This window comes from Saccostrea cucullata, unplaced genomic scaffold (assembly GCF_032062105.1).
Source record: "Saccostrea cucullata isolate Sc308-1 unplaced genomic scaffold, CSIRO_AGI_Scuc_v1 ctg2170, whole genome shotgun sequence".
NCBI lineage: Eukaryota > Metazoa > Mollusca > Bivalvia > Ostreida > Ostreidae > Saccostrea > Saccostrea cuccullata.
Genome location: NW_026936609.1, coordinates 1 through 72,089, shown reverse-complemented (window position 1 = coordinate 72,089; position 72,089 = coordinate 1). Strand labels below are relative to the sequence as shown.

Sequence of the window (72,089 nt, the reverse complement as noted above, 5' to 3'; positions counted from 1 at the left end):
GAGCGATAGCATAGAGAGCCCATTCCTGTAATTTAAATAAAGGTATTGTAAAAATCTATTCTTTAGATTACCACAGCTAAGTTTTATACAAACTTACTTCAAAATATCACGATGCCTATATCTTACCCAGTTAGTCTCGTTGCAGAGGTAATTGTGAGCCAAAACAACCAAGAACCTGTCGAAATATAGAAACATCCATTGTATAACCATACAGTCAAATGAAGTAAATATCGTACCAAACAAGTAAACAATTTAAATGTAAGATGTTCATCATTGCATTAATTTCTTTAATACTCACAACAACAGGGTATAGAGAAACCCAATGATAGATCCAACCAGGCGGGACGATGAATTCAAGCAAGCAAATATAGGATAATATACCATAGACATCAAAAAGCAAACAAGGAAAAATGTAGGTGCTTAAAAACAAAAATATTTTTTTAATTAAATGTGATTATGAATACAAGTAGTAGTTTATATGGTAATATATATTTTAAATTCAAGTTTTCAAACAGATTGATAGGAACCACAGGGAATTATGTACTTAGCCCAATCAATGCCTCTTCACTATTTAAAGTAATTTTTTTTAACACATGATGAAAACAGGATATGTATGTGAAACGCTGATGCCCCTGATCAGGTTACACAGTAGCTGCAGAACTGTACCTCTCTGCTTGAGAAAATTCGGACAGATAAAGCAGAGAGCTACAGATCCAAGCGTTGTAAAAACCTTCGATTTACGCCGCCGATTATTTGTCGCTACTTTAGGTATTTATTTCATGTAGTTTAAGCTTTCTCTGGCTTTTAGAATTGTATCCTATAATAATTCATATATTTAACTCTTATACTTGATACTTTGTCTACCTTTTAACAGTCCGAAACAGTCCTGTATATAGTTTTGTAGTTTCGGTTTAAAAGAGTTCCATTTTGACGTCCGTAACCACAAACAGACATTTGTTAGCGTTGAGAGGTAAGTAAATGATCAGGAATTGAAGTTGAATGTATGATTAATAATTAAATACCATTTTAAATTATTTTTAAAACTGGGAAAAGTATAAAATACACAAAAAATACCCAAAGTTAGCGACAAAAAATCGTCGGCGTAAATCGAAGGTTTTTACAACGCTTGGATCTGTAGCTCTCTGCTTTATCTGTCCGAAATTTCTCAAGCAGAGAGCTACAGATCTGCAGCTAGTTACACAGGTAACTTTGATTAATAACGCAAGTCAAATTGCAAGACTGTGGTTTCGAGATTAGAAAAACGTTTGTATCCAACAAAAGGTCTTGTCTTAGAAAATATACCAGTGAAATAGCAACCATTCAAAATATTTTGTGAAGGTTTATTTTTTTTCAAAACTCTAATGTAAAAGACAGGAAGTCAAAAAAATTAAATATTGTACTTATGAAAAAAGGCTTTGCTTCGGACCTTGCCACGAGGAATCTTAAAATATATATGTACGTGAAATATGAAAGACTGAAGCAACTTATTAAAAGTTATGCTAAGGTAATGTTTTATTCCTAAATGTTTTATTTATAAAGATGAGTTCAAGATGAAAAGATCACAATTGTTAGTAATTATAATAATGTGCTTTCTTTTATAAAAGACTACAACAGTGGAATATGAAAATACTAGCTACAACATTCAAAACTTTATTGTCAAGGAATGAAAATTCAAAACTAAGTCATATTTCAAGTCAGGGTAAAATGTCAAAATTGTGTATACTAAAGCGTATTAAATCCCGCAAAACTCTTTAGAAGTTAAGGTCAAGGATAAGTCTTGTCACAAGGAATACAGTTTACCAATGTGTTTCTTTTCGCATTACGTGAGAGTCTGAGCTCTTCTTTGCTCTATTCTTAAACATTTATTAAACATTGGCTCTCTTCCTGAGTGTCGATTAGTTAAAACACCCAAATTAAATTATATATACATGACAGCGGGTTACTATGTATTATGCAAAGGAATAAACAACCGCTGTCCAATTAAACCCGTAGTAGGCGGAGCAAATATGATTGAATCGGTTTGGCCTTTTGTGTTGTAGTACAAATTAAAGTTTACAGAACACTTGCACGTGGTTTGCGTTTCTTTGATTCTTTTTTTTTTTTTTTTTTTTTTTTTTCAATTTTATTTCACTAATAATTAACAAAAAAAAGTGGAGGTAATACCTCCGCGGAGGCCCTCCTAATATATCTTCACCTGGGGTGCCAGGGGCTCCCTGGATCAGATAGAAATAATTAATTAAATTTGATTTTTGATATACATATATTCAGATGTCCACACTTCAATAAAATATATCCATTGAAAAAATACAGTTATTTGTATATATAAATAATACAATATTCCACATACTTGTACTGAGTAAGTACATTCTAGAACTATTGAAAAAAAAATACAGTTATTTGTATATATAAAAAATACAATATTCCACATACTTGTACTTTATACATTTTCATGTACATATAGCATTAAGAAAAAAAAACAGACATAAGAAATAGTCGTAGGGGGACACCAACGCACAAGAGTCCACTTTTCCCCCTACGAAAGTAGTCCCCAAAGGCCAGGTCACCTTTGGATCAATATATAATATATAATTTCATAATTTTTCTGACAGTTCTCTGATGATATCAAAATTACATACAATAGTTTTTGATAATTTTGTTATGAAATAGAAGTGAGTAAGTGCATTTTTTAAGAAACACAATAAACCCTCACTAGTCACATCCTCATTTAAAAGTCTACATTTCATTTTATATTTATATATTTTGAAGGCAATGAAGGACAATGTATTGTTTAAAATGAAGGTATTTTTATTACAATACGTTGGAAAACCAATGACTATAACTTTCCATGACACATCTATGTTTAAAAGCAATGTTATTTTACTCCTAATTGGTTTTACTATACAGCAATCAAAAATAAGGTGCTTAATGTCCTCTTCTACATTACAATTCGAACAGTTTACATTTAAGTCTTTTTTCCATTTACTAACATACTTATTACAGGTCAGTAAGTTATGCATTAATTTAAAATTGAACTCAGACACATTCTTATCAAATATTCTTTTGACCTTTTCCATGTAAATGTTCTCCCATAAGTGGTAATCATCAATCTTAAATTTCTCATCCCAAATTCTTTCCATTATAGGATTTTTTGATGCTTTCTTTAACAGAATATTGTAGAAGAATTTAGATTTTTTGCCCTCAACATTTTCAAAATGTCCTTGAAAGTTGAAGCGAAGCTGTGGATTACATATATTTGCTTTACATTGTAGGTTTATTTCTGGAATATGTTTTTTAAATGCACTTTTCACAATCATATATTCACAAAGGTAGTTTTGGGAACATATTAATTTTTCTTTAATTTCATTTATTGTTTTAAACCCTTGGTCATTAAATAGATCATTAACATATTTAAAACCACTTTTGATCCAGTTTGAAAGATAAAGTGGTTTTTCTTTATAAGTTATCTTTTTGTTAAACCATATATGCTGTAACTGGAATTTTTCCTGATTATTTTGTTTACATTCATTGAATGCACATATTACTTCTTTATAGAACAGTGGGAGACATTTAATTTTAAAGTCTTGTATTTTAGTTATATTTGTATTCAACAAATAAGGGATATCTATATTACATCTTCTTAAACAAGCACTTAACAGTTTGTTTGAATCGTTGTTTAATTGAACAAGTTTGGTAACCCATGATGCCTTTAAGGCTTTAATTTTGGTTTCAAAGTCGGTAATACCTATCCCCCCTTCTGATATTTTCCTGATAAGAGTTTTACGCTTGATTCTTTCTTTTTTTCCCCATATAAAAGAGAAAATTATTTTATTTACCTTCTTTATAATTTCCTGATCTGGGTTTTCAAGTATAGTTGCCACATATAAAAGTTTAGAAATAATTAAGGAGTTAATAATCTGACTCTTTCCGAAAATAGTTAATTTCCTTTTTCTCCAAGAGTCCAGAATTTTTTCAAACTCTTTCAGTTTACATAGCCAGTTTTTTTTCATTACACTCTATTTTGTTGTGTCCAATATAAATTCCAAGACATTTTAAAGTATTTATATTGATCTTAACATTTCCTACGTATGTATTATCTTTAAACATGTTTTTTTAGCTTCCCCAGTAAGATACATTCTGTTTTTGATAAGTTAAGTTTGGTTCCTGATGCATTTCCAAATTTTTCAATTATTTTTATGGCATTTTTCAAAGAGTTTATATCCTTTAAGGGAAAGGTACTGTCATCTGCATGCTGTATGCATTTTATTTCATTTTCCATGTTTTCATGTTTAAAACCTCTAACTAAATCTGAACTGTTTATGTTTTCATTTAGAACTTCCATTGTAAATAAAAATAATAATGCTGAAACCGGACAACCTTGACGTATTCCTCTTTTCATATTGCACTTTCTCGAAATCCATCCATTGTTTTTTATAGTGAATTGCGGATTTGTATATAAAATTTTTATCCATTTAATAAAATTTTCACCGAAATTGAATTTTTCTAATGTTTTGAATAAAAAATTCCATTCGATTGAATCAAATGCTTTTTGAAAATCGGCAAATAAAAGTACACCATCCATATCCGTGTTTTCACAATATTCAAATATATCAAGAATCAGTCTCGCATTGTTACCAATATCTCGTCCTTTTATATAACCTGATTGATTTCTACTTATTAATCCGTCTATCACTTTTTGTAGTCTTTTCGCAAAAACAAATGCAATTATCTTGTAATCACAATTAGTGAGGCTAATTGGTCGGTAATTTTCTAACTTATCTAATTCACCTTTTTTGTGTATAAGGGAGAGCACTGAACACTTCTGTGTTGAGGTAAGCTCTTCGTCGATATATATTTTAGATATGGCTTCGAACAAGAAATAACGAATGTTTTTCCAAAATATTTTATAAAACTCGACAGGCAGGCCATCAAGACCTGGTGATTTATTATTTTTCATTCCAAGCACTGCCTCTGAAAATTCTTGCAGAGTGGGAAATTTTTCACAATCTTTTTTATCTTCCTTTGACATAATAGATATTATATTTGTTTGTTCTAGATATGATTGGATACTTTCACTTGGTACATCGTTTGAAGAGTATAAATTTTCATAAAAAGTACACAACTGATTTAAAATTTCATTTGTGTTTACAAAAGTAGTACCAGCATTTGTAATTTTATTAATAACGTTTTTAGACTGATGTTTATTTTCAAGTCTTAAGAAGTAAGATGAATTTTTTTCTCCTTCGTCTATCCCTTTAGCTCTTGATCTTATTTGTGCTCCTTTTGCCCTGTTTTCATATAGTTTATCGAGTTCATTTTCTAATTCTTTTTTGTGTAACATGTTGATATTTATATGATGTTGACTCTCAATTTGCTCAAGTTCGTTTTCTAATTTTATTATTTTTTGTTTTGTGTTTCTACTTTTCTCCTTACAATATTTTATGCTTAGATTTTTTATTTTTAATTTAATCAGTTCCCATTTAGTTTTCGGATTTTCCTCTAATTTGATATCATCTGGTAAGTTCGTTAAAAAAGAATTTATCATTTCGCAATAGCTTGATTCAAGAAGCACAGATGTATTTAACTTCCAATATCCTTTTCCCCTACTATTCGAAGAAATTTCACATTTAAATATAAAGGCAATATGGTCACTCAGCCTTGTATTTGAGACCGATGGTGGCCTACGCAAGTATATATTTTCTGGCTTGTAACAAAAATTTTTTGTTAGAAAAACATAGTCTATTCTACTTTTTGGAGTGTTATTTCCATCACACCAAGTAAAACCATTTTTATCTGTCTTTAAAGTTTTCCACAAATCAACAAGATCAAAATGAAAATGTAATTTCTTCAAAATATTTGAACTTCTGTCGTTCTCTTTTAAAATATCACAATTAAAATCACCAAGTAGAATAATATTTTCGTCATTCATACAATATTTTGAAATCCACTTAGACATTTTCGTAAAAAAGTCAACTCTGCAATTTTCGGTATTCGGTGCATAAATATTTACAATTGTAATAATTCTACTTTCATGCTCAATGTTTAACAGTATCATTCTACCGTCTGCTGATTTATGAGTTTAAAATGAAATTTTGCATTAATTAGAATTGAAACACCTTTGCTATGTGACGATGCGGAAAAACAGTGAAAGGATGTACCATTCCACCTAGAGTTATACATATATTCTCTTTCTAATACAAAATGAGTTTCTTGTAAACAGGCAATATCACAATTACTATCGTTTAACCAATCATATAAAATTACTCTTTTTTTATAGTCATTTAAACCTCTACAGTTCAGAGATACATATTAACTGAAGCCATCGAAAATAAATGTCAGGCACATCAAGTTATTTATTTATAAAGTTTTCAATACCTTGTTGTCTGTTTTTCCTGCCTCTTGGAAGGGAAACAGAGCGCTGTTTGGCTTTACACAAGATGTTTGGCGCACAAGATTTGCTCCATGACGTCATCTGCGTCTTTTCTCCATTCAGGGGTACTAGTGACTGTATTGCCTATAAGCTTGCACTGTAGAGCTGACTTGGTATCACGTATCCTTTCGGCTGCAACAAGATTACCGGTGCGGACAGCTTTTGTGAGCTGGTACGCCTGTTCTGCAGATTTGAAATTTTCGCCAAAAACCTTGAGATCACAAGGATAGAAATTTGATAAGACATTTTTTTCTCCTTGAATATTCACAACATTCTTTTGATTTTCTATATATTTCGGACAGATTTCCGAGCCCGGTTCATGTCCTGGCGATTTACAGGCAGCACACCTTTTTTCATTCGGGCAGTTACGGGCATGGTGATCACTCTCCCAGCATTTTGTACAAGCTAGTAGGGGCTTCTCAGATTCTTGTCCACGATGTAGGATTTTACATTTGAGGCCAGCGCAGTAGCTAAACCTTGGAAGAGGTTTACACGTAAGTGGCTCGACATATATGAAGCGATTTCCGTTTAACACATTTGTCATTTTGTTATTTGAGGGGTTTCTGATTTTCTCGTATTTCAAATCACTTTTTGGGCGAGCACCTAGTTTTGTAAGCATTTCGAGTATAGCACTGTCGTCTACTGACAACGGAACTCCGCAAATGGTGACTTTTAGAGCCTCGTCACTAGGGTTCTCAAGCCCAGCAGCGTAAGGATTTGTGTCGTAGACATCAATATGAAGGTTCTTGAAGTCGAAACCATCAAGTAAAACAGAATCCCTGTTTTGTTTGTCATTGAGATAGATTCTCCATAGGTTTCTATCAAGTTGTATGCATTTAATCGCATCGGCATCGACACTGTGACTGACAGCATCGAGAATATCAAAGTTTGATATACGTTCGTTTTCCTCTTTGGGTAGATCACTATCTTTTATGTACACGGGTTTTAGCAATTGTGCCATTTTGCAATATAAATAAAGCAAGAAAAATGTTCAAACACTAACGCATTCACAGGTATTCACAGGTAAGTTACTATATACACAGAAGATATACACATCGACACATTGAGGACTGAGTACGTACTCACGCAGATCTAAGCTCTTGTCGATTTAAACGAATTATATCCCATGAAAACACCAGATAAACACAAAAAAAAAGCATCCAAATCACACCGAAACCTCTTTTCACAAAAGTTCGGTTAAATATTTGGATATGTAACTCGCAAATAGAGCGAACGGTCAAATTGACAGGGAGCGGTGAAAACACGTCCACCCCGCTCAGTGTCCCGTGACTTTTTTTTGATTCTTTGAGTCTTTAATTTGACTCCACTCTCGACCAATCAGCTTTAAAAGGTCAGCCAATGAATCGAGGTGTTGCTTTACACATATGATAAAGAGCGAAAAGAAACACCTTGATGCAATGCATCCTATTAATGCCCTAGCTTTAACCAATCAATACTTACGGGCAAAGTTTAAGTTTTTGCAGACAGACTGCAGACAGAAAGGCCAAAACCTTTATGCGACCGAATCGTCGTTTACGTGGACATTAATTAATCAGTAAAACATCAAAATAATTTCTGTTGAGGAACCGACGAGAATATTACTGAAACGATGATACATACCTATCAGCCATTTTGAAATGTTGTTGAATCTAGGTCCACTCAAAATGAAATACAGGATATGTTCAAGGGTGCACCCAAAAGCTGCAGCATTGGCGATGGAATTGGTGGTGCCATCAAGGAAATTTATGGGGCTAAATAAAGAAAGAAAAAGAGGCCCATAGGCCACAACACTCTCCTGAGTCATTCAAGTTGTGCTATTCTGCATTTGATCCCCCCGCAAATATTTGTATTTCCGTGTTTTATCGATTCCCTTTTGTGGCCACAATCCTATTACCACGGACAACGAATGATCAGAAAAAGGACTTGAATATTTCAGCTCTGTTAAGCTTAAATTGAAAATTTATGATAGCAAAATCCTGTCAAAAAATAGTAGTTTATACGTATTTTAATATCTGCCGAAATGTAAATTTAAACAAAAATATTAAATTCATTTTTATTATTCCATAAATATTCAATCAACAAGGCGTTGATCTCTAAATAAAGATAAACATGTATTATCAATAGGTTCGATTTCATAATTCTAAGAACAATATTTTACTTACAGTGGAAGTCCTGGTCTACCATGGCAAACCTCTGCTTTACATCGTCTCTTTTCGACAAAAGTTATAATAATAGTGGCCACAATCTGTTCGATAAAAGTGTAAATTTTAAAAAGGATGGATTGTTTAAACTACAACAGATTTTTACTAGCAAAATTCAAATACTTCGTCAAAATTATTTCATTAATAAACAAGTTGTGTTTGTAAAACACTGATGCAACTGTATAGCAGCTTATGGCAAAGGTTGAAGTTTTTTCTAATGCAAGTCAAACTTCAAAATTGTTGGTATTCAGAGGGTCTTGTCACAAGGCATACATCTATGAAATATGAACTCCCTGGTGCTAAATGTTCAAAAGTTTTATTTAAAATGTTTATTTTTTTGTGACATGTCCTTTCTCGGGGTTTTATTGATTTCGACTTTTTCACCTTGCCTTAAGCTTAAAATTGACATAATTTTTTGCAAACGTGAGTAAACTTCCGAGGTCATAAAGATTAATACTCAAACAAAGTTCTTGTCACAAGAAATACAAGTGAATGATTAAAGTCATAACTCCAATCAAAAGTTATATGGGCAAGGTTTAGACAAACAGAAACCTGACAAGCGGACAGGGCAAAAAATATTTACTCCGGAATATTTGTTTACGGTGGCATAACCAATTATCAGTCTTATTAGTGTTGGGTAGTGATACAATGAGAAGAAATGTTCTTTTTTGTTAGTTTTACTTGTCATTGTTTTCACTTTTCAGAATTGGTATCCAACACCAAATTGCAAAGAAAAATATCTACAAAGTTTGAATATGATTACTTGTTTAATTGCCCATTATTTAATTTTTTTGCGATTAATACTAACTGTGTAGTTTGCAGTCATGGTGCACATTAAATAATTTGAAGATATAAATATTTACCGCATATAAAGCCATTCCCTGGTCATTGTAGAGCGCTAATGTGAGTTCCAAACACCTTTGGTTCGTTTGAGTTGTAGTGTTTTCCTGAGACGTCGTGTTCTCCATGCTGTAAAAGATTTTTCAGAGAAACATTTGCAATTTAGTCATCCAAAATGGAAGATGTAATCTTTTTTAATGAATATAATTAATTAATTAATTAATAATTGAAACGATTAGTCATTGGTCGTGTGATGATGATAACATTTAATGGTTAAATGTTCAGCTTTACATACATTGCAGGGTTTGTTTCGCTAATAGAATTGTCCGATAGAATTTTTTTTTCTTCTGCTTACTCCAGACTGCCTTTATAAATCTGGTTCACAATAATGGATAATTTCCGGCTTAATAACGAAGTCGTCGACTTGGTCTTATTATGATTTCCTATCCCGGGTGAATCTTAAAAATTATTCCATATCTACTATTTTTCAGGGTTCAATAGAACAGCAGGAACAATTTCTATTTTTCTGAATTTCTATAAGGCAGTGACATAGCATGGTTGTTGAAAGGGACGACCGGAGAAAAAAAATCAAATTACCCGGAAAGAAACAACAAAATCTTAACAAGCAAAAGAATAATATAAAAATTGTCCAAGCTGGAAAATACTATCTCGTAGTGTTGGAGGTAAAGGGGGTAATCAGACTCCTACATTCGGTACCAAATTTGGTACCAAATTTATTCACACACGCTTAATTTACCTCACTGAAACTTTCTATAGTAATACTATGTTTTAAAAAAGTTGGGGGGGGGGCGATGCCACACTTCTAACCCCCTTCCCGATGCTATGTGCTTGTAAAGTTCAAGAGGAATCTTCTTTATCTATTTTCAGTTCAATTGATGTAACTCTAACCGGGCGGAATATTAAATATAGAATTTTCTGATAGACTTTTACAGACATGAAGTATCGTTATGAAAAGGGGAGCCATGGAAAATATGAAAAAAAATTTTTACCTTTGACAAACCAAAAAAAAATTCATATTTGTAAATACTTTTTGGATGTGTGTGTATGTGACAGTGGTGGTGGGAGAGGGGTGGGGTCAACTTCCGTTCACAGCCAAATTAAATAAGACATATTTAACCCACAGACACTAGTGTCGTAAACAGGAAATAACATTCCCTATTTACATGTATTTTTACCAAAAGGGTGGTAAAAATAAGAAATAATGCCCTGTTTATGAAACAGTGTTTATGCATATAACTTAGCTGCAGAACTGTAGCTCTCCCCAAAATACATGTACAGACCGGTCTGTCAATATAATTTTCGGATAGCTACAGTTCTGCAGCTACATATAACTATGCGTTCATCGACTGCCGTGGTTCAAAAGAATCACGTGCGGGGTACGGTAAGAGAGAGGCATAAGTAGGTGGGGTTTATAGCAAGTGAATTAACGAGCATTTCATTACGAGGAATAACTGTCAGATTTTTTTATTTCAAGACAATGATCAAGCCATTGGCTTGCGTGATAATTTTATATATACATGTAGACGCCTTCGGCTCAAAAATGGGGTGAATTCTAAGAAAACAGTACTTTCATTAGCAGAAATGTAATTGGGGGGACTTTAAAAAGGGGCAAAATTCATTGTCTGTAAGTGTGAAAAGGCAACTTACTACATCATATTGATTAATCTGTAAAGTGTTGCTATAATGTTTTATAGTATTAAAAATCAAACATCCTAAATTGAGGCAATTTTTTTTGTCAAATGACATGAAAGTTGCAATCTAACCCTAAAGATAGTCATTAGGTGATATAGACTATTATATTTCCCATCGATTGAGGCTAAAATATAATGCACATGATATCGTGGGTTTGGTGGATTTGGTGGGACTTCGAGCAAAGCTTTCCTTTACCTTTCAAACATCTTCTTTTACCATAGGCCGGGGGGAGGGGGGGGGGCTAGGGGGGCTTAGCCCCCGCCACTGTTTTAGCAAATAGACATAACATAGGCATTGCAAATTGGGGTTTACCTTTTTTTATTGGTTGAGCCCCCCACCCCCACCCCACCTCTACCCCCACATTAAATTAGCCACCCAACTTTCAATTTGCTTCCGACGCTTATGTTTACTACTGAAAATTTTCATTAAAAAAAACAAATGGAAGTCAACAACAGGCTCAGAGGGAGCGATTTCAGGGGAAGGGGGAGGAGTACAACCTACATTAATATTTTTCAGGGGGGAATGCCTTCATTCTCTCATCAGAGGGTGTTTTACTTTCCGCTCCAACAATGAAGCTTGCGTAGTGCGTCCTCTGGTGAGAGATTGAAATCCCTTCACAATCAACCAAGCAAAAAAAAAAAATTAAGGTCATCATACGTTTTTTATTGAAGGGGCATAACTTGACTTAAAAAGTAGCTATGTTTTCTTTAGTATTCCATATATAGACAAATAATGCGGGGTGGGTGGGTGGGAGGGGGTCTGTAGTTATCAAGGAAATACCTTAGTGCATGTAGGCCAAAATGATGCATCATGTTCTTTCGTGTTTTCTGAAGCATAAAGGGCGATAACTTTGATTGGTGAAATATGACGTACATGTAAAAGTAATTCTTTCAAAAAGTAAGTCAAACGTCATTTTGAAAAATCCCCTCCCCCCCTTTGTTGTCCCACCCTATCAACGCGAGCTTTGATTTCAAGAATTTAGAATCTATGCTTTCCAGGATTCTTCCACTAAGTTTAGTCTTTTCTGGCGCAGTGATTGTTGAGAAGAAGATTTTTCCTATACATTGTATATTTCAATGTAAATCTTTGATTCCCTATTGTTCCCCACCCTGCCTCCTGCGTACGTCATGATTTCAACAATTTTTCTTGTTATGGCCTCATCTTACCCCCCACCTCCCTCCCCCGAGGCCATGATTTAAACAATTTAGAATCTACCCTGCCCAAGGATGCTTCCAATGTATGAAGTTTCATCTTTTCTGACCCAGTGGTTCTTGAGAAGATTTTTTTCTATATACCCGGTATTACAGAATTAAAATTAATTCCTTGTTTTGACCCCATTCTACCCTAGGGCCATAATTTGATCAATTTAGATTCTTCACTGCCGAAACATCTTCGCAAGCCAAGGGTTTCCGATCCGTGATCTACACTACATTTCGAATCGAAAACCCTTGGCTTGCAAAGAAGTGCCCTAGGATGCTTGATAAGTTAAACTTCTGACCAAGTGGTTCTACAGAAGCTTATTTGATGACACCATCCTACTTTTACATCTTCCCTGTTTAAATCTCCACTTGGGAATCGGTTTGGGCCTTTATTTTAAAAATTTAGATTTTTTTCACCCAGGGATACTTGTTACAGTACCAATTTTGGTTAAAATTGGCCAAAAGATTCTTGAGAGGAAATTGCAATTGAAAATGTCAACGTTTAATTACAGACGTACGGACAGACAGCTTGAGACAAGGATGGACTCTGGACAACATCCTCACAATGTCAATGACATATCCCACTGTATACTAAAAAGAAACGTTTCATATAGCTCTGGTGGGAAAGGATCATGCATTTTGGCCGTGGGTTGCGATGATGCCTCACTTTGGACGACGTATCCTTGTTACGAGAGTTCCGGGGAAGAGACAGAGTATCGATCGGCAATCCTCGGCTGACTCCGTTACGTTATGTGCAAATGGACAGAGTTCATGGCCAATCTTTCGCACAGGCGTTTTACGCTCCGCTCCAACAATGGAGCTTGCGGAGCGCGCCGTATGTTGAGAGATTGAGTTTATGGCTAGGGAGATATGGGAATTTAAAGAATGGCTTTATCGTCATACAACCCTCTTTCTGGGGGAAGTCTTACTATGGGGGAAGAATCTACATTACCACGACGGTCACCGGGTGTACATGTATGTAATGTGTAGCATAACTAATCCCTATATTCGATGTTTAAATGTTTGCATTTTCAGGCTTAAAGATTTTGCTAAATAGATAACCTTTATATGTATATTTTAAACATATCCGCTTTGTCCATGAACAACGGTGTCGGTAGGACGGTTAAATGATTTCAATTCAAGTCGGCGCTCTTTTTGGATAAATTGAATTAATATTGATTCCACATATTTCTTTTCTCGAATACAAATGCAATCCATTTTCTTTCTCCAAAATAAAAAAGGATCAACAAGGCATTATTTCAACAAAAGTCTTACCTTGCATTCGAGGTGCAGTTTTTCAAAGAGCACGTATACTTTTCAGAAAACTAGCTCCTCATTGCCGCATGTTCTAAAACCTGGCCTGACTCAAAGCCTTGTCCTTACGAATTGCAATTAAAAAAAAAAACCATGAAACTGAGAATATTCCAAACATTAATTTTTTTGTTTAAAATATTCTATATTTTATTGTACGTAAGTTTAAATAATATAAATCGAGACAATAAATTTTGACCGGTTATTTGTGCCATGTTGATATACAGCTCTCTGAAAATGATACAAATTTAAAAAAGTTAAATCCCAGTATATATATTTATTTAAAAAAATATTTACATGTATAAGTGTCAATGTGCTGTGTATATTTATTACAGATTGACAAAAGAAAATAAAAACAATAAATAAGCAGACAACTGATGTCTGAAATGAATTGAAAAATCACATATTTTATTTATATACCCGAAGTAATCTTTCCATTTTTTGTCATTATGGCTACGCTATTCATCGAAGTGTACATGTACATGAGTTAAGTGTATATTATAAACACTTTATGATTGTTTTTTTGTTTCGATCCTAAACTGTTGAGAAGAAATACTTGTACACAGATGTTTTTCTTAAACGTAAGCTGAGGTCATATAGACAATCAAGATTTTAAGCTTTGCCAAATACTAAACCGAAAACTAGATAAACGTTTAGTGGTCTCGTTCAACCAGACCCTCGGCTGTCTTCGTAAACTCCGACCAGCAGATCGGAGATTTACGGAGACAGCCGAGGGTCTTGTTGAACGAGACTAGATATTTTATCGATTTAGGAAAAACAGGTCCAAATTAATGGTTTTTGGAAACTCTGTTGATAATATCGCCGCTGCTAATTGTAAGTTAACCCATTTAAAGATATAGGATAGAACTGGTTTTAAAAATAAAATTGTAAACAGGAAATTGCTATATGATCTGTTTTTTAAAAACATATTCTACAAAAAAATGTGTTCATGACATTTCTGAATGATTTTCACGAATTCAAACAGAAAGGGGTGGATAGGGTTAAAAATCACAATCTCTTTTTTCTTTGCTTTTGTGGCGAAAATTGGAACTCTCTAGGGCCTTTTTTTCAAAATCGCCCTGCTGATAGAAAAAAAATGTGTAAAACAATGAAGCGCATTGAAGTCGTAAAATTTTCCGTTTGAATGAACGTTTTGAACTATTCTTTAGAACGTTGATTCTCATGAAATGACACGCCTATTCCTTTCGAAAGGAAACAGTGGGTAAAATGGTTCATTTGAATTCCATAAATATAATAGCCAATAAAATAGATGGTCTACATGAATACCAAATAAACACGAGTTCGATTGATACATGTGTTATAGTAACTTATAGATATGTAGTAAGCAGAAGGATAAAACGTACGCTCAACTAGGACCTCGGGTCCTTTAGGCGAATAGTTCGTCATTTTGTGTAGTAATAAGACATTTTACTCCAAAATAATTATTTTAATAACTTTATACAAATCTCCTTTCTAATATATTTGCAGAAATATAAAGGTAATTTAAACACGACAACAAGTTGATGTCAAAAAATTCGGTGTCGGACAGGTGCCACCCCATCCCCTCGTTCACAAATATTTCGCTGTTAAATTTTATCAAGCAATGCATACATTATTATAAGCAGTTTGAGCAACCAATGAATTTGTTATTGCGTTAGAAATTGTACACGGGCATAAAAAGACGATTTTCTTTATTCGTTCAATATTATCATACGTTGTAGATGTGTACATGTACCTCGCTGGTCTGAAAAAATAAGGATGGACGACCAAAGAGCTACATGTATGTACAGTACCACTCATTGAAAAAAGTGCATACTTACTTCAAAAGTGCATTCGACCAAATTATTTTGCCACCTTGTATTGCAGTATAAATAGACAAAATTTTCGATGGTCTCAATTTCAGGCACAAAAGCGCTTCAACTACGGTTTTGACAAAAGAATCCTCAGACTTTAAGAATTTTAAATGATAATAAAATTCAAAATTTAAATTTAATATACCGAATTTGTTTTCAAATAAACTAAATTTAATGCTTAGAAGCGAACATCCGTTTTTGACTGGTCATATCAAATTTATTGTCATCAGACTGCTTTGAGTATTTTCTTCCAATGGGATTGATAAAATCATGTGTCATATCAATGCGGAGACCGGATGTTTTCTGGTATTGAATATCAATAAGGAGACAAAAGTGTTCAAAACAGTTACTAGATATATTGCCTTCAGCCTGCTTTGAACAAATATCTTGCAACTGGTACATAAGTATATTATATCAATGCAGAGACCAAATGTCATTTGGTATGGTATATCAGTAAGGAGACAAGAGTGTGCAAAACATTCACCAGAAACTACCAGTGTGGAGAACAGAGTAAACTATTGCTTGCATATGAAAACAGAGAGCAGAATTCACCTTGTATAACGATAGGGAGACTAGGACCTTATATTATATTTCATTAGGGGGACCAGAGGCCACCTTTTATCCTGCAATTACCCTTTGCATTGACCTAATAAAGGTAACCTAATAAACCAAAGCTTTAGCCGGTCACTGCCCTAATAAAGCCTCATGCATCTATTCCGACATTCTAAAAGCATTGTGACGTCATGTATATTGCAATGTTTACGCCATGGCGTTATAGTTTCAACTGCAGAGAGGTGCCTAAATCTGTCGATAATGTTAAAAATATGTTGCAGGATAAACAAAATACATGACAATTGTCTTGAAATAAAAGCTATGTTTGGGCTCGGATCGAAAACGTAAGAGGGCTCGGCAAGCCTCGCCTTCTATCACTTTTTCTTACCATCGCCCAACTATCGCTTATATTTCAAGACAGTAACCATGTATTTTATATATATTGTACATCAATAGAAGGACCAGAGGTCATCTTATAGTGTCCATCATTAGGGGACCAGAGGTCACCTTACCTGGTACATCATTAGGGGACCAGAAGTCACCTTATATGGTACATCATTAGGGGACCAGGGGTCACCTTAAAAGTTACGTCATTAGGGGACCAGAGGTCACCTTATACCGTATGGTACATCATTAGGGGACCAGAGGTCACCTTATATGGTACATCATTAGGGGACCAGAGGTCACCTTATAAGTTACATCATTAGGGGACCAGAGGTCACCTTACATGATACATCATTAGGGGACCAGAGGTCATCTTATAAGTTACATCATTAGGGGATTAGAGGTCACCTTATATAGTACATCATTTGGGGATCAGAGGTCACCTTAAATTGAACATCATTAGGGGACCAGAGGTCACCTTATATGGTACATCACTAGGGGACCAGAGGTCACTTTATATGGTACATCATTAGGGGACCAGAGGTCACTTTATATGGTACATCACTAGGGGACCAGAGGTCACCTTATATGGTACATCACTAGGGGACCAGAGGTCACCTTACATGGTACATCATTAGGAGATCAGAGGTCACCTTAAATTGAACATCACTAGGGGACCAGAGGTCACCTTATATGGTACATCATTAGGGGACCAGAGGTACCCTTATATTGTATATCATTTAATAAGGAGATCAGAGGTCACCTTAAATTTTACATCACTAGGGAACCTGAGGTCACCTTATCTTGTACATCATTAGGGGACCAGATGTCAACATGTATTGTACATCAATAAGGGGACCAGAGGTCACCTTATATTGTACATCAATAGGAGGACAAGAGGTCGCCTTATATTGTACATCAATAGGGGGACCAGAGGTTATCTAATATTGAACATCATTAGAGGGACCAGAGGTCATCTTATATTTTAATCAACATGGGGACCAGAGGTCACCTTATATTGTACATCAATAATGGAACCAGAGAGACACCTTATATTTTACATCAATAGGGGGACCAGGGGTCATCTTATATGTAGATCAATAGGGAAACCAGAGTTCAACTTATATCGTACAACAATAGGGGGGCCACAGGTTACCTTATATTCTACAACAGTAGGGGGACCAGAGGTCATCTTATATTGTACAACAATAGAGGGAACAAAGGTCAGCTAATATCGTATAACAATCGGGGGATCAGAGGTCACCTTATTTTGTATGTCAACAGAGAGATGAGATATCACCTTATATAAGTTATATTGTAAATCAATAGGGATACCAGATGTCACCTAATTGTTAGTCAATAGGGAGACTAGAAGACACCTAATATTTTACATAAATAGGGAGACCAGAGGGCTCCCTTATTTCTTTGGTTCCCTAACAATGTACCAATAAGGTAGCCTCTGGCCCCCTATTGATATATATATATATATATACATGTATAAGGAATTCAGGTCCCCCTATTGATGTACAATATAAGGTTTCCTGTGGTCCCCCTATTAATTTTACAATATTAGGTGACCTCTGGTCCAATTATTGATGTACAATATAATGTGACCTCTGGTCCCCTGTCAATGAAAAATGTAAGGTGACCTCTGGTTCCCTTTTTGATCTACAATATAAGGTGTCCCCATGTCCCCTTATTTATTGGTGCACAATTTAAGGTGACCTCTGGTCCCCTTCTTGATGCACAATAATAATTATGTTTTACAGTGTGACCGTTGGGGCGATCGTAGTTGTACCTTAAAAAACTGAAACGTTGATCCGCCACTTCAAACGTCAAGTCGCACGAGACATCTAGACTGTGATCTCACACGAGAGCTCGTCAGAGTTAACGGAAACAGTCGAGCGTCTACATGTAGTTGAAACTATAGACCTAATGCAATTTTTGTCGAAAATTAAAACATCGCAGAGTTATTTTTTGTTTCTTTGAAAGATTTCTACAAACTGAAAGCCTTTTTATGCTTTATGTTATTATTTTATTTATTCGCGCAAAGGGTATTTGATAGCAAAGGAATTCCTGGAAATTGCACACGAAAATTTGCCTGACCTACATGTATGTACAGAATTCAATCCGAATTTCCTCTGTTTTTACACGTTTGTCTATTGAGCTTCGCGACGCTCGCTATAAGGTGTCCTCTGGTCCCCTTCTTGATGTACAATATAAGACGTCCTCTATTCCCCTTCTTGATGTACAATATAAGGTGTCCTCTGGTCCCCCTAATAATTTTACAATATATGGTGACCTCTAGTCCCCTTCTTGATGTTCAATATAAAGTATCCTCTGGTTTCTTTCTTGATGTTCAATATAAGGTGACCTCTGGCCCACTATTGATGAAAATACATGTATAGGTTGACCTCTGGTCCCCTTCTTGATGTACAATATAAGGGGACCTCTGGACCCTCGAATGATGAACAATATAAGGTGACCTTTGGAACCCCTACTGATGTACAATATTAGGTGACTTCTGGTCCCTTACTGATGTATATATATAAGGACCTCTGGTCTCCCTAATAAAGTACAATATAAGGCGACCTCTGTTCTCCTTATTGATGTACATGTAAGGACCTCTGGCCTGGGGCCATAAAACTTAGATGAGCTCACTTTTGAGCTCAGTCTCACTTTTACCTAAGGAATTAAATAAATAATGGATAAAGTGAGACTGAGATCAAAAGTGAGCTCGTCTAAGATTTATGGACCCAAGGCCTGGTCCCCTTAATGAAGTACAATATAAGGTGATCTCCGGTCTCTGTTTTGATATGCGATATTAGTTCACTCTGGTCGCCACATTGGTAGTATCTGGTTAATTTTTTTTCACTCTTGTCTCCTTATTGATATACCATACCAAATGACATGTGGTCTCTGCATTAATATAATACACTATTGTATAATTCCAATTCCAAGATATTTCTTCTAAGCAGACTGATGTCAATATGATATCTAGTTTCCTTATTGATATTCAATACCATATTACCTCCGGTCTTCGCATTGATATGACACATGATTTTATCATTCCAATTGGAAGATTCATGTATTGCTCAAAACAGGCTGATGACTATAAATTTGATGTGACCAGTCAAAAAGGGATGCTCTCTCCTATGCATCTGATTTCATCTCTGGAATTTTGGAATCTGTGTTTGCTCCATTCTCCAATTAACCTTGTTAATAGATTCTTGAGATCAGTCTTTGTTTGCCATCTCACTTTTTTTTATCAGTATATTTTTTTAGTTGAAAATCAGTTTGTTTAAAAACATATTAAGAATATTAAAACTAAATTTTGACTTAATTTTATTCTCATTTAAAAGTTCTTAAAATCTGTAGATTTTCTTTTGTCAAAAACCGTAGTCTTTAGCGCTTCTGTGCCTGAAATTGAGACCATCGAAAATTTTACCTATTTATACTGCTATATTAAGCGACAAAATAATTTGGTCGAAAGCACTTTGTGCATGACTTGTACATGCTGTTTTGTTGTGGAAGTAGTAAAAGAATGTGTTCAAAGGTCATGGGTCCAGTTTTTCAAAGAGCACGTGCAGTTTTTGGAAAACTAGTTCCTCGTCGTCGCATGTTCTAAAACCTGGCCGGACTGAAAGCATTGTCTTTAAAGGTGCATAGACACAGATAGGAAGTTCATATTTTCTCAATTCTGTACAATATCACGACTTATATATTGCAGTTATAGTAATTCACACGAAAATATAATAAATACATGTATCTTTTTTCATCTCAAAGTTATTGAAACTTCGAATTTCTGGATGGGTTTGATTGACACATTCGCCTAGCTACCCTTTATGTTTAATATGTAAGTAAATAGGGTTTAAATAGATGCAAAAAAAATATTTACCTGATTAGAATTTTCCATGAAAAAAAGGTTGGGGGGTGGGTCCAACTATAAATCTATCAATTCAAGGCTACTAGCCAAAAATATCTAAACGAAATGTCATTTTTATTTAACAATCATTTACATATGTATATAAAAATAGTAAAATAAATAATATCTCTTTCTCTGGGAAAATACATAAACATTTATTTGGGAATAATTTTTCATGGCTAAGTTTAACCATGACTTACTTTTTCAGTTAATTCTTCAAATTGCTTTTCCTAGGTTGTGAATATTCGACAGGGTAGTAAATTTGGGGAGTGAAAAATTAAGAAAAATTTATCAGTCAAATATTCTGGCAAAAAGGAGCATAATACCTTTCAAAAGGTATCAAGATATTATTTATCAGATTTTTTATATATATAGTAGGAACATTTTAAAAAATTTATCAGCAGAATTTAAATATCTTATTCAATATATCAAACTATATGTAGTCATGTAAGCATTAAGTAACCTTTTTTTTCAAGCATAAAAACAACAACAACAACAACAAACAAACAAAAAAAACAAAAAAAAACAAAAAACAAAACAAAAAACAAAACAAAACAGAACCCCCCCAAAAAAAAAAACAAAAAAAAAAAAAACAAACAAACAAACAAACAAAACACAGCCAAAAAAATAATATTAAACCTCTGGATTAAGTCTAAAATGAATTGAAAAATCATATATTTTTTTTTTTTACATACCCACAGTATCTTTTTATTTTTTGCTATTATGGCCACGCTTTTTATCGAATTGTACATGAATACATGCACAGATGTTATAATTTCTTTTGTTCGTTCCCGTTTAAATGAAACCATCCAAAATGACCCAAAGAATTACACGTACATACATGTTCATCATGTAGACAGATGGGTGGACATCTTAACTTGAATTAGCATAAGTTTTTGCTTTAAGGTCAAGATCTAGTAAATAACTTTAGGCTAATTATTTGATGCAAGATCCATTATGACGTCATAATCAATTTCAACTTTCTTTTTCCCGTACTTTACGGCTTTAGCAGAATTATGTAAAAAAGGGGTATATTCAAGACATTCAATTTGAAATCATATGAAAAGTAAACCGAATACCTATATTAAATTTGATATTGATTTAAAGAAGAGGCCACGAACATACTAATTACCGTTTTCTGAGAGACTGTAGGCAATCTGGATACATTTCCTCTGTCGAATATGAAAAAAAAAACTCCCATATTCATGACTGGTTTTCTTAATTTTTCATTGAAAATGACAGTTTAAAATACAGTTTTTAATCTTGTTTACCCATTATACCCCAAAACACCTTATTTGACCAAGCTAAAGTTGTAAAGCATCAATAAAGGAATTTATTTCTTAAATTTGATAAATCTGTAGGCACCTTTCATTTACTAGATCTTGACCTTAAAGCGACAATACGGCTGCAAATCGTGTGCTTTTTCATTCAAATTTTCCCAATATATCAATAAGGAATAAGGTAAAAAGTTGAAGTAAGCATTTTGAGAAAAACAAAGTATTCATCCTGATAGATGGCTGGATCATTTTACAAAATTAAATGAAGTGAGAGAGTCATATTTTGACAGGCTAAATGAATTGAATACGAAATTTTCTCAAATGGAAAATAAACAATGTTTTAATGAATTAGACTATACAATAAGTTCTTCAGAAATATCAGAGGCAATTTCTTGTATTAAATATAATAAATCTCGTGGACTAGACAACATTTCCAATCATATGATTAAATACGGTCACAATGGTCTACTACCATCTTTAAGAAATATCTTCAATGCTTGCTTATCACATGGACTTTATACCAAATCATGGGCTGAGGGATACATTACTGTTCTGCTTAAAGCAGGGGATATCAATAACCCAAACAATTACAATGTATCGTGGCATTACCATCACTAGTGCAATTGGTAAATTATTTAACAGTATTTTGAATAAAAGACTTGATAAATATCTAGAAAAAAAATAAAATTATCAGTGATTGTCAAATTGGTTTCTGTAAAAAGGCAGGAACATCTGATCACATGTATATTTTAAGAACTTCATTTGAAACATATTGCTCTCAGAAAGAAGGACGACTCTATGCATGTTTCATTGACTTTAAAAGGCATTTGACACAGTAATACATGAAGGCATCAAAATTAAACTACTAGAAATTGGGGTTGGATCTAAATTTTACAATATAATTAAGAGTATGTACAATTGTAGTAGATCATGCACTAAGTTAAACAATCAAGTCACTAAGACTTTCCCTATTAAGTTAGAAGTTAAACAGGGAGACAATTTAAGTCCAAATTTATTCAAAATTTTTATCAATAATCTTCCAGAATACTTCAATTATATAATTAATGATAATATTCAGTTACATGATAAATTACTTCATTGTCTAATGTATGCAGATGATATAGTTTTATTGTCCAAGTCATCAAAAGGTCTTCAACAAAAACTTAATTGTCTTGATAAGTTTTGTACTGACTGGTGCCTTGATGTAAATATTTCAAAAACCAAAGTATTAATTTTTAATAAAGCAGGTAGACACTTGAAAGAAAACTTCACACTAAACAAAGAACCTCTTGAATGTATAACTTCTTATAAATACTTGGGTACACATTTCACTGCATCTGGAAGTTTTACACTTGCTCAGGATGATCTTTACAAAAAAGCTTCAAAGGCAATTTTTTAATTACAAAAAAAATTTCTATCATTGAACCCTAAAATAAACACAGCTGTACATGTATATGATCATACAATAAAACCCATTTTACTTTACGGTAGTGAAATTTGGGGGGCCCTTAACACTTCTAAAGCACGATTTAGAAATGGACTCATTGCACTTGATGAATTATTTTCCAATTCACTTTGTGAGAAATTACATTACAAGTTTTGTAGATTTTTATTAAGTGTAAATAACACAAGTATAAAATTTGCAGTCCTTTCAGAACTAGGTAGACACCCTATGAGTTTCAGTATTGTTCAGAATATATTGAAATACTGGCATAGGTTAGAGAATTTGGATGACATATATCCTCCATTAAAAGCTGCCTATACTGCCTCAGTATCCAATTTCAATAAAAACAAATTATTATGGTTTGGTTCTATTGATATGTTTAAACAAATTCTTCCTCAGTTAACACCTCATCTGAAATCATCTACATCAACATTTAAATATCACTGTAAATGCATTTAAAAATAATATTTTCTTAAAAATGGTATCAAAAGAAGAAAGAATTAAGTAATTGTGGGAAATTGGACACCTATTGCACAATTAAACAGAACTTTGGGCTAGAACCTTATTTATTAATCTTAAGAAAGTTTGATTGTTGATTGTATACTGTTTAACGTCCCTCTCCAGAATATTTCACTAATATGGAGACGGTGAAGGGCTGCAAATATAGGCCTATGCTCGGCACTTACGGCCTTGCAGGGAGGGATCTTTATCGTGCCACGCCTGTTGTGACACGGGGCCTCGGTTTATACGGTCTCATCCGAAGGACCGCCCCATTTAGTCGCCTTTTACGACAAGCAAGGGGGTACTGAGGACCTATTCTAACCCGGATCGCCACGGGGAAGAAAGTTTGAGAAAAGATAGACTCTAACAAAATTTCGAATATTTTCTCACAATCTGATGATTGAAAAAGGTAGACATTACGGTATTCCAAGAGAAGAGAGAATTTGCCCCAATTGAAAATTAGAAGAGATAGAAGATGAAGTATATTTTCTTTTAGATTGTCCATGACTATGGAATAAGAATAAATTTACTATCCACGATATCTATGAGGATTCATCTTTTTAACAGCTTGTTCAAAAATAACCAATTTTTATGGTTAATGAACTGTGAAGATGTTGATGTGCTGTGCAAATTGTGTGAATTCATAAGTCATGTATATTTAGACAAATTCAAAATTATTTGATGTACCTAAGTTAAATACTTATGTTTCACCATGTTAATATGTTGTTGATATGTATGTTGTAGTATATACTCTACATTGAACAGAAGTGGATAGCTTTAGTATATATATATATATATATATATATATATATATATATATATATATATATATATATATATATATATATATATAGTTGAAAATAGTTCACAGTCGATGTCATACAGGTGAAAATAATTATAAAAGAAAAAGAAAATGCAGTTTCCAAATTTCATTTAACACAAGCGCCTTCTGGATTTCATAATCCGTCTTCAGGTGTACATTAATTGAACTGATTGTTTTGCTTTATATATATCTATATATATCAGTATATATATATACTTAATAGAAGAATTGCTCTTCACCATATGTTGTATTCTGTCTATTACTTTATTATGTGTATATGTAATTATATATGTTATATTTTTATGGCCAATGGGCCCTGATTTGGTAATAAATTCTTTTCTATTCTAAACAAATTATATTTTTACGCTGAATAGTCTACGGATTTTTCCATTTGCATACAATAATAATAAAAAAAAACACAAAGCGTATGTGAACAGTTGACAAAGAATGTTAACTCCTTTATGACATCTGATTCCAACTCAGTTTTTAGACGCCCTTGCTTGCTCTGATTCCAGTTCGTTTTGAAACAATGAATTTTTTTTTATCTTGTCACATTAATAAAGAACAATATCTGGACGAATGTTCAAATTATTTTATTTTACTTTTTTTGAAAATGTGAAAAATCAATACAATTTTAGAAGAAACAACATTTGGTCTGTAATGTCAATGAAAATGCAGATTTTTGAACAATAAAAGATTACGTAATTCATTATTCAATACAACATTTTCCTGAATGCAAAACAACAAATTACAGAGATAAATTAATGAGATTAATAAACGACAATTTTCCATCGATTTAATTTGAAATTGCTTCATAAATGGATAAAATAATAAAACGATTCTCTGTCTGAGAAAGATAAACTAATATGCTCAATTTCAAGAAAAAAAGCAACAAATCATTTTTTTAAACGATACATGTAGATGCGCACATAAGACTGACTAGTCATTCAAATGCTTAAAACACGTTGGTAGAAAACAAATACAAAGGTAAAAAATGCGTTTTCATAATTATTATAAAAACAAAAACAAAGAATACATAATTTAGATATTCATATCCACAACAATATAAAACAAATACTCACGTATTACCTGTACGGGATAAGTGCATTTTGAATATTATCTCAAAGTTGGACATTATTAAATTTCATTGCCTGTTGTAATCGAATCTTTCTTTGTGATAAATGTAAAGAGATGTCAAGGATAGAGATGGAAAAAACTAAGAACAAATAAGAACTCACTTTTTTTTCTGCATCTCATACTTTCAAAGAAGCATATCTGACATACTTGGAGATTTTATTTTAACACTTCCCTATACTAATAATGCAATTTCACACATAAAAGTAGTCAAAACATCCAGAGAGATTCTTATTTCATATCCTAAGCATTAGACTCAAGACTTTAAATCTAAAATTTCTCCTACAAAACTACACAATTACCCAGAATGTTTGCTTTACTCTCAATTTACACTTTGCCTAGAGACTAGATTGTGGATCCCCCAAGGTTTTCTTGGGAGTAACAGAATGCTCAAAAGAAATGTTTGTTTTCGAAGCTTTGCAAAGAGACTGGTTGGAAATCAGGGTTTTCATCTTTTGCCACCTATTCCTTACTTTTCGTGTGTAAACACTGGAGAGCCCATAAATCCTGTTTTCATAAACAAGATCATCAGAGGAATTAAGGCTCTGCACAGATTTAGTAGTGATAACTTTCACAGCTTTGATCAACTGGTCACAGAAGACAACAACTACCGGGTGACAGTGGTGAAGTTCTACCTCCAGAAAGCCAAGATACGTCATATAACCTTGAACAGAAGAAACATACTTAGGTAATGAAAACTATATAAAAATTTAATTCATTTATGGAAAAATATACTTTAAATTATTTAGACAATATCATATGACAAAAAGTTTACATGAAAGTAAGTGAAAGTTGTTTTATTTTGTACGTCACGGATGGGCTAAATTTTATTATTATTTATTGATTCACTCACTGATATCAATATGTTCATATCCAGGAAACAACAAGGATCTATCCATACGCGCTATGTAAAATATTCCTAAACACATGGACACTATTACCCGGTACACACATCGGAATAAACCAATCAGTATATAGTAGAAAAACAGGAAATAGGACAGGTTCTGGTACACCCGCCTAAAAAAAGAGTAAAAGTCACCTCAGATTTGTAAAAAAAAAATTTGCAAGTTATCGATGAATTTCACGCAAAATGGTTAATTTGATAACTTTAGAAGAAAAAAAATGAAAAAGCTCAATCCATTTGACAACACTTACCTATTATCTAAGGCCAGTACTTTCTCCCAGTGTTCTCCGTTGTCAGAACCGATGTAATGGTTTTGTAAGAAAGCTTTACGACTGATGATTCGAAGTAGAATTCGGAAAATGAACATGAATACCACTCCAGGTCTAAAAGTAAATATGAGTTTTATAACAGTATTAAAATTATATTTTTGACGATTATACCTTGTAATTAAAAGTGAATGTTAATAAATCACCGCAAATAGAAATAATTATGTGACCATACTTACAATATAGCCTCCAATGGTGATAGGAAAATTATAGGGACCTCCTTCATGAGAGGTAAAACAACAAAATACGCCAGGACAACACAGACAAGGAACACAACTATCTGTGAAATTAAATAACCTAGATTGGAATAGAAAAAAAACAATACATTCTTATAGACTTTTTTTAACTTACAAATTTGAAAAAAGGAATTCTCTGGGAATGTTTTTTAGAAAATTAAATTATGCCCAAAACTATAGGGGCATATGTTACTTTTTTTTTTTTTTATAGATTAGAACACTTGATAAAAATAATGCACCATTATTTCCATTAGTTTATACATATCAAAGTCTGCAAGTCTGTTAAAATTGTAACCCCAATATTCCAACTCTAATTTGATATCTTATTTATCAAGTACTAGTATACCAAACGCCAAAATTTCCCGATATAAGGTAAATGTTCTGACTATTATTAAAGATAAACCTCCAAGAAGATGAGAAACTTGGTTTCCTGCGTACATCAAATTTTTCACCTGAAAGAGATTATAATTTTTTAAATCAAAACAAATCAGACATTTAAATAAAGATTTATTGCAGTCCAAATTTTGAACAAAAAGGAATCGCGGCGTAAAATTTTTATTCATAAACTGTTTTTCGGGAAACAGAAATGCGTTATTGTGAGACATTTATACGAAGATTTTATATATATATATATATATATATATATATATATATATATATATATATATATATATATATATATATATATATATATATATATATATATATATAAACAACTAAAATACACAATTCAGATGTTTTTATATATATATATATATATATATATATATATAAACAACTAAAATACACAATTCAGATGTAAAAACAAACCAGCATGTCAGTATGTGTTTGAGTGCAATTTCTGGGAATGAAAGTCCTGTCTCCTCTCCAGATCTGAATGATATGTTGCCTCTGAGACTGATAGATGAGGACCATATTGGCGATGAGGTAAACAGCCGAGAGCATATTAGCGAAAATGAGCGAGACTGAAATGTAAAAACATACTGTTAGCAGTTAATAGTAAAAATTGAAAACAAAATATGACATCAATATCACAGCAAGTGCATGTATTTTGCTGAGAGAGAGAGAGAGAGAGAGAGAGAGAGAGAGAGAGAGAGAGAGAGAGAGAGAGAGAGAGAGAGAGAGAGAGAGAGAGAGGGATAAAATTTAATAATTTTCAAAATTTTCAACTTAATTCTTATATATGTTATGTGCGTCAGCTTTTGTGATTACGTGCCTCTGATGACTTGTATTGCAGTCTGAAAGTAGCGAAGGAGTGGCCCTGAAATCTTTATATCAATCAAGGGTATGTATTTGTTTGGAGCAAGGTGGTCATATATTTGTCCAAAAACATTGATTATATACATGGTGAAGACAAATACCTGTAAAATAATAATCTAACCTGTTTCATAGAGCAAACCTGAAAATTACAAATGACCAAAAATCAATTCAATGCAAGTTATATTTAATTCATTTATAAATTTAATTCAGACTGAATATATTATCATCAAAAGATTACATAATAGAACACAAGCAGAACTATGGTGTTAATGGCAAGAGTCCTTGTGGTACATCTGTATAGACTTTTATGAAGACAGCAAAGCTTAGCTTCAGAAACAACGGCATCTGCATGCTTAATTATCCTCTGTCTGAAAATAATAAACTTTGGAAATTTTTTCTTTTTCTTACATAACTGATCAAAAGTCAAATCCAGCATTGTATGTGAGATTAGTACTACTGTACAAAGATTTTACTACATTACAAACGGAAAGCAGATGGAAGTTCAAAGGTCTGGAGTCCTTTGATTTTAAACAGATCTTGAACTGCTCTATAAAACAGGCAATGAACATGTATATATTTTCAATACAGTCAAACCTCTATTAAGAGACCTTCCAACGGAGAAAGGAAAAAAGGTCACATATGACAGGTGGTCTCTTAATACAGGTCGCTTATTTTCCGCAGTTTTCAATATATAATGCTGAAAATATCATATGTGTATGTTGAATGTATTTCATAACACCTTCTGTTTATTTCCACATTTTAATAGGTACTGCTCTAAACTCTAAAATGCTTTTATATTATAGGACCAATTAGTACAAGTGTCCTGTTAAGAAATAAAAATTTGCTTGATCTGAACATGAGTCATTTAATTACTTAGTATTTGGAAATATTGTGAACATCTGAAAATATGAATATTTTTTTCCATACAGTATAAAAAAGCTGCAAAGTTGTTTTTCCTAATAATAGTTTTTTTTTTTTACATGACAGCCTATATTTAACTTCGTATGTTTTGTAACTAAGAATTAAAACTGTATTATGATTTTTGTTATGCACTTGGTATCAAATTAAATTATATTTATGACTAAAATATTTATTTAACCTAATCAATTTTTTTCATTCCTGAACTACCGTGTCTAATTGCCTGTTTGTGACCAGGTATTTCAATCACTTCAATTATCACCTGTTATGGGTGCTAGCTTACCCATTGCTGACACAATGCACTTACAGTATATAAACATCTAGGATTTAGTTACTTGTTAAATAAAGTTAAACAGGCTAGAATAGAATATATAGGGAAAAGCGTTGGGGGGGGGGATTTTACGGTCGCGTGTGACAGTGAGTCACTTAATACAGTGGGTCGCTTTGGCAGTTTTAAATGTACTTTTACTACGTTAAAATGCATTATGTTTAAATTATTGGAATTTAAAATGATATACGAGTAAACATAATAAAATGTAAATAAACTGCACATGTACTTAATCTTTATTTCTTCGGCACTACTTTTGGGTTTCTGAAGTAGATCTTTGACATGCATCAGTTGGTCAATCTTCACTAGAGGTTCCTTCAACTATAATGTAAACATGAAATTCAAAGTAAAGGTTGTGTTTTTACTTCCACTTTTCGACTTAATTGGAGATTTCATGCAATGTTTTTAACATGTAATTAGAATAGTGCTTTGTTTACTTACATTTGCAGATTTCTTGCACAGTGCAGTTACAATTCGGTAAATGAAAAGCATCAGTAAATATATTTCAGAAATGAAAACAATGGCGTAGATAGCCCATACCTTTAATGAAAATATGCAGTAATTATGTATAATTGTAAAAATCTTCTCTTGAAATCGGTTAAGCATTACATTTGATTAAAGAATATTGTGAGTTCTATATTATCTTACCCAGTCTTCTTTGTTACAGAGGTAATTTTGACCAAAAACAACCAAAAACCTGTTGAAATAGAGAAACACCTACTATACAACCACACAGGCAAAATTAAGTAAAAATTAAGTCAAATAGGAAAAAATTTTAATTCAATATTTTGACAATTTGATTTCTTTAATACTCACAATAATAAGGTATACAGAAATCCAATGATAGACCCTACCAGGCGAGACGATGAATTCAAGCAAGCAAATATAGGATAATATACCATAGACATCAAAAAGCAGACAAGGAAAAATATAGGTGCTTAAAAAACAACAAAAACATGTTTTGTCATTTTAATAAACGTAAGTCATAGTGTTAATACAATCAGTAGATTAAATTGTAATTTATATTTTTGCTTTTCACTTTTGTTTCAAATTTTTAAACATAGAATCATGACTTGTAAACATCTACTCTTGAAATACATGTAGGCTAAGTAATAAATCTGATTTATATAATACCGCATAAGTGGAAATTTTAGCGAGACGCAAATTTAGCGATTTGTCCTTAAAAACAGGTATTTTATTTTTAGCGAAATGTAATTTTAACGGTTTTGAAATTTATTTTAAGAAACTATTGCAAATAAAGCGCAATTAATTTTTAGCGACATTCAATTTTATTGATCTTGATACCCTCAATAATAATGCCAAAATTAAATCCTCGCGAAAAATCTCTGCTTATAGGGTATAATGCTTAAGAATATCATGATTCCTATTTCATCTTACCCAGTCGGCATCGTTGTAGAAATTTAATAATTTTTATACATCAAAATTAAGTCAATTTCTTATGTCAAGACCAGTAAGATAAAATGTGATTTTAAGTTAAAAAAAATTCGTACTTAAGGCAAAGTGAAAGATGAAAGCCCAATCATACAAATTTCAAATGTTAAGGCCAAAGTTATAGTTTTTTTTTTTAACAATAATTCAACTCTCATGGCAAAATTGTTGGTATTCAAAGAGAGAATCACGCAGATGAAATATGAAAGACCTACAGTACCACCAAAATAGGTAAATGTCATTTCATTTTTTTTTTCTAAAAGAAAGTAAAACGTCAAGGTGAAAACACCATAATTAATACAGTGTTTAGTATCAATCCAAATGGTGGGTCTTTTAAAAAGAAAAATATTCATAAAAGGTGAACATCCTAATTCTAACTTCAAAGCTTTATTGTTAAGGATATTTTTTTTTCAATTGTAAGTCAAATTCCAAGGTCAATATCAAATGGTCAAATTTTTTGGCTCCTAAGGGAAGGTCCAAATAATAAATAAATAATATACACACTAAAAGAGTCCTCGCTCAAACCCTTCAAAAGTTGTGGTCAAAGAAAGAGTTTGGTCTGTTGAGGACCTAAAGAAAATATTAATATTGCTGAAAAGATGATACATACCTAACAACCATTTCGTAGCTGTGTAGATGTTTCCATAGAAAATAAAAATGAATAGGTGTTGCAGCATGCATCCAAAAGCTGCAGCATTGGCGACCGAATTTGTGGTGCCATCAAGGAAATTGATTGGGCTGAATAGAAAAAGAAGAAATTTATATGTAAATCATTTAACAATTTTATCATTAAAAGCTGGAATTTTAATACAGCTGTATATGCAAAAAATGTCGATTTAAAGAAAGAATGTATATCATTTTAATACATTGTACATTTTGAAAAATGGTAATGTTTTACATCAAAGCATATCTGAAATAAGGATACGTGTAAATTATCAAAATAGGTTCGATTCTATCATTCTCACAATAATTTACTTACAGTGGAAGTCCTGGTCTACCATGACAAACCTCTGCTTTACATCGTCTTTTTTCGACAAAAGTTATAATAATTGTGGCCACGATCTGTTAGGATAAAAGTTTAAGGTAATCCGATCCTCAGGTTTATAAAATTAGCAGTTAAGTAATCAAAACTACTCATAAAAGTATCTCTGAATCTACAAAGTTATGTAAATGTGTCCACAGTATTTCTTTAAAGTTAAAGATTAAAGTTGATCATATTATATAAAGAAAATTGTCAAATCTCCCATATTTTTGCAGAAAAAGCAAATTGGAATATCTGCAATACATTTTCTAATTGCAAATTGACCAACAATTATATTTTAGGTTTCAAAAAGATAGGTATCCAGGCATTCAGAGAAATTTTCATGATTTTCATACCTATTTTGTATTTTTTGTCTTCTATTTCCGTCATATATTCTAAAGTACATAGTGCAAAAGGTATTTCCTATCATTGCAAGACACCACAGATCACTTTGTATTTCATATCAATCATGTTAATAAGCATTGGTATCTATGCCTGGATTCAAGAAAATCTTATTTCACTAAAACTGTATCATTTTCCCCCTTTTATAAGGTACAAATGTCAACTTTTATAAGACCTTTTCTAGGACTTCCAAAAAAACATTGAATCTTATACAGATGAATAAAATGAAAATTGTTGCATGAAAAAAATCCATTTTCAAGCTTCATTTTGATGCATTTCAAATTAAATATTGATTTTTGGAGTTATCCTTCCTGGCTGAGGATCGGATATCCTTAAAGCATGGATTGTATTTAATCCTGAATTTAAACTCGACATCAGAAATTTTAGCTACAATTTCCCTTACTTATTCAGCAAGATATACCTTCTTCACCTGCATACGGAGTTTACATATCTCAGTTGATTCTTTACGCAAGAGCATACTCTACGAATAAACAATTTCTAAATCGAGGTAAATTATTGACAAAAAAGTTGATCAAACAAGAATTTCAGCAGTCTCATTAAAAGTCATTTTCGTAAGTTCTATGGTCGATACAATGATCTTGTCAGCAAATACAATGTATCATTGAGTTCAATGCTGACTGACGTTTGTCATACTTATTGTTAGTACATTATTATTTATACACTGAATTGACGACGGATTATCCCGATCATGACAAGGAGCACACGGCGGGTGTGACCGGTCGGCAGGGGATGCTCACTTCTTAATGACACCTGATCCCACATCCGATTGATTGAAGGTCCATGTTTGCTCTGCTCCTATTTTGTATTGTTTTATGAACTTTTGATCTTAAATACTGTTCGTTATCTCCATATGTTTCATCTTCAGACATTCAGACAATATTTTAGAGGGCAATATTAAATGTTTTTTAAACGGTGTCTTATCGTATTTTATTCGTGAATCAATGATATAAAACTTTATGTTTTTGTATGACTAATATTTTAATTTTGTCATCAATTTTACTACTCTGAAATTGGCATCCTGATTCTACAAAAGTTTGTTATGACAAAAGTCTACGCGGTTTAACAACTCCTTAGCTCTCAAACTGTTTTAAACGATAAGTATTTGCTGGGAGTTTGACATTTAACTTTGAAGAGCTAAATATTTACCGCATATACAGCCATTCCTTGGTAAATGTAGAGGGCTACTATAAGCTCTAAACACTCTTGGTCCGTTTGAGTTGTGTTTTCCTGAGTCGCTGTGTTCTCCATGCTGTAAAAGATTTTTCAGAGAAACATTTGAAACAATCGCTACTTCTCGGGTCTTGCCGTCAGAGGTCTATGGTGTTCCATTGGGGCCACTCGCATCTTGGCACTCTCGGCTTTAGGGCAAAGATGCGAGAGTGCGAATTTGCGATGTGGAAAGGCTAAGGAGCAAAGTGCGAAGATGTGAGGGCGAAAGTGCAAAGGTGCGAAGGCGGAGGAACAATACTAGTATTGCTTCTTCGCCTTCGTCTTTTTTGTGGAGGTTTTTATCATTTGAAGATAATTTTATTTACAAAAATTGTGTCTATAGAAGAAGTTGAACCGCTGAGTCTGTTTCAAATTTAATTCCAGCAAAGATAATGAAATTACGTTACGCATAATGAAATTACAATGTATATTGTATAAACCGCGGTATGAATGAAGGTATGCTATTTAAGAAAAGTGACAGGAGGCTTGAAGTGCACACACAATTATAGTGGGCATTACATTTTAATATAGTTTAATAATAATGTTCAAGTCTAGTAGTACACTGATTAGCAAGTTAAAAGATATGCCAGATAACCATGTGAAATAAGAATGACTTTTTAATAATTGATAGTAAGCACGACAGCCTAACTTTTACACCTGTTTTAGTCTCATAATTATATAAAAATATATTTTGTATGCCACACTAATCTAGCGCATGCGTACATGTACCAATAACATCCAAGAACCCACTAAAATTATCTCAAAACGATAAAGAGCTTCACAGAAGTAAAATACGAAGGCGAAAGTGCGAAGTTGTGAAGGCGATGGAGCGGAAGTGCGAAGGTGCGAGGGAATAAGTGCGAAGGAAGTGCGATATTAGTATAGCTCCGTCGCCTTCGCACTATCGGCCTCGCATCTTCGCACTTCGCCATCGCATCTTCGCTCATTCGGCATCACAACTTCGCACTTTCGCCATCGCAACTTCTCACTCTCGCATTTTCGCACAAAAGGCGAGATTGAAAAGGTGCGAGTAGCCCCAACGGAACACCATATATAGAGGTCGGAAAAACAACATCGAATGTATTTACATCACCGGATGTTAAAAATTTATACATCTACCTGTTAATATAAGATTATACAAGAAGTCTCTTTGGTGGTATATTTTAGGTAATGTCTTCCATTATTTTTGTGAACATTTGTGAAAAGGGGGGTTTTCATGGCGTCTATGTAATGCATTCCAGGTTGTTTTTCCGCCAGTCGGAAAGGCCCGCGATGTTGCGATGTTGCGATTGACAATGAAACAGTCATCCAAAATGGAAACTGGAATCTGTTTTAAATGTACATTATTAATTAGTATTCAGAATAATCAATCGTCGGTCGCGTGATGATGATAAAACTTAACAAGAGGCCCATGGGCCACATCGCTCACCTGAGCACATGGGATAGTTAAAAAACACAAATCAGCTCCGTAATTAAAAGTTTACTTGTTGGGGGAGAGGGGATTTGAATTTTTTATTACTTGAGAATGTCATTATATCAATAAAACATACATGTATAATGAAATATGCCATACTTAAGAAGAAGAGTTTTAAAGATTTTTCCTATATATTTCTATGTAAAAATTTGATTGCCCATTATGGCCCCACCTTACCCCCCAGGGGTCATGATATGAACAAACTTGAATTAACTCTAACTGAGGATGTTTCCATATTAATATCACCAATCATAGCTTTACTGATCTTGAGAAGAAGATATAAAAAGATATTCCATATGCATTCCTATGTAAAACTTTGATCAGCCATTGTGGCCCCGCCTTATCCTCGGGGGTCATGATTTGAACAAACTTGAGCTGATGATGAGTTTCATCTTTTCTGGCCAAATGGTTCTGGAGAAGAAGACTTTTAAAAGATGCCATTAATTTTTCATTAATTCATAATTATCTCCCCTTGGAAGAGGGTTTGGCCATTCATTTGAAAACCTTGAATTCCCTTTACCCAAGGATACTTTGAGGCAAGTTTGGTTGATATTGGCCCAGTGGTTCTTGAGAAGGAGATGAAATGTGAAAAGTTAACAACAACGACGACGACAACGGACACATTTTGATCAAAAATGCTCACTTGAGCATTCGGCTCAGGTGAGCTAATAATTAACGAGGCCCATGGGCCTCATAGGTCACCTGAGTATCATACATGTATAATAACTTTCTAACAATTGAATATACTTCGTGTTTTAAACCATGAGGCCATGAAATTCACAATTTTGACAGACGCAGCATTGCTTATGAAAGAAATAATGTATTTTTACTATAATTATAATCAATAGAGTACGTAGGTGCGAGTGGCCCCGATGGAACACCATAGAGGTCGGAATCTCAAATTCACAATTCTGGAAGAGGCAGTTTTATTCAACATAACTATGTACTTAGTTTATTTAACGCCCAGGAGCAGAGAAGAAGATTTTAAAAGAAATAGTGCATTTTCACTATATTATCTTTTTAGCCCCGCCCTAGCATTAGAAATCCAGACCCTGGGGTTAATTTCATAATTTAGGTAGAGGACTCCATGCTGATTACAATCATGCAAACAGTTTGACTTCTTGATGTCCACGAGTAAAGAAAAAGATTTTTAAAGATCGCATTTATTTTAGTGGTTTTGCCCCACCCCTCAGCCCTCCCCCCTCCGGGGAGGGGGGGGCAGGGACCATAAAATTGAAATTTTTGTTCCCTTTTTAATCCATAGAGAAGAAGATGAAAATGTTCAAATGTTAACGCACGACGGACAACAGACAGCAATAGGCCACCTGAGTTTACTAATTTAAGGTGACCTAAAAATGTTCAGCTTTATATGCAATTCAGAGTTTTTCCTAATACAAATTAAGGCTAGACTGCTCCCTGTTCACACATCCACCACGATCAAAGTGTGGCCGAAAACGTGGCCGATCATGACAAATCGCAGGAGAAACGTAGTGGAGTCTTCAAGAGTGCAGTATGATCGCGGTATGGTAGGTAGTAGAAGCGCCGTAATCGTACAAGCAGCGCGGAAGCAACGTGGAGAGATCTTCGTGATCGTAGTATATGCGCAGTTAAAGCGTAGGAACTTATCAAGTACGCTACTAGAACGCCCCAACTCTTACTCATTCCTACTTCGATTTTTTTTTACATTCCTAACAATCCTACGAAGACCTACAATCATTATGACCTTGTGCTATCACGACCTATCAGGCAGCAGTTTGTTTTTATAGCGCTGATATTTGACCAATTATCATCTGTCAACTACATGTCACTGTACTAGACGATCATTTGCAGTTGAGACTTTTCACATCTTTTTACAGTTTCAATTTGAAATGCCCCGTAAACCACGTGGTAAAGGCTGGGGGTCGCAAAAAATGTATGCATCATCGCCAAAATCGTACTAGGAAAATCTTCGGTTGCAAGATATATATACATCATCGCCAAAATCGTACTAGAAGAGTAAAACAATCGTAGTATGATCGGCACCACAGTAGCGATGTCGTCATATTGTCATCTAGGTCTGCGTAGTATGATCTTGAATGTCGTAGTGTCAGCTCAGTGTAAACGCAGAAAAAACGGTGGCTGGTCGGCAAAGGTCTGCGTAGCATCGTAGTAGAAGCGTGCAGCGCGTTTGACAAAAGGACATCGTAGTGAGTCGTAATGAAGAGCATAATTTGCCAAATTGCTCGATTCAGACCGGCTCCTTTCCGCCCCGATCCAAATCTTTTCAGATAGTGGCTTGATCGGGATGATCGTCGTAAAGTCGCAGGGGGTTACTCCAGACTGTCGAATTTTGTTTTATAATAATGGATAATATCAAGGTTAATCACAAAGTCGTCGACATACAATCGCATCTCTTGATATACTTACCGTTCACGAGTGGTAGAGCGTTCGCTTCGTGATCGGGAGGCCCGGGTTCGATTCTCGTTCGCGGCGCCGCGTCAAACCTAAGACGTAAAAATAGATAGTGACTGTTCTTTCGCCAAGCACTCGGCATCAGAAGTGAAAGTCACGGGTCTTTCGGATATGACCTTAAAAACGTAGGTCCCGTGTCACGGTAGTTGCTGGCACGATAAAGAACCTTCACTGCTCAATGGACCTGAGTGCCGAGTATAGGTCTAAATTTGAAGCCCTTCACCGGCATACGGTGACGTCTCCATATGAGTGAAAAATTCTCGAGAGGGACGTTAAAACAAAATACAATCTTAATATACTTCACGATTTTTTTTTCAAATTTTGTTGGCGTATCATTTTCATCAAAGTTGTCGACATACAATCGCATCTCTTAATCTACTTCGCATTTTTATGCCTCCGTAAACGAAGTTTCGGGGGTATATAGTTTTTGTCGTGTCCGTCTGTCTGTCTGTCTGTCTAGCTGTCTCTCTGTTTGTCTGTTTGTCCGCAAAAACTTTAACCTTACCCATAACTTTTGATTTAGTGGAGGTATGACTTTCATATTTCATATGTGTATTGCTTGTGACAAGACCTTTCTTTGGGTACCACCAAATTTGACCTTTTGACATTGACCTTGGAGTTTGTCCCACTTTAACATGAAAATTTTAAACTTTTTCTTTGGCCATATCTTTTGAACAATAGATACCAGGACATTTATACTTCACATATGCAATGTTTGTTGAAAGACCTTTCATTGGATACCAACAACCCTGACCCTTTGACCTTGACCTTGTAGATTTTCGTACTTATGAAAAAAAACTAACCTTGGCCATATCTTTTGAACGGTAAGGGATAGGGCTTTCATACTTCATATACGTAATTCTTGTGAAAAGACCCTTTATTGGATACCAAAAACTTTGACCCTTTGACCCTGACCTTTGAGATTGAGCTACTCTAAAAAAGCAAACCTTGACCATAATTTTTAAAGAGTCAGGGCCAGTGCTTTCATACTTTACATATTTAATCCTTGTGACAAGACCTTTCATTTGATAACAAGAACTTTGAGCCTTTGACCTTGACCTTGAAGTTTGACCTACTTTTAAAAAAAATTGAACATTGGCCATAACTTCTGAACGGTTAGGGCTAGGGCTTTGCTCTACTTAAGTATTCTATGTGGCAAGACCTTTCATTTGATACTAATTACATTGACCTTTTAACCTTGACATTGGAGATTTTTGTACTTATTTAAAAACTTTAACATTGGCTTACTTTCAAATTTCACAATTGTTTTCCACTGAGAATACCCTACTTTTGGTACCAATTAATTAAATTTGCATTTATGAAAAGCATAATCTTTGCTATGTTGCCATACGGGGGCATCAGTGTTTCACAAACACATCTTGTTTTTTTTCAAATTTTGTTGGCGTATCATTTTCATCAAAAATAAATTGATCGATTGCTCATTATTTAACGTTCCTCTCGAGAATTTTTCACTCATACCACATAATTATCTTTTTTACTTTGATTGACTTTACTTCAACAAAAAAAGGGGGGCTGCACTTTCGGTAAGGACTTTTTTTAGTTAAAAGATTATTTCTGGAGAGGGAACCCCCCCACCACCACCACCACAAAAAATACAATGGTTAAGTTATAGTTTCTTATAGTTAACTGTAGTTAATTGTAGTGATAACTTTGACATTACATTTACTTTATTGATAACTTTGATTTTCAATAGTGATCACTATGAAAACTGATTTTTTACCATAAGCCACAGTTGTGTGCTTATGTGTATTTAGCAGGGGTGGTGGAAGGGGGTAGGGGATTTTCGACTTCCGTTCGGCCAAATTCAATAAAGGTTCATCAATAGGCATGGTTTGAAAGAATCGGGCGGTGCAGAGAGAGGCCGAAGTAGGCTTGTAGCACGTGAATTTACGGAATCAAGAGCATGTCAATAAAGGAAATACATCTGTTAGAATTTTTGTTTTCATGACGATAATCCCATTTTCTTGCTTCATAATTTTATGTATACACGCCTTCGACTTAAAAATGGGCCAATTTAATTACCAGAAGTCTCTGTCGAGACTGTAGCTCTACTGGTTCGTACTTATAACAAAGGATGAGAAAAGAAGCCATTGCCATCAGACCAAAACTGAAGGAGTAGCGTTTTAAAGGAATTTCACAGAAAATTCTATTTTAAGTAACCATGGCAACACCGTTCATCGAAATCAAAATCCGATGCACTATTTTATGTATCTTAGTGTAGTCTACTTGTGTGCCAAGTTATATTGAAATCAGACCAAAACTGTAGGAGGAGTAGCGTTTAAAAGGAATTTCACTGAAAATTCTATTTTTAGTAACCATGGCAACACCGTTCATCGAAATCAAAAACAGATGCATTATTCTATGTATCTTAGTGTAGTCTACTTGTGTGTCAAGTAAGATTGAAATCAGACCAAAACTGTAGAAGGAGTAGCGTTTTAAAGGAATTTCACAGAAAATTCTATTTTTAGTAACCATGGCAATACCGTTCATCGAAATCTAAATCCGATGCACAATTTTATGTATCTTAATGCAGTCTACTTGTGTGCCAAGTAATGCTGAATCAGACCAAAACTGTAGGAGGAGTAGCATTTAAATCGAATTTCACAGAAAATTCTATTTTAGTAACCATGGCAACACCGCTCATCGAAATCAAAAACCGATGCACTATTTTATGTATCTTAGTGTAGTCTACTTGTGTGCCAAGTAATACTGAAATCAGACCAAAACTGTAGGAGGATTAGCGTTTTGAAAAATTGTTTACAGACAGACGGACGACGGACACCTTACTATCGCATAAGCTCTTCGCTAAAAACAGGGTGATTTCATAGAAAACAGCACAAGTTTGTAACAAGAAATGAGTGGGGAAACTTAAAACGAAGCAAATTTTATTAAATTGTTTGCAAATGTGAAAGGCGAAAATAACCATGTACTGTATTCAGGAGCATTTTTTTTATATCAAGACTTTTTTGTACATTCTACTCAACAAGGTCATCGAAAGCAGTAAACTTTTCAAGAAAACACAAATATAAAATCCAACTACTTCAATTGCCCTCAACTTTTTAACAATCACAAACTTTTTTACCGAGTAACTGTTGTCAGAACTCCGTTGAAAGGCATGTCCCCACCCCCACCCCCTTTTTTGTTGTAGCATATTTGAATCATAGAAATCAAGCATCTTTGGTATTTTGAAATGATGATTCAACCATTCAGTTTGTTCGCATGATAATTTTATGCATAACCGCCTTCTTCGTTTCAGGAAATTATATCTATCTTGATCAGGCAAGCATTATGAAACTAAAGCCCTTGTGTTCAGAACTTAATTAAATTACACCATATTGATTTACCTGTAGTGTTTTCAATAGTGTTGCTTTAATTCTTTATGGTACTAAAAATCTTATAGTAGAGTGTTGCAATCGATTTTTGTCAAATGACGTGAATTTTGCAATTTTTAAAACCAGAAACCCTAGATCTATATTCATTCTTTGAGCGTAGGTCTATATAGGCTTTATTAGTCCCCAGCGACTGAGCGAGGCAAACTATATAGAAATAAAATAATATTTTTTGAAATAAAGTTTTCAAAAACAAAATAAAGTCGTTTTATTCCCTCTCTATTAGCAATATTACTTTGTTATGTTCAAAAACATTACTTTGTTTATCTAGCTTAAACTATTGGGAATGCCTGTACTATGTAAAGTCTCTTAGAAAATCTTTGACGACAAAAAAATTTGAAAAATGATAACTATAATAATAATAATATAATGCACTATTTTTATATATAGAATTAATGAATGGCAATCAGAAGTTGGACGGTTATTCGCTATTCGCTATTCGCCATTCGAATGGCGAACCGCAGGCTGTCTGCCGTTCGCTATTCAAATTACCGTAAATGTCCTAATAATTTTTTTTCTTCAAAAAACCTTAATAACGCATTATAATCCGTGTTTAAGAAGAAAAACAAAGACATCACTTAAGGAAGAAGAGTGAGGACCCCAAACCAATGCAGCTAGCCTGACAAAAATGATGAATATTTAGCTAGCCCGGTCAAAATTGGAAAAAAAGTATTTGTACATAAGAGTAAATTACCCGGGGTCAGGATAACATCCTGGATCCCATATTTAGACTCTTATATTTTTACAAGGGAGGAATATGGGAGAGACCTTTCAAACCTCAAAAGAAATTTATGTTGCAAGACCGGACACCTATTTAGCTAGCCCGATCAAAATTGGAAAAAAAGTAAAATACTATAATTATAAGAGTACATTGCCCGGGGGGCTGGATAAAATCCTGGATCCCATATTTAGATCTTCATATTTTTACAGGGAGGGGTATGGGAGAGACCCTTCCACTGTCAAAAGGAATTTATGTTACAAGACCGGGAACCTATTTGGCTAGCCTATTCAAAACTGGGAAAAAAAACGTATAATGCTATAATTATAAGAGTACATTGCCCGGGGGGCTGGATAACATCGTGGATCCCATATTTAGATCTTCATATTTTTACAGGGGAAGGGTATGGGAGGGACCCTTTCACTTTCAAAAGGAATTTATGTTACAAGAACGGGAACCTATTTAGCTAGCCCGGTCAAAATTGGGAAAAAACGTACAATGCTTTAATAAGTAGAGGACATTGCCCGGGGGGGCTAGATAACATCGTGAATCCCATATTTAGATCTTCATATATTTACAGGGGAGGGGTATGGGAGGGACCCTTCCACTGTCAAAAGAAATTTATGTTACAAGACCGGAAACCCATTTGGCTAGCCCGGTCAAAATTGGGAAAAAACGTTTCATGCTTTAATAAGTAGAGGACATTGCCCGGGGGGGGGGGGGGCTGGCTAACAGCGTGGATCCCATATTTAGATCTTCATATTTTTACAGGGGAGGGGTATGGGAGGGACCCTTCCACTGTCAAAGGGAATTTATGTTACAAGACCGAGAACCCATTAAGCTAGCCCGGATGAAATTGGAAAAAAGCCTTATAATTCTATTATATGTATTTCTGAATAAGAGTACATTGCCCCGGGGGCTAGCTAACATCCAAAATCCCATATTTAGACCTTCATATTTTTACAGGGGAGAAGTATGGTAGGGACCCTTCCACTGTTAAAAGGAATTTATGTTACAAGACCGGGAACCCATTTCGCTAGCCCGGATGAAATTGGAAAAAAGCCTTATAATTCTATTATATGTATTTCTGAATAAGAGTACATTGCCCCGGGGGCTAGCTAACATCCAAGATCCCATATTTAGACCTTCATATTTTTACAGGGGAGGGGTATGGGAAGGACCCTTCCACTGTTAAAAGGAATTTATGTTACAAGACCGGAAACCCATTTAGCTAGCCCGGAAGAAATGGGAAAAAAGCCTTATAATTCTATTATGTGTATTTCTGAATAAGAGTACATTGCCCTGAGGTCTGGCTAACATCCAAGATCCCATATTTAGAACTTCATATTTTTACAGGGGATGGGTATGGGAAGGACCCTTCCACTGTTAAAAGGAATTCATGTTACAAGACCGGAAACCTATTTAGCTAGCCCGAAGAAAATTGGAAAAAAAAACCTTATAATTCTATTATATGTATTTCTGAATAAGGGTACATTGCCCTGGGGTCTGGCTAACATCGAAGATCCCATATTTAGACCTTCATATTTTTACAGGGGAGGGGTATGGGAGGGACCCTTTCACTGTTAAAAGGAATTTATGTTACAAGACCGGGAACCCATTTAGCTAGCCCGGAGAAAATTGGAAAAAAACGTATAATTCTATTATATGTATTTCTGAATAAGAGTACATTGCCCTGGGGTCTGGTTAACATCGAAGATCCCATATTTCGACCTTCATATTTTTACAGGGGAGGGGTATGGGACGGACCCTCCTACTGTCAAAGGGAATTTATGTTACAAGACCTGGAACTCATTAAGCTAGCCCGGAGAAAATTGGAAAAAAACGTATAATTCTATTATATGTATTTCTGAATAAGAGTGCATTGCCCTGGGGTCTGGCTAACATCGAAGGTCCCATATTTAGACCGTCATATTTTTACAGGGGAGGGGTTTGGAAGGAACCCTTCCACTGTTGAAAGGAATTTATGTTACAAGACCGGGAACCCATTTAGCTAGCCCGGAGAAAATTGGAAAAAAAACGTATAATTCTATTATATGTATTTCTGAATAAGAGTACATTGCCCTGGGGTCTGGCTAACATCGAAGATCCCATATTTAGACCTTCATATTTTTACAGGGGAGGGGTATGGGAGGGACCCTCCGACTGTTCAAAGGGAATTTATGTTACAAGACCTGGAACCCATTTAGCTAGCCCGGAGAAAATTGGAAAAAAAACCGTATAATTCTATTATATGTATTTCTGAATAAGAGTACATTGCCCTGGGGTCTGGCTAACATCGAATATCCCATATTTAGACCTTCATATTTTTACAGGGGAGGGGTATGGGAGGGACCCTCCTACTGTCAAAGGGAATTTATGTTACAAGACCTGGAACCCATTTAGCTAGCCCGGAGAAAATTGGAAAAAAAAACCGTATAATTCTATTATATGTATTTCTGAATAAGAGTACATTGCCCTGGGGTCTGGCTAACATCGAAGATCCCATATTTAGACCTTCATATTTTTACAGGGGAGGGGTATTGGAGAGAACTTTCGACTATCAAAAGGTATCATGATTGATGTTTCAAGACCGGGAACCTTTTTATAAATTACCTTGCCCGGATAAAATTGGAAGAAATACGTCAATGAGATTTTAGAACGCAGTTTGCAGTTTTAGGGTGGGGTACTAGGATTCAGTTACGACTTCTGTGAAATATTGGTGATGGAACTATCTCTAGTTTCCAAGATAGAGCCCTCAAGTTTTCAGCCCTACTATACTACACGAATGTAATGGTTTGGGCTGTGGATATCGGCTTGAATAGCTTAGTTGGTGGAGCACCTGACTGGAGATGCATGGGTCCCGGGTTCGATTCTCGGTTCAGCCATACATTTTCTCCTTTCCTGTTACAGATTTGGTGCCGTTGACCACCCCTGGAATTGCAGGTGAAAGTCCTCCCAGGGGCAATAAGAACTTGGGTTGTGTCTTCGAGGGCGAAGACCATTTTAGGAGGGAGGACTGTAATGGTTTGGGCCGTGGATATCGGCCTGGATAGCTCAGTAGATAGTGCACCTGACTAGAGATACAGGGGTCTCGGGTTCGATTCCCGATCCAGCCATACATTTTCTCCTTTCCTGTTACAGATTTGTTGCCGTTGACCACCCCTGGAATTGCAGGTGAAAGTCCTTCCAGGGTCAATAAGAACTTGGATTGTGTCTTCGAGTGCGAAGACAATTTAAGGAGGGAGGAATGTAATGGTTTGGGCTGTGGATATCGGCCTGAATAGCTCAGTTGGTAGAGCACCTGACTGGAGATGCAGGGGTCCCGGATTCGATTCCCGGTCCAGCCATACATTTTCTCCTTTCCTGTTACACGAATAAACATCGGGCTCAATACGTAGAATATATCTACCAATTGTGGGCTTCCTTTAGGTGGCACAACAGTATTAAATTCAGCTATATATTCTTACCAAAATTATGCAAGTTTGAGAAGAGATGTAATTCATTTAAAACAAACTTCTGAGAAGTTTAATTTTGGATCTTGTAAAACAATTCTTTAAAAAGATTTTATTACCAAAAAAAAAATCATAGCTACGGAAGCCCATTTAGGACCTATCGAGAAATATTTTTGAATCTGATATAACGAATTGTCGAATTAGTTTCTTTGAATTCGTTATAACGAATTTAATCTATTATAACAAATTTGTTGATTTTGTTACAACGAATTCAAAAATTTGATAAAACGAATTAAACTGGCTATAACAAATTCTAAAACTTGTTATAACGCATTGAATTCGTTTAAACGAATTCCATAGTTTGTTATAACGAATTAAATTCGTTAAAACGATTTCGACAAATCATTATATCGAATTCATATGTATTTTTCTATAGACCCTGATTATTGAATTTGATTAAACGAATTTAATTTGTTATAACAATCTTTAGAATTTGTCTAAACGAATTTAATTTGTTATGACAAATTTTGAATTCGTTTTAACGAATTTAAATCGTTATAACAAATTGAAGAATTCGTTATAATGAAATCAACTAATTTGTTATAACAGATTAAAATCGTTATAACAAATTCAAAGAAATTGTTATAATGAATAAAATTTCTTATAACAAATTCGACAATTCGTTATATCAAATTTCAAAAATATTTTTATAGGTACTCAATGGGCTTCCGTACATAGCCATCCAGCAAATCACGAAAGTTTGTTTCGGTCGAAGTCGAGCAGGTGCCTGAAAATCAAGTCTAAAGCCTAATCACTCCCCTCTCAAATAAAGTATACAAAAAAATCAACATGCCCTAAATTTTAAAAAATCTGGTCAATATAGAAAGTTTACATGTTGATTTTCATCTCATTAAAAAATCATCTCCATTCTCTTATCAAAATGCTAGAATTGGAAGGGGAGATTCAGGAATTATTTTGCGTCAGCCATGATGTGACGTAAACTCTAGTGAAATACTGTTATGACACCTGTAAATAGCAGGTTCACTCGAGAATTCAGCTCAGTGAATTAAAACAGGAAACTCAATTAAAGTAAACAGCTTATTATTATACATCCGCATGAAAAGCTTGATAGTATAAAGTAATCGGGTTGTCCGTCCGTCTGTTACGCTATGGGGTACCTATCTCTTATCCGCAACTCCTCTTTTACCACTGAATGAAATTCAATGAGACTTTCACAGAATCTTTTTTATATACTGTAATTGTGACCTTTTATTTTACTTTTTGATCGGACATATATTTTGAGTTTTCCAGAACAAAACAATGACACTGCCATTTTTTCCATAATATTGAAGGTACCCATCTCTTTTCATATCCGCAACTATCTCCTCCTATACCACTGAATAATATTTAATGATACTTTCACAGATTCTGCATTACATAATTTCATTGTGCACCTGAAATTTTACTTTTTATCTGACACTTGTCGGGGCTCCAAGAGCAAAACAGTGACATGGGAGGCTGGGGCAGTGAGCTCGTTGCACTCAGTACCTCTAATTTTCTTTAAATTGTGTTAAACTAGAATTGTTCAAAAGGGACAATACCTCCGAAAGTTTTTTTCAGAGAAAGTGCCAAGTTACAAATATTAGTATTGGTGTTCACAATTTGTTTAAACATTGAGTTAAAGCCTTTTAATTCCAAGAAACACTGACTTTGTCAGTTGATGCCTTACTTTGACATTTGAACATGCGCTATGTATGGATATTTGTGATTGATAAAGGAATTGAATTATTTCGAGTGAAAATGTGGACAAGACCTTGAACTTGCCCAAATAAAATAGAAAATCATCTCTGAAAGATATTGATCGAATATGAATTCATTTTTCTTCTTCCAGTGACCTTGAACTTACACATATAACCTTGAATAATGGTCAAGTCAAACTCTTGGGTCATAAGCAATCTTTGTATCAAAGAAGAACCCACCAAATATCCATACGAAAAATATTGACCAGAAATAAATCATGCACTTTTCTTTTAGTGACCTTGAACTTGCAAAAATTACTATGAGTCAAGGTCATGACAGTGGTAAATTCAAGTTTTTTGCATGGGGAAGAAAATAACCTCAATTCATAAGTAATCGTTAATGGGAACTCAAAAAGTTTATACATAAGAAAGATATGGGCCGGACACGAATTATGAAATTTTTCTCTTAGTGACCTTGAACTAGTCCAGCATGCTAGAGATTCACGGCGAGATACTTTTGACTTGGCGCCACGTATCGTTAACCGAGGCTCTTACTTGTAGGAGTAACCTTGAACGTGTCCTAATGACCTTTGGTTAAGGTCATGCCACATCCTTAGGTCATGGGCAACTTTTATAGGATCTTTAGCAATTTTTGTAGGAAAAAGTAGATTATAAAGTTTCACCATAAGAAAGATATGGATCAGACCCGTATGCACAGGCAACCAGACAGCAATCGAAACGAACAGATATTTCCTAGATAATTCCTATATACCCCTTAAAACTTCTTTTTAAGATAAAAAGAAGAAAGATGAAACGTATGGCTTATACAAGTCATTTTGTTTTATTTATTTCAGTTAAAAAAACGAACAAACATAGGCCTTTCAGTCAATCAATCCATAGATATATCGACTTCATAAAAAGAGTATTGTCCCTTTCTTTGAAGTCGATATACACAACTGTATCTGTGGATCTATATCTGTATAATATCAATCAAAAGTTGATAATGAAACTTTTACAACTGAAAAAAATGAACCTATATTTTAGATATTGCTACTATAAAATAAAGAACTTGTCTTCATTTTCGTTGAGAAACAAATTTAAAAAAGGATGTGTTTGTGCAACATTGATGCCCCCAAATGGCAACATAGCAAAGGTCAAACATTTCTCATATGCGAATTTAATATATTTGTGTACAAAGTAGGGTATTCTCGTTGGGGGGGATTGTTATGGCCCTTGTCATGGACGGCAGGCTTTTCTGGTCGCTCCGAGTATATTGAATTTATTTGCATATTTTTCCTATTCTGGAGCGCTGTATGCTGTTTAAGGTTTCGTCAAATGTCAACATGTCTAAAAAATTATTTTTACAATTGCTCCAAAATTATGTGTGGTATGAAGTCAAAACGTTTACATTTTGTAAATATATCACTGATTAATAGATAGAAAGTATTACATTATAACAAATATTTTTATAAAGATATTTTTTGAGAAAAATTGTATCAGAAAATGTGCATATTTTAGAAAAAATGCACCTGCTTTATTCTGTCCTTTTTGTGAAAACCAACATTGTAGATATAATTTATGTGTATCATTGAAGGGTAAGTTGGACATGAATGGTCTCTGAAAGCCTGTTATTGAAAGCATCATGACATGTATAAAGATTAGACCCCTATAGAATCCGCCATTTGCAGTGTACTTTCACTTTCAAGTCTTAACATTTGGACAAAATAAACAAGGAAAACAACTTTCCAGAGGCTATCCAAGTCCAACTTGCCCTTCATTGATAAACATATTTTGTTTCTGCAATGATGGTTTTCACTAAAAGCATAGAATTAATTAGGTGTATTTTTTTGAAATTATATGCATTTTTAAGAAGAATTTTTCTCAATTAATATTATTCCAAGTATTATTTTTATCAACTGATACTTTCTATCTGTTAACCAATAAATAATTTATAATCTGTATAAGTTTTAACTTTATACCTTACATACTTTTGAGGCTATTGTAAAAATAAAATTTTGGACATGATGGCCTTTGACGAAACCTTAAATTGTGTGATTGGTATTGTGGTTTGTATGCCGCAACTAGATACAACGAACTGTGAGTATCAGATTGTGATATTTTGAACTTTGAAAATCAAAACGACAGCAAGTAGTAAATCTAACTGAACACTACTCAGCCCTACTCAGTATGCAGAAGGTACAAAGAAACCTGTCGATACACTTTTCGACAAAATTCTACAAGGGTATAACTCATGAAGATGTACTAGATGGGCTAAAAGAAAAGATTAACATTGATGATATCAAAGCAATTCAGATAACAGAAAAGGAGTGTTTTGTAACTCTAAAAAGTGAACAAACAAAAGAACAACTATTAATGTCCGGTGTAACGGTAAAAAATCGAACAGTTACATTGTATGAGGTCGACAAACAAATCACGAATGTGACAATCAAAGATGCCCCTATTGAACTACCAGACACTTTCATAACTACTAATATGATGCAGTATGGTCAGGTAGTAGCAGGCAGCATCAAGCACGGCACTATTAAAAATACGTCGATTGAAAATGGTACACGTTACTTGCAAATATTAAACTGTGCACCTACTCTACCAAATAGAACAAAATTCGGAGATCACGAGGTCAGAATCTTTGCGGATAATAATCGCACGCAATGTCTATATTGCGGAAAATCTGATCACCCCTCGTACAAATGCCTACACAAATCCATAAACAAAACAATTTGTTTTAATTGTAACAAACAAGGTCATTTAGCCAAAGACTGTGAAAATGAACCTGTGTGCAGATATTGTAAAGAAGAGGGACATAGTAAGGAAAACTGCGAGTTACTATCTGAAAAAATGGTACAAAAGTATGGTAAATATGCCGCAGATATCAATGAAGGCAGAGAGGCTTTAAACGACGAAGACCAACGAAGCGAAACTGACAGTACGGAAGCAGGCACGCATGACGATCAGATCAATACCGTTATTCTGGGGGCGTCTAACTGCAAGCGCATTCAAAAGCTTCCACCAAATATCTTAAACGCCTCGGTCTCTGGGTCATCCTACGAAAACGTGTCACAATTACTCGAATATGCTAAGAAAAAATTAGACGAAACTACACCTGAAAACGTAATCGTTCATTTAGGAACAAATGATGTTACCAGATGTCAAGACGAAATCGGGGATTTAACCGGCAATGTAATGATGGGTCTTAACAAGATTCAGGAAACTTTCCCCGAGGCTCGAATTGCAGTATGCACAGTCATACCCAGGAAAGGAAAAAGCGCCGCGATTAAAAAAATGAACGACAACACTTGGCATGTGAATAAATTCCTTGAAAAATTGTGTGAAAAAAATAAATTACTATCAGTGATTGACGTGTGCAGCACATTCATAAATGACCAAGGGCTTGCTACTAGAGCACTGTATGACAGCAATGACCCCAGCGGTGTGCATGTCAGTAGCGAAGGAGCCGAGAAAATTGCCGAAATTTTCGGAAATTACAATTGTTCCGCGAACGGTCCTCCTCGTACCCCTAGTATTACAAAACGGAAGTTAAGCTCAAATACCCCAACTTCAACCGAAAAGCAGGGTAAAATCCAGAAAATGTAAACTATAAATAACAGAGCTGAGCAATGTGATTTTTGTTACATAGACTGGTTACCATGTACATATTACTACCTGTATATATATTGTACATATTATTTTTTTTCTTCATTCGTTTTTCTTGGTATTTTTTTTTTTTAGATTATATTATCACTTAAAATGACTCTACAAATAGCTTCTATTAATGTTAACGGACTACGAGATAAGAAAAAAAGAATGTGTATTTTTTCATGGTTGAGTAAACGTAAATACGATCTAATTTGTTTACAAGAAACACATGGGACAGATAATGAAACACAAAAGTGGGAAAATGAATGGAAAACATTTAAAGGGTCAAATTCTATTTGGAATAATTGGTCTAGCGAATCACGGGGTGTGGGGATGTTATTCATGATCACAAAGCCCGAATTTAAAATCACAAAAATTATTTCTGACAGAGAGGGAAGGGACACAACTGTTAGCATAAACAATAATGACTTTAAAGTAGACCTTAAATGTATCTACACACCGAATAACGGAGTTGACAGAAAACAGTATTTTAACTCACTAAAATTTGACGAAACAACTCATTATAAAATTATATGCGGTGACTTTAATTGCACACAAAATAAACAGCTTGACAGGTATCCCGTGCCCTTACGAAATGATATTGCGGTATCAGAACTTAATGAATTAATTAAACGATGCGAATTGCAGGATATTTGGCGAGAACGAAACCCGGAAAAACGATGTTACACATTTCACAGGGGCAATTCAAAATCAAGAATAGATTTTTTCCTTACAAGTGAAAATATACTACACAAAATAAACAATTGTTCTATTGTCCATTTCCCATTTAGCGATCACGATTTGACAACATTGAAAATACAAATAGACAATATCCAAAGAGGTCCAGGGTTATGGACAATGAATCATAAAACATTAACAAACGAAGACTTCCGTAAAACATTTGTTGAATTTTGGGATAATTACAAGAAAAGCTTAGATAATTGTCAGGATATTCTATACTGGTGGGACTTAACTAAATATAAGATAAAAATATTGTGTATTGAGATGTCAAAAAAATTAAACGTTAATAAACAAAAACTTGAGAAATTAGAAAAAGAATTAGAAGAGATTAAAAACAAACCTACAACTAATAAAGAGTATCAAAATGACCTTGAGCAAAAAATAAAGGAAATTTATATAGATAAGACAGAAGCGGCAATAATACGATCAAAATGTAGATGGTTCAAAGAAGGAGAAGCTCCTTCGAAATATTTCTTTCAATTAGAAAAGAGTAATGGAGAGAAAAAATTATGGAATAGAATAAAAACAGAAAATGGTACCTATAAAACTGACATTGATTCAATCATCGAAGAGCAAATTAATTTTTATTACAAATTATTTAATACGGAAGGATGGGATAGTGAAAGTGGGGAATTATTATTAGCGGAAGTGCAATGTAAATTAGACGATTATGATGTAAACATGCTCGATAGTGATATAAACGATAAAGAAATATATCAAGCAGTGATGTCATTAAAGCCAAATAAATCTCCCGGTGAAGATGGGATTTTATCAACTTTTTATCAGATATACTGGGATGTAATTAAAAATGAATTTTCAAAAGTTCTAAAACACATATTTCATAGGGCCACACTTTGTGACTCACAAACAAAAGGAGTAATTTCATTAATACATAAAGGGAATGAAAGAGAAGATATAAAAAACTGGAGACCATTAACAATGCTTAACAATGATTATAAAATTATTGCTAAAATACTCGCCGAGAGATTAAAAAAAGTACTACCAAAATTAATTCATCCAGACCAAAAAGGATTTGTTAAAGGCAGAAACATAAGTGATGCAAATAGACTGATTCAAGATATTATTGATTATGCTGATAATGAAGATTTAGAAGGAGCAATTATATTTCTAGATCAACAAAAAGCGTTCGATAGAATTGAATGGGGCTGGATAGCAGCAACATTAAAAAGATTTAACTTTGGTGAAAAATATTGCGATTGGATAAAAATGCTACTTATTAAATCAAAAACATGCATTAAAACTAATGGATTTGTATCTAAATATTTTCCAATATCAAGATCAGCAAGACAAGGTTGCCCTATAGCTCCATTACTTTATGTTCTTCAAATAGAGCCTATGGCCTGCGCAATTAGGCAAAATCCGCAGATAAAGGGCATTTTAATTCCTTATGAAGAACAACACATAGAATGTAAAATAAATATGTTCGCAGACGATACTCAGCTATTTAATAAGGACGAAGAATCTATAATAAATTCCTTCAATGTGTTAGAAATATATGAAAAAGCCTCAGGGGCAAAAATCAATTTCTCAAAAACAAAGGGCCTGTTTATTGGCAAATCAAAAGGTAAAACACCAAAATTTAAAAAGATACAGTGGATAAAAACTAATATAAAAACTTTGGGGGTATATCATGGATATGGTATTGATACTAATGCAATTTGGTTGGAAAAAATAGAAAAAATAATGAACAGCTTGCATGTCTGGAAAACTAGGAACCTTACATTCAAAGGGAAAACCTTGATAATAAAAAATTTAATAATTCCAGTTATTGGCTATGAAATCGAAATGAGGGGAATACCGGATAAATATGCAAAACAATTAAACGATATTGTCTGGTCTTTTATTTGGGATAATAAATTGAATAAAATTGACAGAAATGTGTGCTGCTTAAGCAAGAATGAAGGAGGGATGAATATGACAAATATCTTTAATTTTATAAAAAGTAAACAAATAAAAACAATTTATAAAATCATGCATTCAAAGTTAGAAACATGGAATGCTATTGGTAAATACTGGTTACGGAGTAAAGATATGCATTCAAGTCAGGAATATTTCTTATGCACTTGTTCAGATTTATCTCCAATTTTCTTAAATAAAATGTCTATTTTTTATAAAAAAGCACTCATCGCATATAGCGAATTTCAGTCAAAATTTGAGCCAGAGAATCGAGAGGAAATACTTAACTTATCACTTTTTGGTAATAAACTTATACAATTCCAAGGGAAAAGCCTATATGTGGAATCATTTATTAAAAGTGGTTTATTAAAAATTAAAGACATTTGGAATGATGTGGAAAATTGTTTTAAATATAATGACACCATTTTTAATGAATTATTAGACAAAAGATGTTGGATATTTGAATATAGTAGGGATGTCAAATCGGTCAATTTTTAGTACTCGGTTACTCGGACGTTTTTCCGATCGAGTACCCGGGTACTCGGTAAAAAGTGTAAATAAATATGAACAAGTAAATTGATGACTGTAAAACATTGTAAACTCTTCGACTTGTAGAAATAAAACCACATGCTTTGATAGGAGGTTTACCCGTAAATGTATTTCTATCGTAACAATGATAAGCACTTCGTGCCCGACAAAATTTAATATAACATTTTTTTTTTAATATCAGATAAACACAAGAACTAAAATCATAAAACGTTCACACTATTTTTGTTTAAAAAAATACTCGTTCCATAATTGTAACTTTTTGTTGCGTTTGACGTTCAGGTATCAGTCGTCAGAGCTACATGTACGTAATTAAGTTGAACTTGGACGTGATCTTGAGTTCTCATAACAGACCGGATATACGATTTTCGCACACTTTTTCACTCCAATATTTTATAGCTTTGCGGGACAGTATTTTGTGGTTTGATGCAACGATCGCCATCAGTTTTTAAAAGTCTTTGCATTCAACCATTTGTATTAGCATGTAATCAAACTCAACCATATCAACAATTGCTCGTGTAATATCATCTGTCTCTTTTTCGAGAACTTACGGCTTCTCGGAGAATTGACAAAATTATCTAATTTTTTAACATAATAGACCTTAAACGATGTTCTTTAAAAAACAAACAATTAAAGCAAATCATAAATAAGGGTGGAAGACAGCCAAAGGTGAGAAAAGCCAGGCAACAGGTGCTTGGTCACGATAATTACTATATAAACACTGCCAAAGGCGATAACGGTCATTTAGAGGTGTGGGAAACCCTAATTACTGTGTATACACGTGCAATGAGCATTTTACGATTTAAAACAGATTGTTTAAAGCATAAATAAATAAGCTAAGAAATATACAGAAATATACATCCGAGTAACCGAGTACTGATTTTAGTATTCGATACTCGGACGTTCGATCGAGTACCCGGTTAACCGGGTACTCGTTGACATCCCTAGAATATAGTAAAATAAAATCAGCCATTCCTAAACAGTTTTATCCAATATTGAAAAATAACAACTCAGTATTTAATAGCGAAATAAAACTCTCTTATAAACTGAATAATAATTTACTCATAAAAAGAGATAGTAATAAAGTGGTAACCTTTGAAGATAACAAGTTAAAGAACATAGAAAAAATATTGAACAAGACAATAATTCCAAAATGTCAAGAAAAATGGGAAAATATTTATCAAAATAACATACAGTGGGACCTAGTTTGGAACAGTATTTCAAAATTGAAAGTTAAAAATAAAATTCAAGAATTCCAATGGAAATGCGTGCATAACATATTGTATACTGAAGATAAATTATGTAAAATCGGACTATCCAATGGTTTATGCAACTTGTGTAAAAATCATAAAGAAAATCAACAACACCTCTTTTTCCATTGCGCAAAAGTGAAAACAACACTCAAGTTACTAGAAGATATAATTGAAAATGTACTACAACTAAATGGAACTTTACAAATTGACCAACAAACAATAATATTAGGATACTTGAAGGAACCGAAAACCCAAAGAACCGTTATTAACATTTTAATATGTATTTATAAATGGGTCATATGGAAAACAAGAAATAAAATTAAATATGATAATTTAAAAATAACTGACTACAGTATTAAAAATGCATTCAAAAATGAAATGAAATCGAATTTTTTACTATTACAATCACAGGATTTGACAAAATTCAAAGAGAAAATAAATCATATGTTTCAAAATTCCTTGGGATTCTAATACCATGCAGTTATAGGGTTATTGGCATTATCTGCTGCCGTGATAAATTATACATACATGTATTCACATTCATTAATTAACTATATGGCACACTAGGTTTTTGTTTTTTTTTCTCTCGGTATTATCTGCTGCCGTGATAAACTATATATACATGTATTCACACACAGAAGTCCACTATACGGCACACTATTTTTTTTATTTATTTATTCCTTTTTTGCTATGTTATTTTTCATGTAACTGGAAACATTATGTTTAAAATATGTTCAAAATGAATAAATTAATAGATCATCAAATGAAAATGTAATGCCAGATTCAAACTATGTATGTGAGGAAAAATATTCATGTCTTTGTAAAATTCATTCATTCTGATGTATTATTATAATCTAATTTTATTATCACAAAACTCTACATATTGATCTTGTTTATATGTTGTAAAACACAAAAAGACCCGTATTTGAGGGTGACCTGGCCCTAAATACTAGTTACAGTGAGATTGATATAGACTTCTTTCTTTTTTTTCCACACAATCTCCACTGCAACAAGGGTCATATTTCTATTGGTGTTAAATGCATACCTTGTTATTTTATATAAAAATGGTGCTAATTTGCTTTGAGATATTTATGTATATGTATGAAAATGAAGCGTCAATAATCATATATTAGTATAATGGTGTTAAACGTATACTTTGTTATCATATGTAAAAATGGTGCTAATTTGCTTTGAGATATGTATGAAAATGAAGCGTCAATAATTTTATATTATCATAATGTGAAAAAATTCTGTTCAAATTTTGGAAATATATTACATAATACTATATCGATCCAGGGAGCTCCTGGCACCCCTGGTGAGGTATTATCAGAGGGCTTCTGCGGAAGTTTTACCTCTCTGTTATATTGTATGTTATTGAATAAATAATTGGAGGAGAAAAAAAAAAAAAAAAAAAAAAAAAAAAAACTTTTACAACTGAAAAAAATGAACCTATATTTTAGATATTGCTACTATAAAATAAAGAACTTGTCTTCATTTTCGTTGAGAAACAAATTTAAAAAAGGATGTGTTTGTGCAACACTGATGCCCCCAAATGGCAACATAGCAAAGGTCAAACATTTCTTACATGCGAATTTAATATATTTGTGTACAAAGTAGGGTATTCTCATTGGAAATACAATTGTGAAATATGAAAGTATGCCAGGTTAAAATTTTTTTTCATAAGTAATCTCCAAGGTCAAGGCAATTAGTATCCATTATAAGGTCTTGCAAAGAAGAATACATATGCGAAGCATGGAAGCCTTAGCTCTAACCCTTCAAAAGTTATGGCCAAGGTTACTGAGTTTAAAAAGTAGGTCTAACTCCTAGGTCAAAAGGTCATGATTCTTTGTATTAAATGAAAGGTCTTGTCAAAAGGATTACATATGTGAAATATCACTAGCATTTAGCGTTTAAAAGTTATGGCCAGGATTGAAGTTTTTTCATAAGTACTGAAATCTCCAAAGTCAAGGTCAAAAGTTCATGGTTATTGGTACCGAATGAAAGGACTTACCACAAAAAATACATATGTGAAGTATGGAAGCCCTACCACTTCAAAGGTTAGGGTCAAGGTTGTCAATTTTGAAATGTAGGTCCAAGGCCAAGGTCAAAGGTTCAGACTTGGAGGTACGCAAAGAAAGGAAGGTCTTGTCACAAGGATGAAATATGTAAAGTATAAATGCACTAGTCCTTATCCTTTTAAAGTTTTGGTCAAGGTTTGCTTTTTAAAGGTAGGTCAAATTTCAAGGTCAAGGTCAAAGGGTCAAAGTTCTTGGTATCAAATAAAGGAACTACTCACAAGGACTATATATGTGAAGTATGAAAGCCCTATCCCTTACCGTTCAAAAAAACATGGCCAAGGTTAAAGTTTTTTCACAAGGACAGAAACCTACAAGTTCAAGTTCAAAAAAAGGTCATAATTATTGGTATCAAATAAAATGTCTTTCCATAAAAAATAAATTTGAAGTATAAATGTCCTGGTATCTACTGTTCAAAAGATTTGGACAAAGAAAAAGTTTGGAAATTTTGTGTAAAAGTGGGTCACACTACCAGGTCAAAAGTTCAAATTTGGTGGTATCCAAAGAAAGGTCACAAGAAATACGCATGTGAAATGAGAAAGTCATAGCTCCACTAAATCAAAAGTCATGGCCAAGGTTAAAGTTTTTGCGGACAAACAAACAGAGGGACAGCTAAACATCTAGATGAAAAAATTATACCCCCCCCCCAAATTTCGTTTACGGGGGCAAAATAAAACTCGTAATATAAAACAAATTACGAGGCTAAGATGTCTCCAAGTCCGATGATTGTTCAATCAATCGCACCTAAACAATCAGAAAACAACCTCGAGGTTTTTTTCTTCCGATTTCTGACGTAAATACAAATGTGATGCAATTGTTTATTAAAAAGTACCACAAGTGAAAGCTAAACATAGTTTCGTATAAAATTCAGGGGGTTTTTCCAAAAGAGAAGGGGTTTGCCTGCTATTTATAGAAAGTAAACATGTAGTACATATATTTGAATATCGAACCCGATATTTAGCCGCCCGGGCAATGTACTCTTGTTCAGAAAGACATATAATAGAATTATACGGTTTTTTCCAATTTTCTCCGGGCTAGCTAAATGGGTTCCCGGTCTTGTAACATAAATTCCTTTTAACAGTGGAAGGGTCCCTCCCATACCCCTCCCCTGTAAAAATATGAAGGTCTAAATATGGGATCTTCGATGTTAGCCAGACCCCAGGGCAATGTACTCTTATTCAGAAAGACATATAATAGAATTATACGGGTTTTTTTTCCAATTTTCTCCGGGTTAGCTAAATGGGTTCCCGGTCTTGTAACAAAAATTCCCTTTGACAGTAAAAGGGTCCCTCCCATACCCCTCCCCTGTAAAAATATGAAGGTCTAAATATGGGATCTTCGATGTTAGCCAGACCCCAGGGCAATGTACTCTTATTCAGAAATACATATAATAGAATTATACGTTTTTTTTCCAATTTTCTCCGGGCTAGCTAAATGGGTTCCCGGTCTTGTAACATAAATTCCTTTTAACAGTGGAAGGGTTCCTCCCATACCCCTCCCCTGTAAAAATATGAAGGTCTAAATATGGGATCTTCGATGTTAGCCAGACCCCAGGGCAATGTACTCTTATTCAGAAATACATATAATAGAATTATACGGGTTTTTTTTTCCAATTTTCTCCGGGTTAGCTAAATGGGTTCCCGGTCTTGTAACATAAATTCCCTTTGACAGTAGGAGGGTCCCTCCCATATCCCTCCCCTGTAAAAATATGAAGGTCTAAATATGGGATCTTCGATGTTAGCCAGACCCCAGGGCAATGTACTCTTATTCAGAAATACATATAATAGAATTATACGTTTTTTTCCAATTTTCTCCGGGCTAGCTAAATGAGTTCCCGGTCTTGTAACATAAATTCCTTTTAACAGTGGAAGGGTTCCTCCCATACCCCTCCCCTGTAAAAATATGAAGGTCTAAATATGGGATCTTCGATGTTAGCCAGACCCCAGGGCAATGTACTCTTATTCAGAAAGACATATAATAGAATTATACGGGTTTTTTTTCCAATTTTCTCCGGGTTAGCTAAATGGGTTCCCGGTCTTGTAACATAAATTCCCTTTGATAGTAGGAGGGTCCCTCCCATACCCCTCCCCTGTAAAAATATGAAGGTCTAAATATGGGATCTTCGATGTTAGCCAGACCCCAGGGCAATGTACTCTTATTCAGAAAAACATATAATAGAATTATACGTTTTTTTCCAATTTTCTCCGGGCTAGCTAAATGGGTTCCCGGTCTTGTAACATAAATTCCTTTTAACAGTGGAAGGGTTTCCCATACCCCTCCCCTGTAAAAAAATGAAGGTCTAAATATTGGATCTTCGATGTTAGCCAGACCCCAGGGCAATGTACTCTTATTCAGAAATATATGTACATATAATAGAATTATACGGGTTTTTTTTTCCAATTTTCTCCGGGCTAGCTAAATGGGTTCCCGGTCTTGTAACATAAATTCCTTTTAACAGTGGAAGGGTTCCTCCCATACCCCTCCCCTGTAAAAATATGAAGGTCTAAATATGGGATCTTCGATGTTAGCCAGACCCCAGGGCAATGTACTCTTATTCAGAAATACATATAATAGAATTATACGTTTTTTTCCAATTTTCTCCGGGCTAGCTAAATGAGTTCCCGGTCTTGTAACATAAATTCCTTTTAACAGTGGAAGGGTTCCTCCCATACCCCTCCCCTGTAAAAATATGAAGGTCTAAATATGGGATCTTCGATGTTAGCCAGACCCCAGGGCAATGTACTCTTATTCAGAAAGACATATAATAGAATTATACGGGTTTTTTTTCCAATTTTCTCCGGGTTAGCTAACTGGGTTCCCGGTCTTGTAACATAAATTCCCTTTGACAGTGGAAGGGTCCCTCCCATACCCCTCCCCTGTAAAAAAATGAAGGTCTAAATATTGGATCTTCGATGTTAGCCAGACCCCAGGGCAATGTACTCTTATTCAGAAAAACATATAATAGAATTATACGGGTTTTTTTTTCCAATTTTCTCCGGGTTAGCTAAATGGGTTCCCGGTCTTGTAACATAAATTCCTTTGAACAGTGGAAGGGTCCCACCCATACCCCTCCCCTGTAAAAATATGAAGGTCTTAATATGGGATCTTGGATGTTAGCTATCCCCCGGAGCAATGTACTCTTATTCAGAAATACATATAATAGAATTATAAGGCTTTTTTCCAATTTCATTCGGGCTAGCTTAATAAGTTCTCGGTCTTGTAACATAAATTCCTTTTAACAGTGGAAGGGTTCCTCCCATACCCCTCCCCTGTAAAAATATGAAGATCTAAATATGGGATCCACGCTGTTAGCCAGCCCCCCGGGCAATGTCCTCTACTTATTAAAGTATTAAACGTTTTTTCCCAATTTTGACCGGGCTAGCCAAATGGGTTCCCGGTCTTGTAACATAAATTCCTTTTGACAGTGGAAGGGTCCCTCCCATACCCCTCCCCTGTAAATATATGAAGATCTAAATATGGGATCCACGATGTTATCCAGCCTCCCGGGCAATGTCCTCTACTTATTAAAGCATTATACGTTTTTTCCCAATTTTGACCGGGCTAGCTAAATAGGTTCCCGTTCTTGTAACATAAATTCCTTTTGAAAGTGAAAGGGTCCCTCCCATACCCTTCCCCTGTAAAAATATGAAGATCTAAATATGGGATCCACGATGTTATCCAGCCCCCCGGGCAATGTACTCTTATAATTATAGCATTATACGTTTTTTTTCCAGTTTTGAATAGGCTAGCCAAATAGGTTCCCGGTCTTGTAACATAAATTCCTTTTGACAGTGGAAGGGTCTCTCCCATACCCCTCCCCTGTAAAAATATGAAGATCTAAATATGGGATCCAGGATGTTATCCAGCCCCCCGGGCAATGTACTCTTATAATTGTAGTATTTTACTTTTTTTCCAATTTTGATCGGGCTAGCTAAATAGGTGTCCGGTCTTGCAACATAAATTTCTTTTGAGGTTTGAAAGGTCTCTCCCATATTCCTCCCTTGTAAAAATATAAGAGTCTAAATATTGGATCCAGGATGTTATCCTGACCCCGGGTAATTTACTCTTATGTACAAATACTTTTTTTCTCCAATTTTGACCGGGCTAGCTAAATATTCATCATTTTGGTCAGACTAGCTGCATTGGTTTGGGGTCCTCACTCTTCTTCTTTAAGTGATGTCTTTGTTTTTCTTCTTAAACACGGATTATAATGCGTTATTAAGGTTTTTTGAAAAAAAAATTATTAGGACATTTACGGTAATTTGAATAGCGAACGGCAGACAGCCTGCGGTTCGCCATTCGAATGGCGAATAGCGAATAGCGAATAACCGTCCAACTTCTGATTGCCTGACGAAATAAGAATATCAGCCGTCTCGTTTAAAGTAACCATTTCGTAAGCTCTATGGTCGATACAATGACCTTGTCAGCAAATGTTATTTAACATTGAGTCAAATGCTGACGTTTTTCATACTTATTGTTATTACATTATTTATACACTGAAGGGAGTATATGGCTAGGGAGATGGGAAAGTATGGTTTTAATAATCGTGATACATTCCCAGACTTCTAGGGGAAGTCACTCTCTATATAGATGGGGGGTAGGATCTACAACCCTCGACACGCCGGTGTATGTAATGTTTGGCATATCTTATCCAAAAAAATCGATGTTTAAATGTTTGCATCGTCAGGCTAAAAGATATTGCAAAAAGATTTTAAACAACCGCTTTGTCCCTGTACAACAGTGTCGGTAGGACGGTTACATGATTTCATGAAAGACGCACTTTTTTGATAAATTAAAAAAAAGAGGAAGCCCAGGATCATGCATACAAGAATTCAAACCTCATGTTTTCAGTTTTTCTGTGATCGTTTAAATGTGCATATTGCAACCTGTACAGGAAATTGATATAAAGGTATTCACAAAGAGTAGGACTAAGTTAAAGGGAAATATTTACCACGTACATGTATAACACACAGTTTAAATTAAACAAAACGCTGTTAATTCACAATTAATGTAATTAAAGTTGATTCCCTATTTTTATTCCTTCGAAAACAAATACAGTCCATTTTTCTTTTCTCTAAAAAAACAAAAAAGATCAACAATGTATTTTAAATTACCTTGCATTCGAGGTCCAGTTTTTCAAAGAGCACGTGCAGATTTCGGAAAACTAGTTCCTCGTCGTCGCATGCTCTAAAACCTGGCATGAAAGCCTTTGACACGCGCAGATTTGAAGTTAATATTTTCTCAATTTCTATACAATATCACGACTTATATATTACAATACCATTTCACACGAAAAATGTATATATGTATCTTTTTTCATCACGAAGTTATTGAAACTTCGAATTTCTGGACGGGTTTGATTGACGCATCTTGCACTTTCACAAATTTGTTATTATGGATACGCTTTCCATCGAAGTGTACTATCATGTACACGAATATATGCACAGTTGTTATGAATTCTTTTGTTCGTTCGCGTTACAATGAAATCACCCAAAATGACCCAAAGATTTAAATGCACATACATGTTCATTATGTAGACAGACGGGTGGACACTTACATTAGCATAAGTTTTTGTTTAAACGTAAGACAAGGCTATCTAGCCAATCAAGATTTTGGGCTTTGCCAAATACTAAACCGAAAACAAGATAAAAGTTATTTTATCTATTAAGGAAAGTCAAGTGCAAATGGTTTTTTGAAAACCCATGTTAAATAATATGACATCGTTTTTCTTGAACACTGTTAATTGAAATATAGAGTATATACGAATTCAGAATCATCGTTCAATGAGAAAGAAAATATGAATTCTAGCTATTGGTGAAAAGAATATATATTACATGAATGTACATTAAAAAAAAATAACATTTTTACAGACATATTATTTCATAGTTGAAAAAGAAGTTTCATACACATGTGAATGCCACGCTTAATAAGCTTTTATTTTAGGAATATCTTTATTTTTTTAGATTTCATGCTTGCGTGATAATTTGCATAAATGCCGAAGGCGTAAATATATAAAAATTGCATACACCACCAATGCTTTACCATGAACATCACATTTATTTCTAAATCTACAAGCACTGATACTTTTTACTCAACTTTTAATCAAGCAAAGATACATTACAAATTATTTCAATACATAACTACATGTTTTTACACCAAATATATATATATTTTTTATTTAATATTAAACATCTAAATAAAATCGAAAACGATAAAAACAAATACATGTAGTAAGACTTCCAAAAATGTATTTCATTCCATAAAAGATTTTTTTTAAATGAGGGCAAATTAATATGTGGCTTAATAATAATTTTGCCTTTGCTGTGACATCTCCTCATAGAATGAATCATGGCCCTTCATTTCCCCTTGAACAAATAAAATGTCAAAGTTGTTTGGATTTTCTAACTTAAAGACGAAAATGGAAAAGTTCGTGTTAATATAGATTTGAACTCAAATGAGCTCTTAGTTAATGTGAACTGATAAAAATACATGTACAACAAATAGGGTCAATTACATATATAATGTACATAATTTTCCCCCAATAATTCTGTGATAATTGTAAAAACAGCTATCAAACTAAAAAAGAATCAAAACGTTGATGTTTTGTACCCGTCAGCGAAAAATGTTACTTTTCCTAACAGGTGTATTCCTTTTCATTCTTTGAACCCGTTCATAATAATGCCTGTGTCCTTCTACCTGAAACACGTGCATATCAAAATCTTATTTTAGTTTTTAAGAATAAATATTTTATTGTGCGCATACAAGCAGTTTAACAATATATACCTTTTCACTGAGACACCCCTTCCCCCCAACAAAAAAAATAACTATAGTTTACTAATACTATAGTTTACTATAGTTAACTATAGTAAATCAAAGTGTCAAAATTTTCGACAAAGTTTTACAAGTTTTCAAAGTGATCACTATTGTTAATCAAAGTTTTTAAAGTTTTAACAATAGTGTCAAAGTTTACGCCAAAGTTTATCAAAGTGTCAAAGTTTTCGCCAAAGTTTATCAAAGTGTCAAAGTTTTCGCCAAAGTTTATCAAAGTGTCAAAGTTTTCGATAAACTTATTCAAAGTTTGTACGTGATCACTATAGTGAATCAAAGTTTTCAAAGTTTTCGCAAAATGTTTTCATTGGTTAATAAAGGAATGATTTTTGAAATATGAGTTTAAGTTTTCTCTTTCCTTTTTTTAGTCTCTGAATTTGTATTATAAGAAGATCAAAGTGTCAAAGGTTTTACTAGGGTAAATTAAAGTTTTCATAGTGATCCCTATTGTTAATCAAAGTGTCAAAGTAAAGTTTTCAAAGTGTTCCCTCTAGTAAATCAAAGATTTCAACTGAAAGTGTTCTTTCTACTAAATCAAAATCTTCACTGTGGTCAAAGTTTACAAAGTTATCACTATAGTTTATCAAAGCATCAAAGTTTTGCCAAAGCTATTCAAAGTTTTCAAAGTTATCACTATATTAAATCAAGTTTTCAAAGTTTTCGCCAAAGTTAACCAAAGTGTCGAAGTTATCACTACAGTAAATCAAAGTTTTCAGAGTGTCAAAGTTATTACTATAGTTAACTATAGTGTTTTTGTTTGGGTCATTCCTGACACAAACTTGTACATGGAAAACTTCCACTACAGGCTCTCAAATGATTGGATGTAAAAGTTTCCCCAGAGTGTTTCACTTTGTTTTTAGTTCATGAGCATGTTAAATATTGAATGCCTTGTAGCGGTATTAATTTTCGACCTTGCTGTACATACATGTATTTTTGACGTCCAAGCCCCAGTAAAAATATGTTACAGGTAGTAAACAGTAGGACTGAACACTGAACACATCTTACCTTTTCAGGACCCATAAACACATCACCAGACATCCCCCAAAAAGATTAATCGGCTAATGCTTAAAATAGTTTGAGTTTAAAAAAAAAATGTCACAGATGTAACAGAGAGACGGACAGATAGACAGACGGGTCAGGATAACAACGTGCACGAACTTTCTTTTAAAAGTGCAGGTATACTTATTTATGAAATTAAATTATATCATTGATTTTAATTCAAAGACATACCACCATATCGGTATCCATTCATCTGATTCGGTATCAAAGATCATCTCCTGGTGGTCATTATCGTAATAATTGTCATCATTATCGTAATAATCGTCGTAGTCATCATAATCATCATAATAATCATCATAACGGTAGCTGCTGAAAAAGAATAGTAAATGTGTTATGATTATACATTATATCTTTTTCCTATCGTATTGCCTTTTTTGGGAAACCCTAAGGATACATTTATGAGAGATCTATGCAGTAGACCTAGCCCAGTTATATTTTTTCTGTCTCGATTCGATGATCTGTTCCCTCAATTTAAACAGTAGTTTAATCATCCGTCGACTTATACGAGATCATCGCTCAACCATCGGAAGACGATTGTTATAAGTCTGTCGACAGTCGATAGTCATTCAGGTGTTCGGTTTTCGTAAAGGTCGGATGATGTTAAAAAAAAAAACCGAACTAGTGCTCAGCGCGCAATCGGGCGACTGTTGTCTGACTTACCTGTAGTTTCTGTGAATATTTACTGTCACTGTCTCATTCTTGGGAAATTCATGATCTTCAAATTTAAGAAAAGATTTCAGTTTTGTTGGAATTGGTAAATCTTCAATTAATGGCAAAATACTCTGACCATGAGATGAAAGCTGTTTTCGAATTCTACATCTGCAAAGGACTTGTAGAGTTGTTGGTTCATTCTCGATTTCGTTTAAAACAGCTGTTATAGCAGCCCTGTCTTCAACACTGACTTCTGTTGTGTAGTTGTCATCGTCAACGATAAAAGAACATCTAAAATTTTCTTCATTTTCAAATCCTCTGATCCAACTTTTTTCTGTGTCTATGTTCCAGCCACAACGCATAAAAAATTTAATGGATTCAAATAATCCATAAGTTGCGAGACTTCTAAGACATTCTAGTGGAAAAGAACTGAAACAAGGGAATGATATCATTATGAATACAGAATATAAGTGTCAACTGTTCAAAATTATCATAAAAGTCAAGATCAAATGAAAGAAAAACATTGTAAGCTATTCTCAAGAGCATGTTATTTGAAATACAAATTAACAACATGTGATCTACAAATTAGAGGAAAGGAAACATGTTTATCACCTGGGTCTATTACCTGTATTTAATCATTATTATTCTTTCAAAACTGACCGTTTCTTTCAGGCACAATTGAAATTATACGAGTGTTTAAAGTCAAGATAGTTGATAAATTTAGACTAATTTTTTTTGGTGCTAGATCCATTATGACGCCACAATTATTTTCAACTTTCCAGTTCTCGTACTTTACGGCTTTAACAGAATTATGTAGAAAAAAGTATATTTTCATGGAATTCAATCTGAAATCATATGAAAAGTAATCCCAATACCTATTCTAAATTTGATATTATTTTAAACAAGAGGCCCTGAACATACAAATTAGTAAACTGTTTTTTTGAGACTGTAAGCAATCCAAATACATTTCCTTTGTCGAATTTGAAAAAAAAACCCTCCATATTCATGACTGATTTTCTTAATTTCTATTAAAAGTGACTGTGTAAAATATTGTGTTTCATCTCGTTTTCCTACAAATGATGACCCGAAACACGTTATTTGACCAAGCTAAAATTATAAAGAATCATTAAAGGTGTTTTACTTTTTAGATTTTCTTAATCTGTAGGCATCTTTCATTTACTAGATCTTGACCTTAAATATTGTTTCATCCTAACTCAAAAGGTAAAAAATATATAAGCAAAATATGGTTATTAATAAACCCTGTTAATTCATCGCAATAAACAAAATCTATGAGATAAATATAATTATTTCTAAACCATCCACGTATCCACAAAGACGTATGCGACCCGCAAAAATTCATCTAACACTGGATTTATCTTGAATAAGGTGACAGAAATGAAATAAGACTAACTTCACTTCTTTCCTAATAAACTATTCAAAATCAATAATAATATTTCATTACCCAGGTTGTTTATTCATCAAATCAGCTCCGGCGATAAAAAGTTGGAAAACACCCTTTACGTCAAAAGTGAAAATGTGTTGGTAATTGCTAGAGTATGCTTTGTCACAAGTTTTCCCCAGAACACCAATGTGCTCGAAGACATGTCTAATGTCCAGCTTTACTGAATATTTTAGGAGCGTGCTTAAGCATCTTAATTCTCTACACCCTATACCTGCAAAAAATATTTGTACACATTCACTTGACGTATTCACTTTTGAAATATACAGAATTGAATTATATCACCATTAGTTTAAGTCTTAATCTCATGTTGTCTAAGGATGTCAAAATAATTCAAATTTTCTATATTGTACTTTGTTATAGATACGTTTATGCCCCCCCCCCCCCGTAAACGAAGTTTCGGGGTATATAGTTTTTGTCCTGTCCGTCCGTCTTTCTGTCTGTTTGTCTGCAAAAACTTTAACCTTGCCAATAACTTTTGACTGGATGGGGCTATGACTTTCATATTTCACAGGTGTATTTCTTGAGATTTTTCTTTGGGTACCAAAGGGTTTTATCTTTCCCATGGATTTTGAACAGTTTGAGCTAGGACTTTCATACTTCACAGGTGTAATTATACTGATAAGACCTTTCAGTGGGTATAAATATTTTTGATATATTGACCTTGATCCTAGAGCTTGGCCAACTTTTACAAATTTAACCTTGACCATTACTTTAGAACCGTTAGTACTAGAGCTTTCGTTTTTGCATAGGTGTCTTCCTTGTGACAAGACCTTTCTTTGGATAACAATTTTGACCTTGACCTTTGAGTTTGACTTGCATTTTGAGTAATTTCAATCCTCGCCATAATCTGTCATACAGGGGCATCAGTGTTTCACAAATACATTTTGTTATGCCTATATTATTAAGTGTAAAAAAAACAATTATTGGCCTTCAAACAAGTGACAATATGATATCCTAAGGCTACTTCATATTTCATCATGGCAATGAAATGAATTTTGTTTGCTTCTATTATAAACAATTCATTGAGATTGTTTTAGATATAAATTCTTACCTAATCTACAAGCATAATTCAACGGAGACCTATCAAAATGGTCGATGTAGTTGATATCGGCACCATATCTTACTAGTTCTTCAGCCAATTCAACGCATTTTCTTTCGATAGCAACTGACAGGATAGATTGTTTGTCTTCTGACTTTTCGTTTGGATCTGCACCCTCCTCTAGCAATCGTTTTCCTAAACTAAGCCACATGTCATCGCTTGAAGCTACCTGTACCATACTCCATAAACAATTATCACCTGGTTTAGCTCCAAAGTCAAGGAGAAGAAGAGCAGCTTTGCAACTCGAACCTTTTGACATCCAAACAAAAATGGTTTAAGCAACTGTAAAGCACACTGAAGTGTCAAAATTTTCTTGCTCATTCATGGTTTCAATCAATAACAATAGGTATTGTAATCAAATTTTAATGCACAACTTTTAGCAGTAAATTTTAAATCAAATGTTGAATGTTTGATAAATTCTCTACTTACAAGGATCTAGACTAGTAAGATTCATTTATTGTATTTCAATTAATGTGGGTCACAAAAGTGTCCCTTAATTTCCTATATATTACACATAAAGATAAAATTTGTATCTGGAAATAAAATATATAATTTAACTTGAATTTGAAGAACTTTTAAAAACTTCCTAGATATCACTATAAAATACATTTTGATTTCATTAATGAAACATATAGAGATAACGAACAGTATTTAAGATCAAAAGTCCATAAAACAATACAAAATAGGTTCAGAGCAAACACGGACCTCCAAAACATCATTAAATAAGCCCCTTTGAGTTTATGTGTAAAAAAGTGGGAATCAAATTTAAAAAAAGAAATGTAAAATAATTGTTGTTAAGCTGCAAATAATAGAAATCGAATTAAAATAAATCTTTTTTGGTTAGTCGTAATTTCGTAAAACAATTACTAACAATTAAATCGATAAAATAAAAACCTTCCAGAATTTTAAAAATTCGCCTTGTTAAACCCATTTCAAAATTTATAGGAAAGAAAGGTTACAAAAATCATCAATATAATAAGTACCATGCAAATTGAAGTAGTTCTAATTATGTTAATTTATTGACGTGCAATCAAATGACCCAAGATTTTAAGCCAGTGGGTTTCTTTCCAAATAAGAGTAAACCTGGCAGAGAGAATATTGTTTATTAAGTCAAAATTGTGATACTTTTTGTTTTCTGTTTATGCGTTAATATACATTTAATGATATTTTAATGCATGTATAACAATTTCATTTACAAGTGTTATAAGTAAAGAAAATAATTACTCTGTTTCAAAATGTTTTGAAGAACTGAAAATCCTTTCTCATCAACATGATTTGGATTTGCACCGTACTGCAATAGAATTCGAACATTCTCCTCAGATCGACATGGACTTCTGCATGCATTAGTAAGCAAGGACGTTTCACCGTCACCGTAAAAGTTAGGATTGGCGCCTTTCTCTAACAGGAGTAAAAGATCTTTCTTTTCATAAATGCGGCACTTCAATATGAAATCCAACGTAGAAAAATTGTATTGTTTTTCAATATCATCTATCGTGATCCCTGCATCCAATACCCCATATAACTGACCTGTGAAAATATACATGGTTGTGAATGTGATCTAATAAAATGTTATCTGGAAGATATTTAAGAAAGATTTTTAATTTTATTTTTCAAAGTTCTTCTTTTTTGAGCCCGTCATTGGTCTATTGGGATGCAAATCTTATGAATATTTGAATATAGAGTGAATTCACAGAGCTCTTTGCAAGAGGATTAGGACTTTAAAAGAAATCTTGAAAGATTTCTTATGAATTTCTATAACATTCGACTGGAGCGTGTATTTCGTATGTACATGAAAAGAGCTGATACCATTCGTAAAATATTGTTTATCAAAGTACTCGGAATTTCAAATATTTACTCGTTTATTTTCTATATAAAAAAAAGTCTTGCTGAACCCTATGTGATTGCAATACTTAATTGATTCCATAGAAGGTCAGTGATATAATTTCAAATATTTACTCGTTTATTTTCTATATAAAAAAAGTCTTGCTGAACCCTATGTGATTGCAATACTTAATTGATTCCATAGAAGGTCAGTGATAATCATAATTTTGAACATCAGTGAACTCTTACAACAGAAGAAATGAGTACATAAAGATAACAAACGGTATTCCAGCTCAAAAGACGATTGAACAATACAAAATAGAAGCAGAGCAAAAACGGACCTCCAAAACATTAAAGGAGGGATTAGGAGAAGTGAGCATCCCCTGTAACTTTTTAATTAAAGTTGCTTTAACTTTGATTGAAATCGGACAAGAAGCACAGGAGAATTTCAAAAAAGACAAATGTTAAGTAATTATATACTTATGAAACACCCTGATCAGACATATTTCTCTAATACAAATGAACCAAACCTAATGATTTTAACATTGAAAAAACTGTCCTTCCATATTTGTCTTTCCAGCTTAAGTTTGCTCCAGCGCGAACAATGCCTTCTACTGTCTTTCGATCTGCATCATTTTCAAATGCCAACATCAAAATTGACTGTCCAGTTTTTTCGTAAACATCATTAACTTTTCCTCCTCTTTCAAGCAAAGCGGGGAGAAGAGATGGTATTTTCATTGCTGAGAGGCAAACACAGCTGATATTTCCTAACCCCGTTCCTTTACCTGTACCAACAAATGTAACATTGGCTCCTTGCTCAATAAGATAATCTGAAAGTCGTTTTTTGCGATTTTCAATTGCTCTGAAAAGTAGAGAAACGCCTTCTGGTGAGGTTTGATTAATGTCAAGTTTTCCAATGGCAAGTAACACACTGATCACTTTGATACTATTTGTCTCTGACGAAATGGATATAAAATACCAAAAATCACTATTGAAAACTGTTGTACTTTTGTCAAATTCCTCTAGAGTTATTAGGTACTTCACGACTTCAACTTGTCCAGCTTTGCAAGCAACATGGAACATATTATCACTTTTCTCTAGATCTAGACAACCTGCACCTTGTTCCTGTACTATGAAGCGAAGTCCTTTAACAAATCCTTGTCTGGTTGCCATACGGACGATTAAGCGAATGTGATGAGGTTTCATGTCCACAGTATGATACCAAGTCTTTCGAAACGTATCGATATCTTTTTCAAAAATACATTTGTAGAACTTGTCTATCCAAATTTGTCCGGCCATGATTAATGTTTGCACGGTAGAATGTTTAAGTTGTTTTGTATCTACGTAAACATGTGCACACTGACAACACTATTGTATAATCTCTTGAATGCACTTTGATATTGATTTTCTTTCTCCCTGCTTAAAGTATACTGACACACAAAAGAAACGCAACACCCTACTTTGAGGGGGAAATAATTATGTAAAGTAAAAAATTTTGTATCTTTAAATTATGAATATCTTCAATTTGGTAAACATCGGTAATTTAACGCTTGAACGATTTCCATACCATAACCGGAAGTCAAGTTTGAGTCTGCTTAAGCGAAATCAAAAATTGCATGTTGAACAAAACATTTGGCAATATTATGGAGTTTTAAGGGTTTTATACTGTTCATCATAAGTAATTTAGCAATATTTCAAAAAATAAACTCTCCTTCCTTTTCCCGTAACGATGCTAAAGCTACTTGAAAATGGCCTATGTACGCATTTCCATTGCTCTAGCTGGAAAATTTCAATGTAAAGGTGATGGAGAGTTGCTGATGCGAAATTTCACTACATTACGCCTCAACAGGGTCTAACGTATCATATGCATTAAAGACAGTCCTTGTACCGGAAGTCCAGGGGTGGCTACACTGCTCTAAGTTAGAGAAAATTCGACCTAATCATCTGAAAAACGGGAATTTAAAAATGTCAAAGAATTATTCCTTCACTCAGATCTCGATATAATGAACCTATTGTATCGTAGAAGTTAAGCTGCAATCGTTATTTAGGGCAGTCTTGCACGTTTTACTTGAATGGCTGGA

At 33.9% G+C, this 72,089-nt stretch overlaps 3 protein-coding genes across 4 annotated transcripts in view; all 3 read right to left on the bottom strand.

Moving 5' to 3' along the window:
* Window positions 1-13,700, bottom strand: part of LOC134245920 (stimulated by retinoic acid gene 6 protein-like) — a 14,337-nt gene extending 637 nt beyond the window's left edge. The window contains exons 1-7 of the mRNA XM_062728158.1: window positions 13,656-13,700; window positions 9,492-9,597; window positions 8,590-8,672; window positions 8,048-8,178; window positions 299-419; window positions 127-175; window positions 1-25 (exon numbers count right to left, since the gene is read on the bottom strand). The exon at window positions 1-25 is cut by the window's left edge and continues 74 nt beyond it. Of these exons, the coding sequence (XP_062584142.1) occupies window positions 1-25; window positions 127-175; window positions 299-419; window positions 8,048-8,178; window positions 8,590-8,672; window positions 9,492-9,596 (514 nt within the window). The 5' untranslated portion in view covers window position 9,597; window positions 13,656-13,700. The remainder of the gene's footprint in view (window positions 26-126; window positions 176-298; window positions 420-8,047; window positions 8,179-8,589; window positions 8,673-9,491; window positions 9,598-13,655) is intronic.
* Window positions 13,701-25,855: 12,155 nt separating this feature from the next.
* On the bottom strand, window positions 25,856-62,255 carry LOC134245918 (stimulated by retinoic acid gene 6 protein-like). Its single transcript, XM_062728155.1, has 16 exons — window positions 62,203-62,255; window positions 33,596-33,698; window positions 31,985-32,067; window positions 31,616-31,743; window positions 30,373-30,493; window positions 30,205-30,253; window positions 29,998-30,096; window positions 29,786-29,877; window positions 28,549-28,678; window positions 28,263-28,411; window positions 27,861-28,044; window positions 27,454-27,502; window positions 26,994-27,111; window positions 26,740-26,871; window positions 26,438-26,601; window positions 25,856-26,248 (listed from the first exon to the last, which is right to left on the bottom strand). Exons 2-16 carry the CDS (start codon window positions 33,695-33,697, stop codon window positions 25,923-25,925), a joined length of 1,926 nt encoding a protein of 641 aa, XP_062584139.1. The 5' UTR covers window position 33,698; window positions 62,203-62,255; the 3' UTR covers window positions 25,856-25,922.
* Window positions 62,256-63,098: 843 nt separating this feature from the next.
* LOC134245919 (putative ankyrin repeat protein RF_0381) lies at window positions 63,099-71,362 on the bottom strand. 2 transcript variants are annotated; one of them, XM_062728156.1, is made up of 7 exons: window positions 70,539-71,362; window positions 69,412-69,714; window positions 68,140-68,436; window positions 67,089-67,299; window positions 65,636-66,055; window positions 65,147-65,284; window positions 63,099-63,784 (listed from the first exon to the last, which is right to left on the bottom strand). In XM_062728156.1, exons 1-7 carry the CDS (start codon window positions 71,305-71,307, stop codon window positions 63,781-63,783), a joined length of 2,142 nt encoding a protein of 713 aa, XP_062584140.1. In that variant the 5' UTR covers window positions 71,308-71,362; the 3' UTR covers window positions 63,099-63,780. The 2 variants fall into 2 exon arrangements, with proteins under 2 accessions (XP_062584140.1, XP_062584141.1); XM_062728157.1 differs by lacking the exon at window positions 65,636-66,055.
* Window positions 71,363-72,089: the final 727 nt, after the last annotated feature.

What these genes read in the sequence shown, in the direction of transcription:
- LOC134245918 (XM_062728155.1), bottom strand. Translation starts at nt 33,697, where the DNA reads ATGGAGAACACAGCGACTCAGGAAAACACAACTCAAACGGACCAAGAG. An exon ending in TTTCTGTATACCTTATTATT is followed by an intron (nt 30,254 to 30,372) that starts GTGAGTATTAAA and finishes CTATTTCAACAG; the next exon opens with GTTTTTGGTTGTTTTTGGTC. An exon ending in GCCGAAGAAATAAAGATTAA is followed by an intron (nt 28,679 to 29,785) that starts GTACATGTGCAG and finishes TATTATTTTCAG; the next exon opens with ACAGAGGATAATTAAGCATG.
- LOC134245919 (XM_062728156.1), bottom strand. Translation starts at nt 71,307, where the DNA reads ATGGCCGGACAAATTTGGATAGACAAGTTCTACAAATGTATTTTTGAA. An exon ending in TCAAAACATTTTGAAACAGA is followed by an intron (nt 68,437 to 69,411) that starts GTAATTATTTTC and finishes GGATGTCAAAAG; the next exon opens with GTTCGAGTTGCAAAGCTGCT. An exon ending in GAATTATGCTTGTAGATTAG is followed by an intron (nt 67,300 to 68,139) that starts GTAAGAATTTAT and finishes TATTTTTTGCAG; the next exon opens with GTATAGGGTGTAGAGAATTA.